This window comes from Ahaetulla prasina, chromosome 13 (genome assembly GCF_028640845.1).
Source record: "Ahaetulla prasina isolate Xishuangbanna chromosome 13, ASM2864084v1, whole genome shotgun sequence".
NCBI lineage: Eukaryota > Metazoa > Chordata > Lepidosauria > Squamata > Colubridae > Ahaetulla > Ahaetulla prasina.
In genome coordinates, this window is record NC_080551.1 from 19,601,391 (window position 1) to 19,662,338 (window position 60,948).

At 45.3% G+C, this 60,948-nt stretch overlaps 2 protein-coding genes across 2 annotated transcripts; both read right to left on the reverse strand.

Moving 5' to 3' along the window:
- Positions 1–15,572: 15,572 nt before the first annotated feature.
- Positions 15,573–28,217, reverse strand: BCL2L10 (BCL2 like 10). Its single transcript, XM_058156686.1, has 2 exons — positions 27,689–28,217; positions 15,573–16,821 (listed from the first exon to the last, which is right to left on the reverse strand). The coding sequence occupies exons 1-2, from the start codon at positions 28,097–28,099 to the stop codon at positions 16,690–16,692; spliced, it is 543 nt and encodes a 180-aa protein (XP_058012669.1). The 5' UTR covers positions 28,100–28,217; the 3' UTR covers positions 15,573–16,689.
- A 7,358-nt stretch (positions 28,218–35,575) lies between these two features.
- On the reverse strand, positions 35,576–60,674 carry GNB5 (G protein subunit beta 5). The gene is made up of 12 exons (XM_058156172.1): positions 60,537–60,674; positions 58,791–58,902; positions 54,460–54,596; positions 52,930–52,971; positions 52,115–52,191; positions 51,387–51,519; positions 46,700–46,843; positions 45,427–45,518; positions 44,425–44,473; positions 40,928–41,024; positions 39,546–39,712; positions 35,576–39,442 (listed from the first exon to the last, which is right to left on the reverse strand). Exons 1-12 carry the CDS (start codon positions 60,660–60,662, stop codon positions 39,431–39,433), a joined length of 1,188 nt encoding a protein of 395 aa, XP_058012155.1. The 5' UTR covers positions 60,663–60,674; the 3' UTR covers positions 35,576–39,430.
- Between the last annotated feature and the right edge of the window lie 274 nt (positions 60,675–60,948).

Below are 60,948 nucleotides of genomic sequence, written 5' to 3' on the forward strand. Positions count from 1 at the left end.
CCTCCCTGAAAGACAAACCTGTCTGAAGATAAATTTCACCCTTCATTGTCACGGGCTTGGCTTTTACCATTGTGTGTTTATTAAAGAGAAAGCTAAAGTAAGACCGAAGAGTCAGTTTTGCTATTTAGAGAAATTGGGTGGAGAGAAACTGTTTGTTGATCAAGCCAAACAGGTAAGGACATGTTCGAACGCATTCTTTCCCTTAACCTGCTCCCTCGCTACCTCCTTTATAAGCACCTGTTATTACTCACAGCCACTTTGAATTTTGGCCTGGGTCACCCGGTGTATTTCCAAGCAGCTATGGAATGTTAAGATTGTAGCCTAGCCTATTATTTCAGTTAAAAGGGGGGGAAATTTTTTTAAAGGCCTCTTGTATCCTGTATCATTGAGGTTTGCCTCTCATTTTCTCTCCTCGGTTACGACTTATGACCTTTCCTGAAGTCGCTCATTTTTCATGTCTTCGCTTTTTGTCTTCAGTTTCTGCTCTGCCAACCGAAACTTTATCCCTCTTGCTAAAAAATTCAAAATTTTTCCCTACTGGTTCTGTGTGGCGTGGCTTGGTGGGCGTGGTAGGGGAAGGATACTGCAGAATCCCCATTCCCTCCCCACTCCTGGGGGAAGGATATTGCAAAATCTCCATTCCTACCACACTCTGGGGCCAGACAGAGGTGGTATTTACCGGTTCTCCGAACTACTCAACATTTCTCCAGAACCTGTTAGAACCTGTTGAATTTCACCCCAGCTCTTGCTGTGAAACAAGGAAAAAGGATTGCCGGTGTCTACTTTAATCTTGTCTATGCGGTTGACAAAATTCAACCTATTTTAACTTTGGCTCCACCCTAGTCCTTATTGCAAATGTTAGGAATTAAACCTTAGACTGCCTAAGTGCATGCTTGGCCCTCACTTTTCATTCTGCTTCAGCAGTTTATTCTGTCCCAACTATAAGTTTCCTCTTTCACTCAGAAGCTTGTAACTTGGGTCCTTCTTTCATGATGTCTTGAATTACAGTAGCGTTAGTGCCAAAAATGGTCAAGAAGAAGGATTCTACTTATCTCACATTTATTAAAGAAGATGCATCTTCTAATATGTTGCTTCTAATATATGGTAGATGTGTGACCTGGGGAAAAAAAATCTTAGAAGCAACATACAAATTGTAACTAAATAAAACTTCAGGATTCACTCATATATTCGTTTATGCTAAGCTCTGGCTGATCCAAGAAACGGATGGAGCTATTTAAGTCACTGAATCCAACCTTCTGCTTAAGGCAGGAATCCAAATCAGAACTTATCAAATCTGAACTGCAGAAATTCAGAAGACCAGTAGATGGCAGCATACAAAAAGGCTAACTCTTTTTTGCACCCTAGTGGTCCTTCAAATTGTTGCAACCCAAATCTGGTATCTAAATTAAAGCATTCATTTAAGTGTCAGTTAAGACACTCTGAAGAAATGGGACTATCACTATCCAGTTGCTTCTGTTCTTTGTGATTGTGTTGACATGCAGACAGCAACACATATGTATACCTCCTCTTGTGCCCTTATCAGTATATATTTGAGGATGTCATGGCAGTGTGATGAAACATAATTTATGCTCCCAGTGTCTGGGCAACATCCGTTTAATTTCCACATATTTTAATCTTGGTGTTTATATTTTAAATTTTATGTCATATAGTACTCCTTATTTTAACTGTGATGCTTCTGACACAAATAAACAAGCAAACCAAAAGTGAGGGATTGGAGTAAATATTTTCAAAAAGGGGTAGAAAAACAAAAATAATTATCACAATCTGGACCCATAGCAAGGTTGCTCACAGTGAAATTGGAAGTCTGGAGCCATTAGCATTTTTTGGTATCTTGATGGGGGTTGGCATTTTGTTCCTAGCCACTTTCCTTTTTCCAAGTACTGATGGGCACGTCTTCTGAATTTTTTGAAGTACTCTTCATTCCTAACCTGTAATTACTCCATCAGTCATTTCCTCCTGGCTTTGTTAAGGGCACACTGTGCAAATCTAAAGAAAATTAATGAAAGACCCAGAATTTCCTTCGCGTACTTTGAAACATAGCGTTTTAATCGTTTAAGATGGTGCTAGTTTTCCTAAAATGTAAATAAGGTTAATGGGATACACGGGAGAATCTAGAAGAATGTAGAATTCCTTTTTTTTTCTTTTTCTTTTTGCGCATGTAAGAAAATCCCGTGGCTTTTCAGAAAATGCATTCCATTGCTAAACTGATTTCCAGCCTTGGTAAAGAGAAACAGACATCTAAAATTGGCACGCGTTTATATTTCATTTCTAAGATTTGAACCCAGTCTTTCCTTTATGGAGGCCTCTGTGGTCTTCCTTTCTTTCAAGCATCTAGATCCTCACAGACAATCTTACCTTGCCGACTAGGTTGAGAAACTGAGCTTTGTCCTTTGATGAATGAAGGCGAATGTACCGGGGTGGGTTCTACTAACCTTTACTACTGGTTCTGTTGTGTCTGCGCCCCCCGAGCTGGGCCTCCTGCCAGAAATTAACTTGGAAAGTGAGGGGGAAGGGCCATCAGGACTTACCTCGGAAGCACCGGCTTCCCTGGCTCAGCTCCAGGAGCCAGAGGCAGGCCAGGTGGAGGAGATAACGAGGCCTCCGTCCCCTGACTCTTCCCCCCCAGGCCACACCCCAGACCCAGCTGATGGCAATCAGGCCTGGATGGACCCTAGGTTTCATAGGCAGGAGAGGTGGGAACAACAGAAGCAGGGGTGGGGCAGGCCTAGGAAGTGCTGAGTCATGGAGCCACACCCCACAGGATATAAAGGCAGCAAGAGCTGCTGTGCCTCTTCGTAGCAGGCAAATCAACTGATAAATTAAGAGCTGAAGTACTGTTTGTTCCTGGGTGACTCATCGGCGTCGAGGGAGATAACAGAGACACTTGGCATACGCTCGCTAGTTTGCTGCCAGAGCTGATAGTGCCGGCTAATAAAGCCATCGCTCGGACGGAGGCGAGGGGGGATAGAACAGGTTCGCAACAGGGCCATGAGTGCAGAAGCTTCCTGATGATGTCAGGGTTGGTGGGCGGAGCCTCCCGCCAATTTTACTACCGGTTCTGAACCAGGAGCAACCCACCACTGGAACATATGTGTCCCAGGATAATGTTGCAGGATCCAATCTGGGTCAGTCACTGGGACCGAAAGAGGTTTTGTCTTCCAGGTTTTTGAACTCATGCTGGAGCCCATCCTCAGGGAACCTTCTCTCTAGCACAATGGCCCCTCAACGTTTTGGGTACCAGTGGCAGTTCCATGGAGAAAGAGTTTTCCATAGACAGGAGGGGGCGTGGTTTTGTGTGCTGCCTGCATCCTGTGGATGGGACTTTGCTTGTTTGCATGGCCCGGTTACTGGCATGTCGCGACCCACTGCTGGTTCATGGACTGGGAGGTTGGGGACCCCTGCTCTAGCCAAGTGTGTGACACACACCATGTGACACAGTCTGCGAGAGAGAAGGTCTTTGAAGATGGGCTCCAGCACATGTCCGAAAGCTTGGAAGACAAAACCTCTGGTCCCAGTTGCACCTTGGTTTTTATACGCCAACCTGACCTTGCTCAGATCTGGTCCATTTCTGTACAATTTTATTTATTTATTTTATTTTATTAGATTTTTATACCGCCCTTCTCCCGAAGGACTCAGGGCGGTGTACAGCCAATGACTGTGAATTGAATTTTAAGCATATATAGGTGGTCCTTGACTTACAAATGCACTTTGAACCAGAACTTCCGTTGCTAACAAAAGCAGTTAAGTGAGGTGCAGCCGATTTTAAGATCTTTTTTTTGGGTGGGGGGGGGCACAAATCATATTAACATGACTGTGGTTGTTAAGTGAATCACATGGATGCTGCTTTGTGGAAGTCGGCTGAGAAGGACCCAAATGTTCTCAGGAGGAGGAGGAGGAAATGACAGGGAAGAGGAGGAGGACAATGGCAAAGAGGAGCAGGAGCGGAAGGAGGAGCAGGAGAAAGAGAAAGAGAAAGAAAAAGAGAACAAGGAGAAGGAGAAGGGAGGGGAGGAGCAGGGGAGGAGCAGGGGAGGAGGAGAAGGACGATGACAGGGAGGGGAGGAGGAGGAGGGAGGAGGAGGACAATGGTGAGGAGGAGCAGGAGAGGAAGGAGGAGCAGGAGAAAAAAAGAGACCAAGGAAAAGGAGGAGGAGGAGAAGGGAGGAAGAGGAGGGAGGAGGAGCAGTAGGGGAAGGAGGACCAGGGGAGGAGAAGGACGATGATGACAGGGAGGGGAGGAAGAAAGGAGGAGAAGGAAGAGGAGGAGGACAGTGGTGAGGAGGAGCAGGAGGGGAAGGAGGAGAAGGAGAAAAAAAAGAACAAAGAGAACAAAGAGAAGGGGAGGAGGGGAAGGAGGAGGGGAGGAGAAGGAGAAGGAGAGAAGGAAGAGGACAATGGTGAGGAGGAGCAGGAGTGGGAGGAGGATAAGGAGGGGAAAAAAGAAAAAGAGGAGAAGGAGAAAGGGAGGAGGAGGAGGAAGAAGACACAACAAAGAACAAAGGGAATAACAAGAACTATGACAACCTCAGCCAGTACAGAAAAGACAGTAGGAGTCAAATCTGCTATACGCCACCTGTGAAGAAGTATATTTAAAAAAAAAAAACTTGTATTAACAGTTTAATAGCAAAAGACAAAATGTGACTTATTTTCTCCACTGTTATAATTTGCAAAGGATTTTGGTGTCCCTGGGAGGCAGTTGAAGGCATGCCAATGTATACACCTTTCTGATCAAGAAGAACTCACAGCATCTGTACAGGTGTGGGTCAGGTGCGAGAACAGAACAACTCCGAAGAAGCAGAGCAAGATCGGAAGATGTGGGGAGAGCTGGCCCACAGAACCGCCATGTGTCAGACACAAATGAATGGATCACACCAGGGGTCTGCAACCTTGGCAACTCTACGCTTTGCTGGCTGGGGAATTCTGGGAGTTGAAGTCCGCCAGGCTTAAAGTTGCCAAGGTTGGAGATCCCTGGATCACAACACCATCACCATGGATCAGGCAAGGGTTTTTCTATTATTCTAGATTTGGGGGACAAGGGGGATTATGTTGTTATGTCTCTTTAAGGGATTAGTGCTCTCATTCCTGGATGATTTCTTGTCTCCAGCCGGGAGGAAATCACTACCCATTTTGGCAATTGCGGTCGGAGGTGGAGGGAAATCTGGAGCCATTGCCTAAGTTAGCTTCAAGCCTCCCTTCCTGCTATTTTTTTTATTATTATTATTTCTCCAAGATGACTGATCGGACTTCAGCTTCTCCTCTGAGAAGGTCTTCCAAAGGCGGCCTCCAGGTTCATGAAATACAGGCCCTGCGATCGTCCGCCTTGTCTAAAAACCCTCAGGCTGGTAGCGAGCAATGTTTTGTCTGCGCACATTCCCCAAAGCGAGGGCACATTCCAGAGCAGATCTGAAATTCGGAGCTGGTGGTTGGAGAGACAACCGATGTGGAGAAGATAATTGAAGGCAGAAAGCAAATGTGGGTGAACCTCGTGGGTTATGGGGTGGGGTGGGGACAAAGAGAGAGAAGCGCATCTATTGGTGCTCCGGCAAAGAATTCACCGCTGGAATGTGCAGTATGTAGTGGGTTTTGATTAACTTCCATCCTGACCAGCAAAGAGCAAGCAGTGATTACGGTACTAGGAGGTGGGCGAACTTGCAGGCTGAATGGGATCAGCAAAAATCCTACCCTTTTTAGAGCTGCTATGAAACAATCAGTTTATAGAATAGAATAGAATAGAATAGAATAGAATAGAATAGAATAGAATAGAATAGAATAGAATAGAATAGAGGGAAGGGAAGGGAAGGGAAGGGAAGGGAAGGGAAGGGAAGGGGAATGGAATGGAATGGAATGGAATGGAATGGAATGGAATGGAACGGAGGGAAGGGAAAGGAAGGGAAGGAGAATAGAATAGAATAGAATAGAATAGAATAGAATAGAATAGAATAGAATAGAATAGAATAGAGGGAAGGGAAGGGAAGGGAAGGGAAGGGAAGGGAAGGGAAGGGGAATGGAATGGAATGGAATGGAATGGAATGGAGGGAAGGGAAGGGAAGGGAAGGAGAATAGAACAGAACAGAACAGAACAGAATAGAATAGAATAGAATAGAATAGAATAGAACAGAACAGAACAGAACAGAACAGAACAGAATAGAATAGAATAGAATAGAATGTTCTATTTATTTGTTCTGGTTTCTGGTCATAACAACTAAAACAGTGGTGGGATTCAGCCGGTTCTGTCCAGTTCACGCGAACCAGTTGCGGCGACTGTGAGAGGCTCCGCCCACCCACCCGGATGTAAGGCACAACTACTGCACATGTGCAGAAGGCCGTACGCATGCACAGACATGGCCCGTGCGAGCGAAACAAGTGCTTGCGTGCTCACAAGGGAAGGGAATCCCACCTCTGAACTAAAATCTACAATAAAATCCAGCCTGTCAGTTATACATAGTCTAACTCTGCTACGATTACAATCCGTAAACTGGGCGGCCCGTAGTAGGTTCAGCGCTAAAGGGGAAATGACTAAGCAGTGCCAAGCAGTTTGTCTTGCACATTTGCTATATAACCTAACTATGGTGGAGAAGACACGTGTTCGCGACGAATCCCCAGTGCTGCTGCGCAGAATCTGGCCACCTGCGCTGTGGTTACAGATTGTTCGTCCTTACGCAGCCACGGAAGAGAGGTAGTGTCGGAACAGAGAGGATGCCTAGCAATGCCATCCAGATTTGAAATTCTGGGTTTAGAAAATTTAGAACTACGCCGCCTTTGGCATGACCTGAGCATAACTCATACATTCATCTGCTATAATGTCCTTCCTGTCGAAGACTACTTCAGCTTCAACCACAACAATACACGAGCACACAATAGATGCAAATTTAAAGTGAACCGCTCCAATATTGATTGTAGAAAATATGACTTCAGTAAGAAGTCAGAACCTGCCCCCATGGCCATCTTGTATCCCAGAATCACCCAACAGATGCCTCTAGGAAGCTCTCAAGGTGGCGACCAAAGCAGGAGTTACTGCCCACCCTATGTCTCTTTCCATTAGGAAAGAGAGGGTGACCAATAGCAGCAAAAGTCCTCGGGCAGACTTAGATCTAACCTAGGCATTCTCTCAAATTTATGGCGGTTCATGGACAGTGTTAGATATGGCATTAACAAACTGAGTTTCTCATTTAACAGCATTTTATGTATGGTTAACCGTAGCATGCAACCTTCATTGGCCTTTGACCACAGTGGATAAACTCAACTCGGAGTTGGAAACACTTTCCTTGCCTGAATAATAAATAAAATATGTCTGTTGTATGGATGCTGTAGAAGGAACAGACGGCGAGAGGTACTGTTGCAGGCAGACCCAGCCCCCAGCCCTCAAGTGCCCAAAATATAATTAGGAACCCTCCTGAGTAAATATGGCTTGACCTCCAAATGAGCATTAAGCAACTGGGAACTTTCCATATGCAACGCGCCAGATGGTTCAAAGCAAGCTTTGCTAGTTGGACTACACCCCGGCTGTCAGAAAGTAGCTTGTGAGTGTTGGATTAAAGTTCCCAAGCGATGGGAACGATCACTATTTTATGACAGTCTGCTCTGAGGTAAGCCCTCCTGAATTCAATGGGTCTGTTTTTGATGTAGATGGGTTTGGAATGGCAACCTTGGGTGTTTGTGTAACTCAACATCCCCCCTACCTCCTCCCGACTTCTGTTGCTGGCAGAACCGAACCAAAAACCTTTGTGCATACTAGACCATTCCCCACCCATAAATGTTCCCCAATCCAAGAAAATATTCCTGAAATAGTAGAACAGAGAGAGAGGGCCTCTGGTGGCTCAGCAGACTAAGTCTGTCTGTTATTAACACAGCTGCTTGCAATTACTACAAGTTCAAGTCCCACCAGGCCCAAGGTTGACTCAGCCTTCCATCCTTTATAAGGCAGGTAAAATGAGGATCAAGATTGTTGGGGGCAATAAAAGTTGACTTTGTATATAATATACAAATGGATGAAGACTATTGCTTAACACACTGTGTAAGCCGCCCTGAGTCTTCGGAGAAGGGCAGGATATAAATTCAAATTAAAAAAAAAAAAAGAGGAAGGTAGCTAAACCTAGCTCTTTTCCAGCTACTACATGGAGTTTTCATCTTCCACAAGAAGGTGTTCAACCGTGAAGCCATTTCTTCAGGGCAGCCTGAGATATTAGTTTCCTGGTTTCACTTTAGGATTGATCAGGGGATTTTAGGATTGATCAGGGGTATCCAACTTTGGCAACTTTAAGATCTGTGGACTTCAACTCCCGGAATTCCTCAGCCAGCCAGCCAACTTTTTTTTTTTTTAATTGGCCAAGTGTGATTGGACACACAAGGAATTTGTCTTGGTACCTATGCTCTCAGTGTACATAAAAGAAAAGATACGTTCATCAAGAATCATAAGGTACAATACTTAATGATAATCATAGGGTGCAAATAAGCAATCAGGAAACAATCAATATCAATATAAATCGCAAGGATACAAGCAACAAAGTTACAGTCATACAGTCATAAGTGGGAGGAGCTGGGTGATGGGAATCATGAGAAGATTAATAGTAATGCAGATTTAGTAAATAGTTTGATAGTGTTGAGCAGTATTTGTTTAGCAGAGTGATGGCGTTTGGGAAAAAACTGTTCTTGTGTCTAGTTGTTCTGGTGTGCAATGCTCTATAGCGTCGTTTTGAGGGTAGGAGTTGAAACAGTTTATATCCATGATATGAGGGGTCTGTAGATATTTTCACAGCCCTCTTTTTGACTCCTGCAGTATACAGGTCCTCGATGGAAGGCAGGTTGGTAGCCATCGTTTTTTCTTGTGAGGGTAGCAGGCTAATTTAGAGGACTATGTTGAACACAGAGCTAACTTCCAATGGCTCTACTCTAGGACAACATGCCATGGCCAACTTGCCACTGCCAACTCACCGCGGACAACTCGCCACCACCGACTCGCTTCAGGACAACTCCCTGAAGGACAATTCAACACCGTATCATTTCCTTCAGTTTATTATTGGTGACCACCTTTTTGCTGAAATGATTGTAACTTTGGTATTTCTAGATGGATTTTATTTTGTTATTCTTGGCCACGGTTCCGCTGAGATTCATTTAATGTTTGCATTTGTTGACTTGTCCTACGGTGAATTGGCTGCGGCGCGTTGGCCCATTCTGCTTCCAACTAAGGAGAATGCTAGGCAAGGAGGGCAGAGTCATACAAAGCGATCGGGAAATTATTACTGCTTGCTGTCTTCCTAGCATCCATGGTCTGAAGCGGTGACCTACCCAGCAGTGCTGGTGGCCATGATGCTGTTGGGTACCACCTGTCTCTACTGGGAACTACCTTTCCACAGAGCAGGTTTCATCTTCAAAAGGTTCTCCTGGAAGGCTGACTTGAACCAGGATGTTTCTCCTTCCATTTTTCTCCCCATTCCTATTTTGTCTATTTTCCCAAAGCTGCTTATCCTCCCTTCCCACCTTCTTTGGATACTACATCATGCTAGGCCTTAATTCTGGCATTGGCTTAACATGTTGCATGAACTCAACCACCATGGTTTAGAAAGCCAAGGTTCACTGACTTAGCAGTCACACCAAGTTTGGAGTGTTTAAAAAAACAACCATCACCACCACTAATAAGTAGGAGCTAGGAGTCCATTTGTTGTGTTGAAGAGATGATGGTAGCAGGGATCCCTCTTCAATTAAGGAGATTTGAAGAGATCAATTGGAGCACCAAGATGAATCAAACCACCAAGCTCAGAGAACACCAAGGTCCCCTCCGTTCAAAGAGATCTCCTACAAACACAGAGGCTCCCCATATCAGATTAGATGCCTCCAGTGGACCCGGCTCAGCAGAATGAAGCCTTGTCCTAGACCAGGGGTCTCCAACCTTGATCCCTTTAAGACTTGTGGACTTCAACTCCCAGAGTCCCTCAGCCAGCAAAGCTCTGGGAGTTGAAGTCCACAAGTCTTAAAGGGACCAAGGTTGGAGACCCCTGTCCTAGACGCCAGCTGGAATCCTTCAGGACAGCCCTTGGGCAGCTGTTGTATTCATTAGAAAACTGAAATAACGATCAAGTCTCTACCTTTTTTCTGAAGCTCAGATGGATTTTTCAACCACGATTACATTTCACTAACTGACAGCTGAGAAACAGAAGGACGGAGAAAGAGACACCGTCTCAGCTGCTGCTAGCTTTGGGGGATGTTAAGAGCTCTTTTACTTTCCCAACATGAATGAAAACCTCGCAAGGCAATCCAGTGGCTGGGCGAGTTCAAAGGGTCTCAATGCACAAAGCAACAATAGGGGCACTGGTGATTATGGGATGCCACACGGGACAGGGCAGATCAAATGCTCAGCAGATGGTTGAGTGCTCCTGCTGAGTTTCTTGTTTCACGTTGTCTTTTGACCTACCCAAACCACACCGTTTAACCAATTCCTTCCACAAAAATGCACTGGCAAAACAAAGCGTTGTCCAGATGCTTCAGAAAGTGGATGGTTGAGAATGCAGCAGTGTGGAGTCCTGGAGAAGCAACGTTTTAAGTCTTCTCTTAATCATCTGGAACTCTCACACTGGACCTTGGCTGGCTCCATCTTAGCTAAGAAACTTATGGGAACACAAGACATTTGTTGTTGTTGGTTGCGAAGTCGTGTCCGACCCATCGCAATCCCATGGACAACGTTCCTCCAGGCCTTCCTGTCCTCTACCATCCTCTGGAGTCCATTGAAGCTCATGCCGTGAAGCTCATGCCGTCTGCTTCAGTGACTCCATCCACCCACCTCCTTCTCTGTCGTCCCCTTCTTCTTTGGCCCTCCATCGTTCCCAGCATTAGGCTCTTCTCCAGTAAGTCCTTCCTTCTTATTAGGTGGCCAAAGTATTTCAGTTTCATCTTCAGGATCTGGCCTTCTAAAGAGCAGTCAGGGTCGATCTCTAGGACTGACCGGTTGGATCGCCTTGCAGTGCAAGGGACTCGCAGGAGTCTTCTCCAGCACCAGAGTTCAAAGGCCTCCATTCTTTGGCACTCAGCCTTTCTTATGGTCCAACTTTCACAGCCATCCCATTGCAACTGGGAAAACCATCGCCTTGACTATACGCACCCTTGTTGGCAGGGTGATGTCTCTGCTTTTTAATATGCTCTCCTCCCCAGGAGCAAGCAAGCAAGAACATAGACATAGTGGTTTGTAAACCATGGTTTAGGGCTCAGTCAGGTGCACAACTCAGATTATCTATTCATTTGAGGGATAGGCCTGGACTCAGCTGTTGAAACACTATTAGATTTCTCAAGCCGTTGGTGAAAATAAGGAGCAGGAAGTTTTACAAGCAGGAAATGTTGCCCTTTTTAACTAATGAGGAAAGGGGAACATGGCAGAACAATAAGTGTTTACAAGCCCTGCATGAAAGCAAGACATTCCTCTAGTTGGAACTAGGAAAATTCATCAACTGTATTGACACAGCATCCTTTGTCATCCCTTGTTAGGCATAATTTATTGAAGTAACCCAAGTAAGTCAGATTCGTAGAACGTGTTAAGCCATAAACCATGATATGTAAATATATATATATAGCAGTTCTTTAAAGGCTGGGTTCAAATGACATGCTCAGCCCAGAACAAGCAACTTTGTCTTTTGGCTAAGCAAGATATAAGGAGGAAGCGATTATTTCTGACTTCAGTGGGTTTGGGAGGATAAAAAATTTGCCTAAAGCTCTTGGTGGAAGCTTGACAAAGCCAACAATGTTCTTGAGATTTAAAAAAAAAATGGAAAGAAAGTGACCTGTTGAATTATGCCTTCCACCCAGGGTGAAATGCTACATGTTCAGACAAACCAGTAGTGATAAAAACTACCAGTTCAGGTGAACCGGTAGTAAAAAAAATGCTTTAAAAAAGTAAAAATAAAGGTTCCGATGATCGCACGGCACAGCTGTGATCGTCGGAACCTTTTTTTTTTAACTACCTATTTGCCTGAACTAGTAGTAAAATAAATGCTTTAAAAAAGTAAAAAAAAAAAAGTTGGCCATGCCCACCCAGTCACATGACACCAAGCCACGTCCACAGAACCGGTAGCAACAAATTTTACATTTCACCATACTGCTCAAGTAGCGTCCACATGTTTCCTATTCTCGATTCCATGTAGAACTCATGCTCCAGTTGAAATCCAGGGGCTGATTTTTGATTATTAATCAAAGGACCATTTCAAGGACTGGCACGTTGATTGAATGAAGCCTCTATTGATGGTCGAAATATGTGGATGGGACTTTATCCATAATTCCCTAGGATGGTAAGAGGTGGGTATTCAATACAAAATGAATTAACTAGGGCTACTCACAAGGCAGCTCTTCCACCTCAATTGGGTAGATAGGCTTCCAACTTGAGCGTCTTCCACTTGTGACTTTCAATTGCTACTAACTTTTCAGCTGAAAACCTTTGAGGCAAAGGACAAAACTTTTCGTCTTGGGGGGAAAAAAGAATGAAAATTTTCAGCAGAAAGAACTCCAAATGTGTACATGGAACGCCACAGAAGGCATCTTTTCTTGGGTCTTCTCCTGGATAAAGACCAGGGTGATGAGAAATGGCTCCATTTCTTGAGCTCTAGATGCCCTTCAACTATTTGATCCTTGACACGACCCAAAGTTCAATTCCAGATTTCTTTTAAAGGATGTTTCTAACTAAAAAAAATCAATCCAATGAGAAACTGGGTTACTGCCAAGCAATGTGCTAACCTCCAGCCTGATCTTTTATTTCCAAGAAATGGTCTCAGGCTCCTCCTTGTACCCTTCAGGCCTTTTTAGGAAATAAAAAGAAAGAAAATATCCATAATTGAGGGCTCTATTTGAAAGGGGGCCCCCGCCTCTCAAGAAAACAAAATAATTTGGTATTTTCTTGGGAAACTCATAAAGATAGTAGAGAATTCAATGTCTATGGATTGTCTCATTGATCCAGGTCATGGTTGTCTCAAAGGTGTTTTTTCAAAAGGAAACCGGACTTTGCTTTTCCTTGAAGATGTTTCGCTTCTCATTCAAGAAGCTTCTTCAGTCCTTCAGTTCAGGATTCAATGTCCTACTTTGCTTTCTGCTACAAAACGCTTGCTCCTGGGGAGGAAAGCCATGGCAAATCTAGACAGCATACTAAAAAGCAGAGACATCACCCTGCCAACAAAAGTGTGTATAGTCAAGGCGATGGTTTTCCCAGTTGCAATGTATGGCTGTGAAAGTTGGACCATAAGAAAGGCTGAGCGCCAAAGAATTGAGGCCTTTGAACTATAGTGCTGGAGAAGACTCCTGCGAGTCCCATGGACTGCAAAGCGATCCAACCGGTCATTCACAGAGGAGATCAACCCTGATTGCTCTTTAGAAGGCCAGATCCTGAAGAGGAAACTCAAATCCTTTGGCCACCTAATGAGAAGGAAGGACTCCCTGGAGAAGAGCCTAACGCTGGGAAAGATTGAGGGCAAAAGAAGAAGGGGACGACAGAGAACGAGGTGACTGGATGGAGTCACTGAAGCAGTCTGCGTGAGCTTCAATGGACTCCAGAGGATGGTAGAGGGCAGGAAGGCCTGGAGCAACATTGTCCATGTGGTTGCGATGGCTTGGATATGACTTTGCAACTAACAACACGAAGCTGGACTGGCCAGGCCCACCATGAAAGCCACAATATGAAAGCCATATTGTGAGTGTGCCCACAACTGGCTTCCAACCCCCCCTCCCATTGGAGACCTCTACTACAAAACCAGCCTCGTCTGTCCTACTCTCGAATCTACTGCCCATCCCAACATGATACTATCGTTCTAACACAACAGAAGTTATGCTGGGAGGGAAGGGTGTGGAGTTCCTTATTCCTGTCCTATCTAGGTTTACAATGGGAGTTGGCTGTTCAGAAATAATCACAAGGTCATGCTAGATTAAACACAGGAACTCTCTGAAGTGGGTGTTGATACAGGCTACAATCCTGAAAGACGGGGCCCCAAAGCAGAAAACTTTCTTTGAATATGGGGTGGCTTCCACCTGTAAGAGAGGATCTTTCCTATCAGGTCTACACACAGTCAGTTCTAGATCTATCCTATCAAAACTGCTCTGCAAACTCCATTCATCTTAAGGGTTACATGTGTGCTTCGATAGATAGATAGATCTGTGAAGGGATGCAGAGGCTCAGTGGCTAAGACGCTGAGCTTGTCTATTGAAAGGTTGGCAGTTCAGCGGTTCGAATCCCTAGTGCCACCTAAACGGGGTGAGCTCCCATTCCTTGCCCCAGCTTCTGCCAACCTAGCAGTTCGAAAGCACGTAAAAAATGCAAGTAGAAAAATAGGGACCACCTTTGGTGGGAAGGGAACAGCGTTCTATGCGCCTTTCTCGTTGTGTCATGCCAGCCACATGACCACGGAGACATCTTCGGACAGCGCTGGCTCTTTGGCTTTGAGATGAGCACCGCCCCCTAGAGTTGGGAATGACTAGCACATACGTGCGAGGGGAACCTTTACCTTTATATAGATAGAGGTAGAGATAGAGATGGAGATATTCACCAATCGACTGCTTCAGGTTGCCAAATAACATTCAATTTGCATTTCTTTCACTATAAACAGAAAAAAACAAACACCCAACCCAACCTGGGACTTCACAGAGGGATAAAAATAGAAACCGAAAGTGCTCAAAGATTCTTGGCTCCTTTAATTGCTTCCTTATTCACTTTTGATTGTACCCTCTGTAGACAGTGAAAGTCAATACAAAATTAGATATACCTTGACTTTCGCATTGTGTGTATAACCTGTATAGCCAATGCAGACATACAACACCTGTCCTGCTGTTTTATGTTTTTGCTTTAAAGAGATGGTGTTCACCACATTCACCACTTCTCCCAAGCGAAGAGCTACACCAAAAGGAATCCGAATTGTCTATCTTTAATTCACTATCACTTCACTATTTATACGGCCCCTCGGTACGAATTATGCCCCATTGCCAAATCTGCACTTGATTCATTAAAATAGGCCGAACTTCTGTTTTCTCCATCTCGGGAAAATGTTTGGAAGGTTGTGTCCATCACAACGTACCCAGTAGTGGGATTCAAATCCCGGCACTACTGGTTCGCTATCGGTAGCGCACGGCACTTCTGTGCATACGCAGAGCGTTTTTGATGACATCTGGGCAGAGCCTCCCGCCGCAGCCACTACCGGTTCGCCCAAACTGGGTCGAACCGGGAGCAACTCACCACTGAACCTACCGCTACCACAGCCACACAGCTGTACGGCTTTCCTCGGAAGGAATGATTTCCAATCATTGTGAGAGAGAAAGTACATTGTGACATAAGCACGTGAAACGTTTGAAGGAAAATTTTCTTGCATTCGCAAAGATGGAATCCTGCCTTCTGCTTTGCTGGAACATGGAAGAGATAGCATTCATCACCCCTCGAGCAAAGAAAAAAAGCATTAAAAACAAACAAAAAAACCAAGAACAGCTTTTTCCTGAAGGCACGTTTGTGCTACTTGCGTGTTGGGCCTTTGAGGGAGAGAGAGAGAGAGAGAGAAGAGAGAGAGAGAGGGAGAAATTCCACATAAAGGCTGCTCACGAACTTGTTTAAAATAAAAATATTCAGTTGTTTATTCACATATTAAAACTGTACAAGCTAAAGGAAAGGACACCGAACACTTCTCGAGACTATTTTTGTACAATACACAGTATATCAATTACCAAAAACTAGAACTGTTAAACAAGTTATAAGACAGATACAGCGAAGAAAGCAACTGGAGAGCTTTTCTTTTAAAAAAATGGAATTTAACAAAAATAGATGTTAACCAGCTACCAGTATTATACAATGATAAATACTTCAAAAATATATTAAGTTATATGGAGTTTCTGGATTTGACAGGAAATCCACAGAAATCCCAGCCTTCAATGGACTTCCAAATATACCAATTTTAAAAAGGTTTTTCTTCTTCTTCTTCTTTTAATAGTTAAACAACTTCAGTTAAGAACTGGTTCTGCAGCTTCCGACTGTTTTGGTATCAACATTCTTGACATATACTTGTAGTGTAACTTAAGAGTTATGTCATTATAACAAAAACACGTAAGCTATAATGCTCTGTGCAACATGGAACTTGCAAGTTGTATGTTATTGAGTGGCCTTGGTATGGTTTGCATTGCAACCCCAAGAAGAACAAGCTCTTGATTCTTATTAATACTGGCTCACATTTCACAAGGCAACAACCCCCCCTGGCCCCTCCCCCTCCCCTCCCCACCGCACCATACACACGCACACAAAGAAGAAAGGCAAACACTTGGAAGAAACACTTCCACTTGGTTCCATCACAAACCCACCATGAACAAGTAGCAATAACACCCAGCACGCTTCACAGATTCCCCCCGGAACAACTGGTGACGAGGTGTCGGCAGCCCTAACGCCAAGATCCAGAAGATGCCCAGTTTTCAGGATGAACGCAAAGAGGCATTGGTCGTGCTGGGGGAGTGGGAGGTGGGAGGTGATGTGCTCAACTAATTTTTTTGCCCCAACTCTAGTTAAAAATATATATTTATATATATATATATATAGGCTTCTATCTTCGACCGTCATAGAAATATAGAATGGACGTTTCGCTGGGACGTTAGCAGTATTAAGAAAGGAGCATGCCCACCCATCCCATCTTCCTGCAGTCTAAGTCCGCGGATGTGTGTGTGTGTTTGTGTGTGTTCTTATCGCACCACCAAGAGAAAAGCCAATCCTGCTAGGCCGAATCCTGCCGCCGCCATAATTGCATTGCTGATGGTGCTGTTCTGGTCAGCTGCATCCGAGCCGTGCTTGTTGAAGAAGTGGTAGAAGCCATCCTGGAAGAGAAGAGACAGCAAACAACCTCGTGAGTCAGGTTCATCTGACGTTTGACCGCCGTCAGCTTCAAGAGCTTCTGGGCAAGCCAGATCATTTGCAGAGACCCACAATTTGCAACCCATCAAATGTTCTGGGCTTCAGTGCCCAGAATTCCACCTCCTCACGGTAGCTAAGTATGGCGAGAGTTGGTCCAGTGGACACGGACAACACCAGATGAGAAAAAGCAAGCTAAGCCTTCGTTATTTCCCAGTGGGAAAAGACATAACAACAATGAAATATGCCAGTGTTCAATTAGAAAGAAAAATTAAGAGGTCCCAAATCTGTAGATCTGGAACCAACACGGCTGATGGTATTCGACAGGGATGGGCTGCTGGGGGTTCGCAGGGGTTCGGGAGAACCTCTATGATTCTGTGCAGTTCGGAGAACCCTCAAATCCCACTCCTGCGGCCCAGCCCAGCCCACCCCGCCCATCCCAGGAGTCCCCAAGTGGCCCGTTTTGGATGCCTCAGGGAGGGTGAAAAACGGGTCTACCAGAAGTTCAGGAGGGGGCCTACTGGAAAACAGGCCCATTTCTAGCCTCCAGAGCCTGGGGAGGCTGTTTTCACCCTCCCAGAGGCTTGAAGAAAACCTCCGGAGCTCGGGGAGGGCAAAACCACACCCCCTATGATGCAGGAGTCCGAGTAGGCCATGCCCATCATGGCCACGTCCCCCCCAGCAATCGGGCAGAGAACCCCTTGCTAAAAATGTTTGAAGCCGACCCCTGGTATTAGAGATGCTTCCAACGTCAGCTCTTGGCTACCTTAAGACATTTCCGAAATAAGTACCAAAAAAAAAAAAAAAAAAAGAAATAAAGGAACACCCATTAAAGTAGCTGAATAGGAAGAAGCATTTTTTTAAAAAAAAAATCTTTGGCCAAGAAAACACGGGACAGACCTTCCCGACAAGGATGGATGGCTGTACCATCAGCTACAGGAAAATCACACACACAAACACACACGAGGACTGCGCTATTGTGCTCGCTTTAAGAACGCGGCTGCCCAAACCCCACTCAGGAAGACGACATCCCATTCACACAAAACGGAGCATCATTGTTGTGTGTGTGTGTGTGTGTGTGTGTGTGTGTGTGCTTGTGTCGTTCCTAGCCTGTTTGGGTGCCAGAAACGAACCAGCAGCTGCGGGGGCCGCCTCTTTATTCAGAATAATCAAGAATGACAAGGGATATGACTCCAGATGGCCATGTTTGAACTCCTATCTGACAGATGTCTATGCAAATTGGTCCTACCCTTAATTTCTTCGGAACTTTGTTCTCTACCACTTTTAATTTTGGGCAAACGGGGGGGAGGGGGGGGGAGAGAGAGAGAGAGAGAGAGAGAGAGACGGGAGGCTTGGATGTCAGCTGATGCATTTTGCCAGCAGCCGGGCCGTTCCCGGATCATTAGCATTCAGGTGGGCATCTTCCAGACGTTGCCAACTCGCCCTCTTTTGAGCCGGAGAACCAAAAAAAAATAAATAATAAAAAATAAAAAAAATGGCCAGAGTTGCCATTCAGAAACTACTGGGGCAAAGGTGCCGGAGGAATTCCGGAAGCAAAAAATAAATTAATAAATAAAAATTAAAAAAATAATAAAAAAATAGGCAATGCCCCAAATCAAGAAGGTGGAGAATGGAACGGGTATTCTTTCCCTCTTCCCTTAAAAATTTTTTAAAAAAGGGGTGTGTGTGTCCCAAAACCCCATCTTGCTATTACAGTTGCTGTCACTTGGGGTTTCTGCTAAGATGGAAGTGTTAATGGAAAGAGCAGTTAAAACAGGAGAGCAGGTTTACGGTGGAGAAGGGAAATGGAGGCCCTAAAAGAAATTAAGGGAGACAGAATGTCTATTTCCATCAGTTTCACTGAATGATCCGTCTTTGCAGGGATTCCTTAAGGCAGGGGTCTCTCTCCAACCTTGGTGGAGCTTTGCTGGCTGAGGGACTCTGGGAGTTGAAGTCCACAAGTCTTAAAGGGACCAAGGTTGGAGACCCCTGCTCTAGACCTCAGCTTTGCTGGCTGAGGGACTCTGGGAGTTGAAGTCCACAAGTCTTAAAGGGACCAAGGTTGGAGACCCCTGCTCTAGACCTCAGCTTTGCTGGCTGAGGGACTCTGGGAGTTGAAGTCCACAAGTCTTAAAGGGACCAAGGTTGGAGACCCCTGCTCTAGACCTCAGCTTTGCTGGCTGAGGGACTCTGGGAGTTGAAGTCCACAAGTCTTAAAGGGACCAAGGTTGGAGACCCCTGCTCTAGACCTCAGCTTTGCTGGCTGAGGGACTCTGGGAGTTGAAGTCCACAAGTCTTAAAGGGACCAAGGTTGGAGAGAGACCCCTGCCTTAAGGCCAAAAGGCTTGGAGAGTTTTGCCCCCAATATTTGGGATACAAGCTCTGGATGGAAGCAAAAAAAAAGCAAGCAGACACAAGACACACACTCTCACTTACGCATGTGTGTATATATACACGTAATTCTCAGTTTACGACAATTGAGCCCAACACTTCTGTTGCTAAGCGAGACGAGTGAGTTCTGCCCTATTTTAGGCCTTTCTTGCCACAGCTGTTGAGTGAGTCACCGCAGTTGTTAAAAGTTAAGGGAATCAAGAGGCAACCAGGCTCTCTGGTTTTTCTTTGAAGGCGTTTCACTTCTCATCCAAGAAGCTTCTTCAGTTGTGACTAAAATAAAACTCTCCAGAACCATTCAAATGTCAGAACCAAAGAAGCCTCTCGGATGAGAAGAGAAATGTCTTCAAAAGAAAAACCAGGAAAGTCCAGATGCCTCTTGGGGAAAAAAGCACTTTTGGGGCAACCGTGACCTGGATGACTTAAATAGACGTTTAAGTGGTGTCCCAATTGACTTTGCTTGTCAGAAGGTCTCAGAAGGCGAACTGCATGATCCTACGACTCTGCAACCGTCATAAAGCAACGGTCACTCAATGAACTGCTGTAAATTGAGGACTATCTGGAGTTGGACTTCTATCACCATCTATTCCTTCCAGACCCCAACACAAAGGAAACCACTTATTCGAGGAAACTTTTTCCAACCTGGCACTGTTCGAAGCACCAGAGGACTACAATTCCCAGAATTCCTAGTCACAGTATCTACACCTTCCGGCAGGCGTCTAAGATGGGGAAGGTGGATCTAAGACAAAGGTGTCCAAGCTGAAGCTCAGGGTTGCAAAGTGGCCTCCAGAGACCTGCCAAGCTTATCACCAAATAGTTCTTTTCCGTGTTGCAGGAGATGAAAAAGTTACATGCCTGGTAATCATATTCCATACAATGGTTGAGCATTTTATGTAATCCACAGCCCACACACTTCTTGGGAAGATTAGAACCTGACAAAGAGGAAGATTCTTGGAAAACATCTAACCCTAGTGCAAAAATCCACCATCGTAGCAATCTCAGGAGATAGCCATCCATCCTCTCTTCAACCTTCAGTAGCAAAGATTCACCATGTCTAAGATAGCCTGGCTCATTCGTAAACCTTTTCCCCTAGTACAATGTTCTCCTACATTCCATCAAAACTTCCTTGCCATTTAAATTCCTTCTTTTCCACCTGCCTTCTGGAATTGTCTGCCTCATCTTCTTGATCAGGGATGTCCAAAGCAGATTCAGCATCTCCAAGGTAAAGTCTTGGTCACCCATGAATCTATTGGGATGTTCTCCTTTGTCCAACCAAAACTTACTTTCTAGTCATTTCAACTCCCCTTTTTCCACCTGTCTTCTGGAATATCTGCCTCCTCTTCTAAATCGCGATGACCAATCTTGACAACTTTAAGACATGTGGACCAACTCCTAGAATTCCCCAGCCAGCATTGGGAGTTGAAGCCCACAAGTCTTACAGTTTCCAAGGTTGGTTACCCCTGATCTATCTACATGGTAATCCTTCTCATCTTTGAAACCAGCTCTTGTGTCTCCTGACAAGTTTTTCTTCACCAAGCTAAACATCTTCCACACCTTCCACACCTTCATTCCTTTCAAGTTGTTTCCTTCCAAGCTCCTGATCTCGTGCGTTACTCTCCTCTCTCAACCTGGATGAAGATGTCCACCTTCACGTAAGGCACAAAACAGGAAACACACACAATCTTCCCTAGAAACCAGTATCACAAATTGTTGTTTCGTCTCTCGCCAGTAAAATGTTCCCCTTTTTTGGAATGGAGACACCAGTGTTCTACAATAAAGGTAAAGGTTCCCCTCACACATATGTGCTAGTCGTTTCTGACAATTTAGGGAGTGGTGCTCATCTCTGTTTCAAAGCCTAAGAGCCAGCGCTGTCCGAAGACGTCTCCGTGGTCATGTGCCCAGCATGACTCAACGCCAAAGGAGCACGGAACGCTGTTCCCTTCCCACCAAAGTGATCCCTATTTTTCTACTTGCATTTTTGATATGCTTTCGAATAGGTTGGCAGAAGCTGGGACAAGTAAAGGGAGCTCACCCCGTTACGCGGCCCTAGGGATTTGAACCGCTGAACTGCGACCTTTCGATCGACAAGCTCAGCGTCTTAGCCACCACGTCCCTTCTATTCTACAATATTCTTTTCTATTCTACAATACAATATACAATATTCTATTCTACAGCAGAATCCCTATTATCAACTCCTGGGAAAAGCAGCCCTTTAAATGTGGCTGGCAGAATTCAAACACCCTGGAGGAGTTAAAACCTCTGAAAATAATTTATTACTGATTTCCTTGCAGTAAAACTCCAGCACATGCCCCATCCCGTGCAGAAGTCACACGAGGCAAATGTCCCAACCTTGAAAAGAATGCTGGGCTTTTCCAGACATCTGTAGCCAGGCATGTGATTCACACTCAAGTTCACACACATGTTCTCATGCTCAGATTATGTAGGTGGGAGAAAAAAAAATATCTTACGGCCAGCAACTTTATAGCTAGCCTTCACAAGACGATCTTTGGGCCTACCTGTGGAGCAAGCTTCCGATTTCCCCTTTCATGGGTTAGAAAAATGCACTTTTGTCCAGTTTAAACCTTTGATGCAGCCTGTGGGCACCAGTTAAATGCAGAACATGATCGCAAAGGTCTAGGGAAGGGGAGGGAGAAGAGAGAAACAACTGCCCACAGAAGAGGTGCCTTTGAATAGACTTACTTTCTCTCTCCTGCCCCCCCCCCCCCGCCCCGTTTGAAAACCGAGAACTGAATGAAGGTTTCTATGTATTCTTTCCCCGTAGTACTGTGTGAGAAATAGTTGCTTTGAAGTTGATTATTCACATTCCTGGCAAAGGTTTTACACCCGCACCCACTCAACAATAGTTGGGGTTGGATTTTGCAGAGCTACAAGAAATCCTACACTGGGGAGTAGCTGGGGAAGAGAACGAGCTGGTAATATACACAGAGGGAAGTTTCTATAACCTTCAGCTGGGCCAGATGCAAGGGGGGAAAAAAAGGAGTTATCTTTTTGTTGCGGCTGACCTAAAAGATTAGCCAAGGACAAGTTTCTTCTGCTATTAGCAATAACTTTCCTCATCTGAGTTGGCCTGCAGGTAGGTGTGTTCTACTACCAACTCTGCAACTTTCCTAGCCAGCCTGGCCAACAGGTTGGGATGGGCTGATCCACCCATTCAATTAAAAAATAAATAAATAATAAAATAAATGCAAGGGCTATTTTGCTGGCAGCTATCCAGCAACCGGGTTACTGAGTATCTCAAGGGGTTCCTAGCTACACTGCAACAATCTTCTTATCAAGAAAGGATATAGAAATGGGCTAGACTTCACAAGCTATCAGGCAAGGGCTGGACAAGTGCCAAGCACTTAAGAATGCAAAAATTTTTCCCTAGTTCTGATTATATCGGAGACAAAACAAAGGCTTTTGTTGGCAGTAGTCTATTTCAAGTAGGTGGATGGGAAAGTCCAATTAATTTGCAAGAACAACCAGGTTCCTGGAATTGCCCTTGAGTGTCTAAGAGGCTTTCTTGAATCAGCCACAGTCAGAATATCAGGAACTGGGTTCTAAGCCTGCCATTAAACCACAACCATCTTAAGGTTGGGTTGTGGACCGTGTGAATTGAGCCCCTCCGCTGGCCAGCGGGTTCTGTAGCTTTGTTCAGGCTGAATCGTGGCTTAGTCAATAAACCATGGCTTGGCGTGTGAAGCTAACCGATGGAAAGACATTATTAGGCTAGGGAAACTCATTGTTTAGAAGAGTTTCTGCACTCTAGTTCTTGGATCAGTTTTGATTGAGATATTTGGCAAGACAACTACCCAATCTTTGCCACCCATAAGATAGAAAGCCAAAATTTCACTGGGTAAGTCATGAAAACCTACCAGAATGACCTGCGATTCCCGTTTGCCTCAGTTTACTAAGAATAAATGTATTCTAAACCTTACAGATGACATAAAGACACCTCCTTGGTTGAACCTGACAGGCTCTGCAAGGTTCATGGGAAGTTCACGAGAACGTTTCTGACCAGCAGAAACTCAAATCAAACTCTACTGGATTGGATTGAAGGAACTGGCCTCCCATGTTGGCCAACCACGATCTTGAGGGAGCTCAGAAGCAGAACTGGTATGAACCTTCAGCCTCTTGTTCCTCATTAGCTGGGACTCGTATATTCTCTCCTCTGAGCCTGGACTTCACGTATAGTTGCAACTAGTAGCCAAAGACAGTCTTTTCCATGCCCTTGACCAACCTCTTTCCAAACATCTAAGTTCATGGCCACTGCCACCACAGTCCCATATCTGAAATGGAAAGCCCACTACTCTATAGAGGTTCATGGAATTCCACCACCTGAAAGCAGCAGCCAAGCAGACATTAGCTAATGGGAGGTGGAGCTCAATGACGCTAGATGTTGACTTGGAAGTACCCCACTTCTTCTTTCATCTCCAAGGCGTGCACTATCATCATCATGTGTTTATCTTGGAAACTTTGGGTCAGTCTCAATCAGCCTACTAGTCTATTTCAGAGAACTGTTTCATAACAAAACATCTCTTTATGTCTACCTCTTGGAGAAAAAGTAGACTATCTATTGGCTGTACACCGCCCTGAGTCCTTCGGGAGAAGGGCGGTATAAAAATCTAATAAATAAAAATAAAAATAAATAAAAATCTATAAGGGAGAATATTTGTAGGATTGAAACAATTGGAGTTGTGTTTCCAAAATAAACTACTTTCGGAGAGGTTCTTGGTGCTCTCTGAGCTTGGTGGTTTTCTTGCAGATGTTTCATGACCCAATTAGGTAACATCAGCAGGTTTTTTGTTTTTTTTTGCATTTATATCCCGCCCTTCTCCGAAGACTCAGGGCGGCTTACACTATGTTAGCAATAGTCTTCATCCTATTTGTATATTTATATACAAAGTCAACTTATTGCCCCCAACAATCTGGGTCCTCATTTTACCTACCTTATAAAGGATGGAAGGCTGAGTCAACCTTGGGCCTGGTGGGACTAGAACCTGCAGTAATTGCAGGCAGCTGTGTTAATAACAGACTGTCTTAGCAGTCTGAGCCACAGAGGCCCAGAGGAGCAGTGCTAGAAGGGTTAGCACAAACTAATCCACTCCCTTCTAGCACTGATGATGTTACCTAATTGGGTCATGAAACATCTGCAAGAAAACCACCAAGCTCAGAGAACACCAAGGACCCCTCAAAAAATAAGACTATATCGGAAACATAACTGCAATCCTAAGGCTTTGGAGATACCCCTGCTTTACACAAGAAGATAGATCCTAAGAGGATACAAATGCCACCATCCTTTTGATCCAGCCACGTTTTTCTAAGTAAGATCATCATTTCTACTACTCCCTTCTTGCTCTCCATTTTTACTGCATTTTACTGCATTTTCACAATCTCTGAAACTTGAACTGGTCCAGAAGATGGACCAGACCATCACGGAAGGCTGAAAGCAAAGACCTGTAACCATCGCTGAAGGTCCTCATGAACGTTTCCCTGTTCCCAAAATTTTGGCTGAGAAACCTCTGGAAATCTTAGGGGAACCCTTTCTTCTCCATAAACGCAAAAAGAACCACCGAGCTTTCATTCCTCCAACGTTCGGGGCAAAAACAACAGCAACAACAAAACCAACAACTATATTTCTGTCAGTACCATTAGAAAAAGAATCCACTTGCTAGAACTCGGGACTTCCAGATGCCATGTAGGTTAGGTTTAAAAAAAAAAAAGTCAATTCCAATGCAAAAACTAGGTAAAGGATCTAAGCTGCATTTTCGGTCTCCAGGTTCAAGGAGAATTCTTTCCACCGGTGTCGGTTATATATGAGCTTGTCTTTGAGCAAAGGAAACTGCTCTTTGGTTCAATGGTCAGGTCTAGGACAGCTACAATCATCTGATGCAGAAACGCACACACACCCACAGTTGCCATGGTACGTGCTACCAAACTCTGGGATTATACCCACCTTCCTTCTATTTTAACTATGCACTGCCTCCAATTCACGCATTGTGCTAAAGTCATAAAGTGCCTTGTGTAGTTTTGCAGTTTTGCCGTAATACATGTGCATATCCAGCCAGGGGTATGAGGCTTTTATCCCCCCCCCGCCTCTTATTTTTGCAAACCATGGTTCATCCCGACAGGCAGTCCTCAACTTACGACTGCAATTGAGCCCAAATTGTATGTTGTTCAGTGATAGCTTTTGCCCCCATTTTATGACTTTTCTTGCCACGTTTGTTAAGAGGATCGTGGCCGTCATTAAATCAGTCGCACCACTGTTAAGTGAATCCGGTCTCCCCATTGACTGTGCTTGTCAGAAGGTCTCAAAAGGGGATTCTGGGACGCTGCAGCTGTCATAAAAGTGAGACAGTTTTCAAGGCACCCGAATGTAAATGACACGGCCACGGGGAATCTTAACGAAGGCCATTAAGTGTGAAAAATGGCCGTCTTTTTTTTCCCCAGTGATGCTGTTAACTTTGAACGGTCACTAAACGAACTGTTGTTGAACCCAGGAGTACCTATACTTGGTTCATAAGATATAGGAGTCTAATCTCAAGGATCCCAGTGTGAAGGATACCATCTGTTTTTTTCCCCCCAGTCAGGGTGGACTAGCATAAAACTAAACAGATGTCTTATTACCTGGCTGTGAACTGAAATTCACAGGAAGCCTACCTATTCCTCCTGTTAAGTAAATATTTTGAAATGCTGGACAAAGTATGAGTCTGTTGGCAAGCAATCTAGACTTGGAAGAATCTATCCAGGTGTGGCCTCTACCTGGACAGACCCGAGACGCTTCCTGCCTTCATGCTAGTCCCGATTTCGGAGTTCGCCAGGCGAAAAAGCAACAAGAGGAGGCGAGGTTCACTTCATTTGCATTAAGCCAGGTTTCCTTTAACTCGGATCTAACCAGGTCTTTTGGCCGGCTGCTTCCCAGCAGCACATCAGACCAAGAGCGACCGTTAAGACCGTTAAGCTGGAATGCACCCGAAAGCCAGATGCAAACCAATCACATGACTTACACAATACGGGAGGGAAAGCCACACCAGAGAGTAGCGCAAAAATTGTGCAGGAAAGCTTAGGGTGTGCTTTGGGGGAGGGGGGTGTCCACGGGGTTTCCTGAAGATGAAGGAAACCCACCCCACCCCACCCCTCAAGAGAAAAAGAAACCTTAACCCAATGCCACATTCTTAGGTGCGCTTTTGAGGAATGATTTTAGAAATTGGTTCTAAAGGGTGTGTGTGTGTGTGTGTGCAACCTGAGCAATGGGGGGGGGGAGGGGGGGCAACTCTGCAGGCTTTTTCAGGGCCCCTTCCTTAGAAGCCCCTTCCCCCCTTATGCAGGTTTCCTTGGCACAGGCTGCTTCAAGGGCAGACGGGGGGGGGGTTGGATGGGTGGGTGGGGGGTGTCTCAAAGCTCCATCAGCTGCCAGCCTGCGGGGCACAGCTCGTCCCAGAAAGCAGCCCCCCCCTCCCCACAACCTCCCCCAGCCCAGCCTCCAACCTGAAGGCAAAGCTCACTTTTGCAGCGTTATGTGCACCGCATCAATAATGCGGCTCAAAGCGGCCGCCCGTAGCAAAAAAAAAATTGAAAAAAGCAAGCAGGGAAGGAGGAAAAAAAAGGGGGGGGGAGAGCGAGCTATCTTGGAGGGAAGGAAGGAGGGAAGGAAGGAAGGCGAGAGACGGAGGGAAGGAGGGAGGGAAGGGAGGGAGGGGAGGCCGATCCCAGATTCCAAGAAAAGCGCTTTCTAAGGCAACTTCTCACGGTTTGCCTGCCGTTGCTTCCCTTATATGGGAAGAAAAAAAAATTTTTTTTTTTCTCAGCCGGGGCCTCTGCGCTGCGCCCAGCCGTCAGTCAACCCTCCCCTCGCGCCCTCCCAGCTTTCTTCCCTCTGCAATTCTGGCCCCTTCGGGCTCCGCATCGGGGCTGTTTTGGGGGTGGGGGGAGAAAGGAGGGGGCGCCAGCTCAGCACAGAGTCCGTGGGGGGGGGGGAGGGAAGGGAGGAAGCCTCAGCGTCCGGCGCCCGCCCGAGCGCGCATCCTTAACCAGCCGGCGAAAAGCCTTCTTCTGCGCCAAGGTCAAGCCTGTAAGCGCCGCGGCGCTGCAGCCAGACTCGGGGAGGGGGCTGCAGGAGGAGGAGGAGGAGGAAGGGGCGGCAAAGGGGGGAGGGAAAAGGCACCGAGGGGGGAGGGGGTCCCCCCACCGCCTGCACACACATAAAAAAAAAGAAAGAAAGAAAGAAAGAAAAAGCCGGGAAACGGGGCTGCAGGCAGAGAAGCTGGCAAGAGGCGTCGGAGGTCGGCGCTGCTTTTGCGGCTCAAGGGGAGGGCTGCAGAAGTGAGGGATGGGGGGGGGTGGAGACCGCAGGAGCCGCAACCGGTGGGAGAGCTCCGGCCGGAGACGAGAGGCAGGCAGGCAGGCAGGCAAGGCTCGGCCGGGAGAAGGGCGCTTGCTTACCCAGCCGCCGTGCGCCTCCAGCCAGTCGCGCCGTTCCTCGGCCAGGTAGGCGGCCAGCGCCTCGACCAGGGCGCCGCTGTGATCCGGAGCCCCCCGTTCGGCCAGCGCCGCCGCCAGGTTGCCGGCGAACACGACCAGCGCCACCACCCGGCCCCAATTCAGGCCGCCTTCGGCTTCCATCTGCGTGGCTACCCGACCCAGCAAAGCCGCCGCCTCCTCGCTCGGTTCGGGCAAAGCGGCGGCGCTGCAAGCGTTGCGGAAGAAAAGGCGCTCGCGGCTCTCCAGCTCGTCGGCCACCCGCCGGAGCGTCTCGGCCGTGCGGCTCGGAGGAGGCAACGCCGCGGCCCCCAGCCGGTGCTGCAGGTAGTCGGCCAGCAGCTGCGCCGTCTCTTCCCGCAGCGGGCCCGGCATGGTCGCCTCGTCCTGCCCGGCTTTTTTTCGGGGCGGAGGGAGAGAGGCGGCGGCGGCAGCGGCGGCGACCAACAAGGCCCAGTACCGGCGCCTGCCGCTGCCTAAGAAGCCGCCTCCGCCCCCCGTTTGCCCACGTGTCGGCCGGCTTCGGCGGCTCCGCCTCCCCGGCTCGGAGCCGCAGTACCTCGCCGCCTCTCGCCGGAGGAGGGGGGAACTGCAGCGGGGCGGAGGGAGGGAGAGACGGGGAAATTGGGGAGGGGTGCCGGGGGCACGCGGCTGTTGGAAGGGCCGCCCCGGAAAGCTGGGATGTGGGGGTCGGGGAAAGGGGAGCAGCCCACGCGCTTGTCTGCGTTCTCACGCGCGTTCGCTCTGCAGCCGGGTTGCGCTGCGGGTTTTTTTTTTTGGCCAGCCAGATCGCTCTTTTTTTCTTTCTTCCTTTCTTTTTTGCAAGCTACGTCTCTTTCTTTCTTTTTTTGCAAGCCACATCTCTTTCTTTTTTTCCTCTCTCTCTTTTTTTTTTTTTTTGCAAGCCGGATTTCTTTACTTTCTTTCTTTCTTTCGTTTTTTGCAAGCCACATCTCTTTCTTTTTTTCTGCAAGCCAGATCTCTTTTTTTTCTTTTTGCAAGCCACATCTCTTTCCTTTTTCCTTTTTTTTTTGCAAGCCAGATCTTTTTCTTTTCTCTCTCTCTCTCTCTTTTTGCAAGCCAGATCTTTTCTTTTTTTCTTTTTTTGCAAGCCAGATCGCTTTCTTTTTTCTTTTTCCTGTCTGGATTTCTGGGGGGTGGGGGTGGGGGTTAAGTTTTAAAATGCCAAGTTTTTTTTTCTTTTTTAGACATCACCTGCATGATAGGGGTGTGCATTAAATGGGTATAGGGCGATTTGGTTTCAAACTGGAGGTAGGGTGGGTTTTGTTTGTACCCGGTGGGTTTTATTTTATTTTTTTTTTATTTTTTTGGGGGGTGGGGGGACTGGGTTTATTTGAGCAGGAAATCATGGGGTGGAGGGTGTTCTTTTTTCTTTTCTCTCCCACCCCCCCTTTGGAAACCCTGCTCTGCCTCAGTTGCGGCATTTGGGCTGGGTGGAGGGAGGGATTGCAGCCCGCGAAGGGTGGAGGGGGGGAAGCCTGGATTGGGAGTTGAAGGAAAACGTGAGCTGCAGTCCGCATTTGGGGGGGTGGGATCTTGGTGCAGTGAGAAGTCGGGGAATCGGGGAAACCCTGGTTGCGGTTAAAGCCGGATTCCTGAGCCATCCGGGACAGCCTTGCTAAATTTGCTTGGATAGACTGCGGAGGATAGGGTTGTTTTGTTTTTTGTTGTTTTGCATAAGGAGGATCCTGTGTAAGGGGTGAGTTTTATCACAAAAGCCCATTGGGGTTTCTTATGGGTCATTGAGTCCAACCTTCTGCTCAGAGATCCACCCAAGATAAGTTCATGTGGCAGGCTGTTCCACTGGCTGTTGGCTGGGATAATTAGAACTTTCTTCTTGAGGCCATACTAAACTGCATTGGTCAAGGGTCCATCTAAGTCTACTTCTTGGGCTTATCCATTGGTTCAACTGAGGAGGTCAACTTGTATGTGGCAACCTGTGATATCTGAAGGCTACCATGATAGCTCTCCTCGCTCTTTTCATTTTGCAGAATAAACACCCTGAGTAATTATTTTAGCCATTCCTCTTAAAAAAGTTTCGTTTCTAGATCCTTCAGATATTCCTTGATCTCCTGAAACTTGCTGGAATATCTGATCCATAAACTGTTTTAACTGTGATTTTGTGTGTGTGTGTAAGCCACTATTGATAGCATTCACACTTCACTAATGACTTGAATTCACACCACAGAATTGGCTCAAACCAAATAAGCTGTATCTCTGCAGGAGTTCAAGCCGGAGTTTTTCTGATCTTCTTGGAGATAAGTCCACATTTGAGGTCTTCCTTATTCAATTTAGGTTTTATTGGGTGTGTGTGTGTTTGTGTTATCTTTTTATTTTGCTATATTCGCATGGGGGGGCGGTGTTTTCCCAAATAAAGAGAAAAAAATCTGTTGATCAAAAGGTTATGAAAAACTAACCAATAAATCAATACAGGTAGTTTTACTTCTAGGGGAATTGCCAGCTAGAAGAAGGGGAAACTCCGTTGCTTTGTTGGTTGTTGCTAAAGCACACTGCTGTCAGTTCAATTGCCCCCCCCCCAGCTACAGGGGATGACAGAAAGACAGAAAATAAGAAATAGCAGCCTAGATATCCCATTACCATAAACCTTACCTGGAAAAACCCTAAAACTTTTTAGCTTTATAATTTTTGTACCACAGTCTGTCACCACCAATTGTTCTGCTTTCCTAAATATGGCCTAGGACTGCAGCGAAGTAAACTAAACCAAAGATAGCTGGTTTGTTACACACACCACACCAAAACAATCTTTAATTTGTCATCCATAGTTCAGTAAACCCAGTTACTTAGTAAGCCCAGACTTGTAACATACTACATTAGGTTAATTTTAACCTTAAAGGAGAATATTTGTAGCTCAGAGTCCTTGGTGCTCTCAGAGCTTGGTTTGTTTGTTTTTTTAATTTGAATTTATATCCCGCCCTTCTCCGAAGACTCAGGGCGGCTTACATTGTGTAAGGCAATAGTCTCATCCTATTTGTATATTTATATACAAAGTCAACTTATTGCCCCCCCAACAATCTGGGTCCTCACTTTACCTACCTTATAAAGGATGGAAGGCTGAGTCAACCTTGTTGCTTTCTTGGGAACGTTTCACTACCCAACTGGGGAATAACATCAATGCAGATGTTACCTAGTTTGAATAATTGAAACCTCTGCAAGAAAACAAACTCAGATCGGAGAGCACCACAGCTCCCTAGTTTTAATCTTGGTTGCGTAGCAAGCCACGATGATGTCAAAACGGCACGTGGTGCCGTGGCATGGCACAAACATTTGCATGCTGAGACACATAGTGACTTGTTCTCTTCCCCTGCACATCCCTTGCTTAACATACGTGCGCATGTCCATTTAGCGGCTTGGCATGTTGACAAGTTCTTGCTGCTCTTGATAAGGTAGGCCAATGCATTCTGGAAAACCGGAACATGGGTTAATATAGGAATCAAATGACATGGATTGCACAAACAAGACCATTTCCCCAGAGATGTGACAATTCTGCCATTATTTCAAGCCGTGCTAGGACTGTTTTGACATAATCTTTAGATGAACAGAGACCACAGTGGGCCCAACAGGTTGTGCAAACATTAACTTCAGTCCCTGAGGAGGTTAATGGAATCCCTACTTCTGCTAGCGTATAGCCGTAATATTTAATTGTTTGATTGAAAGCCTATTTAGCTACACAGATATTAATCCAGGGAGCTGAATTTATTTAATGTATGGCTAAGGAAGTTTGGGATTAGTCAGAGAGTGCCTCCAAAGTCAAGAGTTAACTACACCATTTTTTTAAACACACAAGCTTTGGCTTCCTTGGATTATTCAGGGTTTTTTTTTCAACTTTTCCAGTGTGTTTTAGGATTACAGCACTCAAATTCTCAATTGTTATGGCAGTTTATAAGGCTCCCCTACTGATATATCAGAAATATTAAACTACGGTTCAGTTCATAATAAATCCAGGACAGATAAATATACCGTGTTTTCCTGAAAATAAGCCCTTCCCAAAAAATACTTAACTGCATGCGCAGCTGGTTCCCGCCATTTCCTCTGGTTAGGGTTAGGGAGACAGCTGGAAATCAGGTAAGATGGCAAGAGGAGCCCCGTCTTGCTCCATGCGCCCCAAAATAATAAGATCTCCCCGAAAATAAGGCCAAGCACTTATATCAGGGTTCAAAAAATAAGACAGGGTCTTATTTTTGGGGACACACAGTAGACATAAAGCACTTAAATGTCTCTTGCACACACCATACTATCTACTTTTGAAGGTTTTCATGTGCTGGTTGTTTTGTCATTCAAACAACTGCATTGCTACTGAAACTATATGCATAATATTTCCAAGGTTTTTTTTTTCTTTTCTTTTATTTAGAAATCCTAATTTCATTGCACATCAAGCAATCTATTCGGAAAGAAAATATGGACTAGCCATTTGGTATGATCTTCCAGTTTATGATATTTGAACGGCTTTCTTTCTTTCTTTTTTTTTCATGCAACAATTTCATTTTCTGCTTTTTTTAAAAAATATATATATATTACCATATTTGTACAATGTTTTGGAAGGTTTTAGATTTCAGAGGTGGGTTTGGAAGCCTTTGAAAGAAATGAAAAGATTTGGAAAGCTAGCCGATTTTTTTTTTTTAATTTTTAACCCCCTTCCGGCATCTTTTTCCAAAGTCAGCGTTTTCAGGATGGCTACTGGGTTTTTTCCTTCTTTCTTCGATCGTAACTCTCCGTAGATGGATCCTCCTCCCCCCAAACCCCCCCACCATGCAAGTTTTCATCAGCGATGTCAACATCTTTAATAAAAGCCGAAGCTGTTCCTTGCATTGCAGTATTGAAATAAATTGCTGGGTTAGAAAAAAGGGACAGCAGAAGGGGGAGAGAATTGGAAAAGCTGGTTTCAAACACCCATTTATAATTTACAATAAATGATGATTTATAATAAAATGCCTTAACTTTCATCTCGCTTTGAAGGGCGCCAGATGCTGGGATGGAAAGATGTGAAAAATTGCGCAGTTTTTCCTCCTTTGTTTTTTCAGTTATTCATACCCTGGGGAAGGGTTTGGGGTTTATTTATTATTATTATTATTATTATTTTGTATCCAATCTTCTGTCCTGGGATTTGAGGCTGGAGTGATGAAATTGGGACTATAATCTGGCTGTGATTCATCCTTAAATTCACATTTCAGCTACGCAAGGAACAAGGTATCATCCAAGGCGTAAACGTGAAGCTATTGAAGAGATCTGTTTTGCACGGAAGCAGCCCCGGACTTCCAAAACCAAGTTTAAAAAAACAAAACCCTCCTGACATTTTCCACCTTCATCATCTAATGTTTATTCCAAATAGCCTTTGTCAAGCTTGCTGTGCCCTAGGAAGATACCCCATTGGGCGGAATGCATTTCCTCCTTACGCCCAGAGAAAATTTTCTGCTGAGAGACCATCTGGCCCTGTATTGATCCTCCAGTATTTCTTAGTCTGAAGGAAGGCCAGTTCTCTACGGGTGATTTATAGCACCTTCCTAACATCTCCCAGCCATTGCTGGAGTGATAAAACCTCTCCTCGTTACAGTTAAGCTGGCATAGCGATGCTTGGGTGAATCTCAAAGATGTTCTAAGTCACCCACAGGGGAATGAACTAAGAATCCTTTTTTTAAAAAAAAGAGAGAGAGGATCATCTATCTCCTTGACATCTTGCTTTCCTTCAAAAGGATCTCCATGTGGAGTTTACAGTAGTCTCCAAATGGTACAGTCAATAGTACAATCAGAATAGAGCTGGAAGGGACCTTGGAGGTCTTCTAGTCCAACCCCCTGCTCATGCAGAAGATCCTATACCAGTGATTGCTAACCTTTTTGCCATCAAGTGCCACAAGTGGGGAAAACTGCGGGGGTCACGCGTGCGTGTGCCCACACCCACAAATCTATGCGCTCCACAGCATGCGCAAGTGACCGCCCCCCATGCGACCTCCACTTTTGGCACATGATGGCATGGTGGGCCCGTTTTTCACCCTCTCCAGGCTCTAGAACCTTTCTAGGAGCCTGGGGAGGGCGAAAATGGCTTTCCCCATCCCCCAGGCCCATTCCGGAGGCTGGAAACAGCCTGTTTCCCTACTTCCAGTGGGCCCCGAAGCCCTGAAAATCAGCTGGCAGGCACACGCATGTATGCCAGAGCTTAGTTCACGTGCCCACCGATATGGCTCCGCATGCCATAGATTCGCCATCATGGCCCTATACCATTTCAGATAGGTGGCTGTCCATCCTTATCTTAAAAACCTCCAGTGATGAAGCGCCCACATCTTCTGGTGGCAAGCTGTTCCACTGGTTAATTGTCCTCACTGTTAATTCTCCTTAATCCAGGTTGCTTCTCTCCTTGATTAGTGTCCATCCATTGTTTATTGTCTTCTTGATCCCCTCTTCCTCGTGGCAGTCCCTCAAATATTGGAATACTGCTGTCATGTCACAGTCTTTCTTTTCTCTAGACTAGCCATACCTAAATATTGCAACCATTCTTCACGTGTTTTTGACCCCAGGCCATTAATCATCTTAGTTACCTTAATCGTCTTAAGGTAGACAATATCAAGATCCAACTTGCAGCCATCGTCTCCCAAGACACAGAACTGAGTCTTAGCTCCTCCAAGGGATTCACACAGCAACAAACAGTACATAGTCAAGGCAGATGGAAGCATCTTCACAACACAAAGCCCTCCCCTTTTGTTCGTGTACGGTGGTATCGTTCACATGTACGAAATGACAGCTAATTTGTTCCACGGCAAGATGCTTCGGTCTTAAGTCAAGGACTACCTGTGTAGGACATAGATTGGCCAACCTCTCCCAGAAGTGTTGCAAAGTTGATTTGTCCTGGATAGAGTATCAGAAACATCACCCTGCTGCACACTTAATTCCCAAATCACAGTCTTAAATCTACAGTATGCCTGTACTATTGTTGTTATTATTATTATTCTCATTTTCTCTACCACTTCTTAGTGGTTTCATTACACTGAGCAATGCACATTACACCTCGGAGCACTGAGGGAGCTCAACCAATCTCATTGTACATATGCTGTGCACTGACAATAAAGATTTGAATTGAATTATGATAATATTATTAGTCTGTTGCTTTGCATGTACACTAACAGCTTCTGCACTGGAGACAAATTCCTTGTGTGTCTAATCACACTTGGCCAAACAGAGCCTATTCTGTTTTGTTCTGCTGTAGTATATTTATTCTACTCTATTCTACTGTATTAATTCTACTCTATTGTATTAATTCTACTCTATTCTATTGTATTAATTCTACTCTATTGTATTAATTCTACTCTATTATACTGTATTAATTCTACTCTCTACTATATTAATTCTACTCTATTGTATTAATTCTACTCTATTATATTAATTCTACTCTACTCTATTTTATTAATTCTACTCTTATTCTACTGTATTAATTCTACTCTATTCTACTGTATTAATTCTACTCTATTCTACTGTATTAATTCTACTCTATTGTATTAATTCTACTCTACTCTATTACCATTCCCCATTCAATTCCATTCCATTCCATCTATTCCTACTCTACTCTATAAAACAAATATTTCAGATCTGTTAATCAACTCAATCAAGGGACGAAACACTGCATGGTATTTTAGTAAAAGAATCCCAGTTCACCGGAGATAGCATTTCCAAGGGTAGCTAGCCAGCTGGCCCTTATTTCCAAACAGACATATACCGGATCATCCTTCATAAGATCCAGAGCAGTCTTTAGGCTCGGTACATGTGACATAAGGAAGCAAACACATTTCTTGTTCAAAATCCAGAGACAATCCAGAGCCAACAATCCTCGGTATGTAAAATACAATTTATTATACTGCAGCCATTCATAAGTTAATCAACACCACGTATTCCATTCAAAACATCTCACCAATAAATACTGCATCAAAGTGTTTGGAGTGTCAGATCGTCATTGCTTCACAAGCTAACAGTGGTCATTTCTACAAGGCACCCCCATGGACAATGGGCAAAACTGGTTGCCCACGTCCTAAAAAAACAAAAGGACGCCAATCTGTTTTCCAAGTGGAAAGTGCAGGGCAGTGATTTGTCAAGCTGTTTCCAGGAATGGCAGAATGTCAATCACCTAGAAACATGGAATCACTTATAGAAATATTTACAGCTCTTCCTAGGCCTGTGTACATGGATTCAGAGAAGTCCCATGAGTTCACCTTCACAAATCCGTCTTTCTAAATAATAATCACAATAACTTCTATACGCTGCCTTCAAAAAGCTTTCTAATTTCAATTCACCACCCAGAGGTCACAAACTCTACTTTAAAAACAGCCCATTCAGTAAAAAAAATAATAATATATTTTCTTGGGAGGGAGGGAGAGAGAGAGAGAGAATCCTGCCTCCTAGCACTATGATTAAATTTGAACTAAAGAAAATATGCCAATGGCTTTGATCATCTACGTTGCGTTGCTTTTGGTCAAAAAATTAGGGGGAGGTTGCCTTTCTCCTGTATTTCAGTGGCATGAGTTCAGAAGGTCCATTTAAGACAGGAGTGTTCAACCTTGGCAACTAGGGCCACGGTGTGGCTCAGGCTGTAAGAAGCCTGTTATTAAAACACAGCTGCCTGCAATTACTGCAGGTTCTAGTCCCACCAGGTCCAAGGTTGACTCAGCCTTCCATCCTTTATAAGGTAGGTAAAATGAGGACCCAGATTGTTGGGGGGGCAATAAGTTGACTTTGTAAATATACAAATAGAATGAGACTATTGCCTTACACACTATAAGCCGCCCTGAGTCTTCGGAGAAGGGCGGAATATAAACGTAAATTTAAAAAAAAAACAACTTTAAGACTTGTGGACTTCCAACTCCCAGAATGACTGGTTGGGGAATTCTGGAAGTTGAAGTCCACAAGTCTTAAAAGTTGCTGGCTGGGGAATTCTGGGAGTTGAAGTCCACAGATCTTAAAATTACTGGGTTCAGGAATTCTGGGAATTGAAGTCCACGGTCTTAAAAAGTTGCCAAGATTGGACACCCCTGAGGTGGGAAAAACGGGATTTGGAGCAGAGTGGTTTGCCGACTGTTATTAGGGACTCTACTCTCCTGAAGAATGTTCCTCAAAGCATAAGCTGTTGATGGGTTGCTCTTTGTGTGAACAGAGGACTCTTCATTTTTCACTTCTTTTTTTTTTTTTTTTAGTCATATGATCATCATCCTTTCCTTCCCATCCAACAAGGGGGGAAAAAACGAGGTTTGTTGACCAACGCAACACTTTGAGCTGTCTTTGAAATTAGACCAACAACTAATTTTTGCATTTTATGCCATAAACTAATAAAAAATAGCATTTTCCCAAAATTAGGCCAATAACTGATCCCTGATAGTAATCCTGTCTTCCTAACAAGAAAGGTAGACCTCAAACGACAACCAGGTGGAAACCTTGCTCATGACAGTCATAAGCAGATCGTCAGATGACCTAGACCCGATTCTGCAACCTTAAAGTCATTAAGAGACCATCCGCCACCATTGTAAAGTAACTCTACAGCCATTAAGCGAATGCTGCGGTTTTTAAGTGGACCCATTTTTCGCTATGAGGCGTTTTTGTTGAAAAAGGGCCGTGGTAGCTCAGGCTGTTAGAAGCCTGTTATTAGAACACAGCAGCCTGCAATTACTGCAGGTTCAAGCCCGGCCCGAGGTTGACTCAGCCTTCCATCCTTTATAAGGTAGGTAAAATGAGGACCCAGATTGTTGACTTTGTAAATATACAAATAGAATGAGACTATTGCCTTATACACTGTAAGCCGCCCTTAGTCTTCGGAGAAGGGCGGGATATAAATGTAAATAAAATAAAATAAAAAAAAAACGGGACGTAAACATCCATTTTTAGCAAAGCGTTGTAAATTGGGTTAAAGCTGCAAACGGCCACAAATGTGAGCCGATTGCCAAGGGCCTGAAACGTGATTCCAAGGAGGGCGGCCATTGGAATTTCAGAAGCGGGTCGCAAGAATCTTCGATCATTTGAGTGACTTGGATGCCGTGGCTGGAAATACGTCAAAGTTAAGTTACAACCCGATGGTAACGGCAGCCCACGACTTACGACCACAGCTGAGCCCAGAATTGATGTTGCTAAGTGAGAAATTTGCTAAATGACTTGTGCCCCCATTTTACGACTTCTCTTGCCACAGTTGTTGAGTGAATCACGGCCGTTGTTAAGTTAGTAACAAGGTTGTCCAGTGAATCTGGCTCCCCCGTGGGTTTTGTTTGTCAGAAGGGCGCAAAGGGGGAATCACGCGACCCCAGGACACTGCGATTGTCGTAAATGTGAATCAGTTGTCAAGCATCCGGTAAGGTAAATCACCTGACCATGGGGATGCTTACGGCGGTCATAAGTGTGAAAAATGGCCATCAGTCACTTTTTCAGCGGCGTTGCAACTTTGGTCACTAAATGAGCTGCTGTAAGTCGAGGACTACCTGTATTTGGCACCCCTTGGATCCAGCTCACAGAAACAGCAAATACAAGCCAGCGATTTTAATTTGAATGATTTGTTTCTTTTCAATTAGGGTTCAGTTAGCGTTGGGAGAAAAAGGGTTTCCAATCAGGCTTGAGGCGTGCATTCCGTAAGTGCCAAAAGGAAAACGGAAATCTGGTTGATCCATCAGATTTTCCGCTCCCCACAATCTTTGAGATGGGGTCTCAGCTAACGGGGAGACGTCCTGTCACCAAACCAGATCCCACCCAAAGGGCTTTGCAGTCGTTCGTTTATTTTATACGGCCTCTGTTTCTATCCCGAATTTACTCCCAAGATGACCAAGGCAGTGTCATTCGTCTTCTGCACAACTTTGTGGGTTCCCCACCCCATGCACAACAATCTTATGAGGTAGGCTAGGCTGAGAGATAGTGACTGAGGCCACGGGCACCCGGTGTGCTTCACGGCTGAGTGGGGACTTCGAATACAAGCCTACCCGTTGCACAGCACTGTCTCTCTCTCTCTGCGTCCCCCGAGACCTTGAAGAGCAAGGAAAGAGAATCGCTTCCTCTTGTCCTGCTTCTATTATGGAATGTGCAAACAAACCCTCAGATACCCTGATTTTTTTAAAACAAACAAACAAACAAACAAATGGCAGCGTGGAAGCTTCTGGGCTCATAATCCAAAGCAAAAAAAAAACCCAAAAATGACCACCAACCCCTTACACTGGCTTCTATTTTAATGCCAAATCGACTTTAGAAAGGAACGTCATTTCATGCAAACACCACATGGACTGCGTGATTTAAAATGCTAAAAGTCCTCTTAACCAAGTTATGATTTTTCCCAAAAGTTTGGCTTTAGAATGATTATCCTCTCTATCTAAGGAAGAAAAAAAAGATACAGTAGTTTCAAAAAGAGAATTAAAAACATGTTCGGACTATATAGCAACACATAAACTCTCACGCCCAGCGCCCCCCACATATGATAAACGTATATATCTATATATCTATATCTCTATATATTGTCTATCTAGAAGTAGCTCTGAATTGGGCAGCTATGTGATAAATACTAAGACGGTGTCTCCTTCCATCTTTTCGCCATCCATTTAAGGTCGTGACAGAGTTCTTTGCAGCAGATTTCGTTTCCCCCCTACCCCATTAAACGGATGTTCCATGGGGTGCGCGATCCTATGGCTCCCTATGTGAATACATGTTGGGAAACGGCCCTGCTACTTAAGCCCAGATCTGTGGAGAAAAACATCAAACAATGATTAGCTTCGTTAGGGGGATTCTCCTTTGGATTTAAAGAAAACGAAAAGAAACGACTGAAGACAACATCTTTGCTTACCCTTAGAGTGTGATCCCACGATCCAGAACAAAAGGCAGTCCCGTCGGGCGAAACCCTCAAAGTGCTAACGCGGTTCTCGTGACCGAACAAAATGGCGACGCGAGAGCCTTTCAGAACATCCCAAACGTTTATGGTGTAGTCGTTGTAGCCCGCAAATAATAAACGTCCTGTGGACAAAAGGCTGGTCAGCTCAGGTTCCAATGTGCAATGTTCCAATATCTCAGGGGCTGCCCCAAAGAAGAGGGGGGTCAACCTATTCTCCAAAGCACCTGAGGGCAGGACAAGAAGCAACGAGTGGAAACTAATCAAGGAGAGAAGCAACTTAGAACTAAGGAGAAATTTCCTGCCAGTTACACGGAACAACTTGTCTGCAGAAGTTGTGGATGCTCCAACACTGGAGGTTTTTAAGAAGAGATTGGACAACTATTTGTCTGAAATGGTAGAGGGTTTCCTGCCTGAGCAGGGTATTGGACAAGAAGACCCCCACCCACTCTGTTAATGCATTATTCTGAATCACAGCGTTATGCTGGTGACACAATCGGTCAATCAATTATGCTGTTGACACAATCAATCAATCAGATTCGCAAGTAGAAGAAAACCACTTTCAATCCTAAAGGAAAAATTGATCTTCAGCCAGCAATCACGATGCACAAGCAAAGCTGTAAATTCTCAGCTCAACTTTCCCATCTTATGACTCTGTGATTTTACTTCAGTGTCATAAACCTCACCCCACTCACCTATCTGAGTGAGTTCACTGGGCTAAAGGAAAAATTGTGTGCAATCCACCTTGGGCAGTTCAATTCAAATCAAGACAATGCTACACCTTTCGCTAGTTAACTTCATATATATATATATATGTAGGTCTTTGGTTATTCGGGTTTTCTCCCGCGTAAAATTGGAAGTGTCTTGGCGACGTTTCGACAAAGTCTCATTTGTCATCTTCGGGCTTCAGCTTCGTGCTTCTGGGAGCAAGAAGCATGAAGCTGAAGCCTGAAGATGATGAATGAGACTTCAAACGCCGCCAAGACACTTCCAATTTTACGCGGGAGAAACCCAATAACCAAAGACCTATATACAAACACCATGAAACCTCAGAAAATATATATATATATATATATATATATATATATATATATATATATATATATATATATATATATATATATATATATATATATATTCTAAGCGAGAGAGCTGAAACACACCTAGAGTTGAAGGACCAACTCAGGAGAGACTGTTTTAAAAGTCTTCCAAAGTCTGGAAGATTTTAACTTCACTGATGCTGCTATCGCTAGCCAAGCTAAACTGGAAGGAGACCACGATTAATTCTCCTCCTTGTTAGTTCCATGAGAAAAGAAAATACACCAGGATTCACATCTCACCACTAAGAGAAAAATCCACGCTGGATGCTCCGAAGATGATGCTTTCTTTGGAATAAATGGCTACCTCTCTGTCTGCTCGGAGGTCATATAAGCGGCACTCAAGAAGAAGGGAAGAAGAAAAAAAAAAAAGAAAATTCATTATCTAGATCATTTTTACACGATATGATCATACGCAAGATTTTAGCCGTACTAGTAAAATTCCCTTACAACCCTGTAATCTCTTAATTAGGGGTAGAGTTGGGATGGAGCTGAGCATTTACTGGCTGACTGCCCTTCCTGACAGCACGTGGAGTGCACAGCAACAGATTTTTTTTTCTTTGCGAGAAATATCTGCCACTACCTGGGATTGAACTCTCAACCTTCCAAGTGTGAGGTAGTGTTTTCACCACGAGGCTACCACGCCGCTCATCGTAGCTATGCCAACAAAGCTACATCAATATGAATACGGTACCTTACACACTGATAAGTTATGTTAACATAACGCCCAGAAGTTTCAGGTTTCAACTCCCATGGATTCCATGGAGCTTCTTTGATCATTCTAGAGTCACCATCCCTAAGCTGCCTCTCTTTTAAGCCGTTTGGATCTCAATCTCCAGAATTCTCATGTATGGATTTTCCCGCCCAAGGAATTCTGGGAATGGAAAGCCATACATCTGGAAGTTGCCTAAGATAAACTGAAAAAGGCTGCCCTAAGAAACTGATGTTGGAAGCACATTCTTAGCTGGGAAAACTTAGCATTTGGTACCTCAGTTAATGGATTGCCTTATCAAAGAAGCCCACCTTGACCTTTTCAGTTGACCAGGTAAGTTATGAAGTGGCTTCCCAAGAAAATACAAGGATGCATCTATTTCAACCGTCCTTTTTCCCTATTTAACTCCCTCAGTCAGATTTCTATAGATTTCTTGGCTGCCTTGAAAGATTATTATTTTAGCTTGTTTTTGTTGCGAAAGCATTTTTTTACACCACCTTGGAATAATCTTTTGTCATGGAAAGATGGGGACAGGATGTCCAAATCAAACTAATAAATAACATTTAAAATTAGCTTCCAACAACATTCCATCCTTCTTCTACTTCATTTGCCGTTGTAGCTTTTTTTCCTCCCACATAAATTCCAAAGCTGTGGTTTGGCTCGTAGAGATTACATTCAACCCATTTGTTTAGGATATTTCCTTGGCTTATTGATTTGTCCCCCTTCCTCCAGGAGAGTCCAGGGCAAAATATCTGTGGATTATTCCATGTTAACTCTGCAAGAGCGGTGAGTTGATAAAAAGATCTGAGCTAAAAGCCCTGGACAAATTCCAAGGCTAAGAAGGTAATCTTAAATCTTAAAAGGAATATTGAATCCTGGTTCAAATTCAATAAGAACAGAGTCCCTCTAAGTAAGCTGGCCAAGAAAATAACCACATGCATATCTTGAAGTACATTCCCAGAAGTCTTAGCCAATATAAGTATAGGGGATGCTGGAAGTTGTAAGAGCAACATCTGGAAGTCAAAGACTGTCCATCCTAAGGCCTCGGCCTTATACATCCATGAGGTGGTAATTGGAAAATTTTAGAAGAACTGTCGTGTCCCACTCCTCCGCTGACGGCCGGGTCAGGGAAATCCGAATCAGGCTTGCCTCTGCAGCTCTGCCCAAAGTCCTAGCAAAGTCCTCAGAGCAGGCAGGAGACCAGAAAGTGACTTCAGCAAGATAAGTTCGACTTTGCCTGACTCAGAGACTGCCAGAAAGCAGATCCTTTATATAGGCCATGGGGTGTGGCTCCATGACTCAGCACTCATTAAAGCCTGCCCCTCCCTTCCTTCTGTTGCCTCCGCCTATCCAGTCTTCTGATGCGAGGGTCACTCCAATCAGCAGCTGTTGGAAATAAACCTTCCTCAGGCTCACATGCTGTGGAGGAGGGGGAGGGGTCTAGCTGCTCCGTTTGCCTGGGCATGGAGCCAGGGCTGGGGCCAGGGGGTGCTCCCTCCTCTGCAGCCTGCTTGGGCATGGAGCCAGGGCTGGGACCGGGAGGTGCCCCCTCCTCTTCAGCTTGTCTGGGCATGGAGCCAGGACTGGGAACGGGAGGCATACATTCCTCCGTGTTCGGGAGCAGATAAGAAGGCCCCGGCTGCTGTGAGAGCGGGCAAGACACAACAAGAACATTTGTTGACCTAAGAATTTGATGTCAGGCAGAGAGACATGAGATCTCAAGTCCTTCAAAGGATCTGGAATTTGCACTCTTATCATTCCCAACTACTGGCTCACTTGGTTGAGGCTGACAGGAACTGGGAGTCTAGCACTATCCCTAAGGTGCTTTTTAAAGAGGTAACTGGATTTTCTTCAAAGGCGTTTCACTTCACATCCAAGAAGCTTCTTCAGCTCTGACTGGATGGTGGGAAATGGAAGGATTAATATTCCTTGCCTAGAGCTGAAGTCAGAGCTGAAGATGCTTCTTGGATGAGAAGCAAAACGTCTTCAAAGAAAAACCAGAAAGTCCAGTTGCTTCTTGAGAAAGCACCATTGGGACAACCATGACCTGGATGACTGAGAATCTCCAGAGACATTGAGTCGAACACTATTTATAAGACTGACTATTGGTCCTTCTCTATTGGCAATGATGGACAATACCCAGCTAATGAGACTGTGTGGTTTGATAGCAACCCAACTCCTGACTTTTTAAACATAGAGATCTTTCATCAGGAATTCCAGTTGACAAACATTCCAGACAAGGTAAAGGTTCCCCTCACACATGTGTGCTAGTCATTCTCGACTCTAGGGGGCGGTGCTTATCTCTGTTTCAAAGCCGAAGAGCCAGCGCTGTCCGAAGATGTCTCCGTGGTCAAGTGGCCGGCATGACTCAATGCCAAAGGTGCACGGAATGCTGTTACCTTCCCATTAAAGGTGGTCCCTATTTTTCAACTTGCATTTTTGCTTTTAAACTGCTAGGTTGGCAGAAGCTGGGACAAGTAATGGGAACTCACTCCGTTATGCGGCACTAGGGATTCGAACCGCTGAATTGCCAATCTTTCGATCGACAAGCTCAGAGTCTTAGCCACTGAGCCATCACCTCCCTATATCTCAGACAAACAACCAGTTATTTCTCTGAACACCACCAAACCATCTCTGCTCATCATAAATTGAAGGGACAGCAAATGGTCTTACATATGATGGCTAAGCCACTTTAATCAGTCATTCACAAGCTGCATCCAACAAGCCACTGGGACTCTATTTAGGTCCAGCCCAGTGTGAAATCCAAATTTTTTTACTACCGGTTCTGCGGGTGTGGCTTGGTGGGCGTGGCTTGGTGGGCGTGGCAGGGGAAGGATACTGCAAAATCCCCATTCCCACCCCACTCTGGGGCCAGCCTGAGGTGGTATTTGCCAGTTCTCCAAACTACTCAAAATTTCCGCTACCGGTTCTCCCGAACCTGCCCGAACCTGCTGGATTTTACCCTTGGTCCAGCCTTCGTTTGTGGGAAAGGAATATCTCTCTCTCAAAATTAAATAATGCTACGTACTGTGGCATCATCCGAGCCAGAGGCAAAGGCATCTCCGCTTGGGTAGTACCTTCAAAAAGAGGAAGCAAAAGAAGTCAGCACACTTTTGAAGCAATCTTTGGCAATCCTTGCAAAACCCCGCTCAGCCCTTGGACTTTCCCTTGATCATGGCAAGATTTTACCAGGCCATAACCCTGACCGCATGGCACACGAGTAAGGGAGATTCTCGTATTGACTCACACCCAGATTTCCACTGAGACTGGACAAGCCAAGAGCATTTGGATCAGTCCTTATCAGGAGCTAGCAACCAGATTCCCGGGGGTGAAAGGTTCAAATTATCGTATTTTTCGGACTATAAAATGTACTCCCCCCCCTCCCAAAAAAGGTGGGTGGAAATGTCAGTGCGTCTTATAGACCGTATACGGCCCTGTTTTTGGCTACCCGAAACACCCCCTCCCCGCACCTCCCGTTTTCGCCAAAAATGGGCCTGGTTTTTTTGCAAAAACGGGATGTGCAGAGGGTTTGGGAGGCCTGCAGAGTGCTCCTGGGGGCTGGGGAGGGCAAAAACTGGATGCACAGAGGCCAAAAACTATTTTTTTTCTTGTTTTCCTCTTCGAAATCTAGGTGCGTCTTATATTCTGGTGCGTCTTATAGTCTGAAAAATATGGGTAACTATTTTATTGCGTTTTACCTATAGTAGAGGAATTTTTCCCCAGGCTGCTTGCCTTCTCTTGGGAACAAACAGTTATGGCCCCACAGAACTTAAAGGAAGTCAGCCCTACGTCTCTTGCAGCTGTGCAATGATTTGAGGCTACTTCCCTGCTTGACCCCTACACTTTGCCTGGCTGGGTGTTTCCCAATATTTCTTCAGTTTCGTGTTGGATCCAGAGGATGGCAGACTAGCTGTGAGATGGCACAAGTGGCCCATTTTATTGCTTTCCCCCTCTTCTGCGCCTTTGTGCGCCCACAAAGCTTTTTTTATCAACAGGCCCCAACGCACCATTTCAAAAGTAGGATTCTCACCTGACACCATTAATATCCGACTCATGGGTTTCAAAGGATTGAATGCATTGTCCGGTCCGCATGTCCCAGATCATTGCCTTTTTATCGCACCCCTAAACAAATGACAATAACAACATTTTTTTACTACCAGTTCTGTGGGTGTGGCTTGGTGGGCGTGACTTGGTGGGCATGGCAGGGGAACGATACTTCAAAATCTCCATTCCCTCCCCACCCCACTAACCTGCTCTGGGAAGGCATCAAATTCCCCCCTCTTCATTTCCCCAAATAAAATATTAGTCATAAGAAAAGGCTCCCAGAAAAGTAAGGAAAAATCAAGCTGCTAACAAAGGAACCTGCCTGAGGCTATTCCACATTCCTGCCAGCTGCATCAAGGAAACTTTGTAAGAAGAAAACAGCTACTGGTGCTTAGAGATAATAGCAAGTGGAAGCTGGAAGTTTACAAGCAGGCAGAAAACTCATTTGAGACAGGATATTTCACAATGGAAATCGCCCAAACCTTTTTAGAAACACAAAACCCATGTTGCACAAACCCCAAAACTTCAAAAACATAGAACCATATAAGAATCCCTCCTCTTATCCAGTTTGTTGTTCAGCTGACCCAGACTTGAACTGCTGAAATGTCACTTCACTTCTGCAAGTAAAAACCTCCTTCCAGCAGCTGCTTCTTGGCTTGTCAATTTAAAGTGACAGCGTCTTTTTTTTTTTTCTTTCTTTCTTCTTCTTCTTTGCCAAGCGATCTCCTGGCTGAAAAGCGAGCCCTGATTTCTTCCTTCTGGCCGATCAGTTGGGAGGCTTCTTGGCTTGTCAATTTAAAGCAATAGTATCTTATTTTATATATATATATATTATATATATATTTGGGTAGACCAGGTTGCTTCGATAGGAAAAAACCCCCACTTAATCTCTCTCCTGGTACAAAGCGAGGAGAACCTGTGGCTTAGAGGTTAATACATCTGCCTAATATGCAAGCAAGCCCAGGTTCGAATCCCAGAAGGGTATGGCTAGCTGATGAGAGCTAAATAGCTTGAACACCTCTAAGCTCCACCTCCAAGAGGGACACAATGAGCGCAAGAGATCATAAAATGGATGCTGTTTGTCTGAAATATCCTTGCACAGCATTAACATCTGCCTCCTGCTCTCTCCCCATCCACAAGCCTCAACAGCAGCAGTAAGGGGACTCCTCGTTTAACAACCGCAACTGGGACTGGGAACCTGGTCATTAAGCAAAGTGGTCATTGACAGCCCATCCTGCATAAAGATAAGCTCGATTTACCCCCGACACAAACGTGTTCCCAGTTTCTGAAGGAGCAAGATCCAGGCATAAGACATCTGCCCCGTGTCCATGGAAACTCTGTAGAAGCTGCCCGCTTTCGACATCCCAGAGGGCACAAGTACCATCACCGCTTGCAGTCAAGATCTATGGGGGGGGAGAAGAAGGAAAAAAAAACCAGACAAACCAAAGAGGCCATTCAAATGGGCCTCTGGTGGCTCAACAGGGTAATGCAGTCTGTTATTAACAGCAACTGCTTGCAATTACTGCAGGTTCAAGTCCCACCAGGCCCAAGGTTGACTCAGCCTTCCATCCTTTATAAGGTAGGTAAAATGAGGACCCAGATTGTTGGGGGCAATAAGTTGACTTTGTATATAATATACAAATGGATGAAGACTATTGCTTGACATAGTGTAAGCCGCCCTGAGTCTTCGGAGAAGGGCGGGATATAAATGCAAATAAAAAAACCAAAACATTTGCATCCAATCACGAATTCTCTTGGCTTCTTCCTTGATTCTCCAAACCCCCCATCACACAGTCCTTTGATTCTTATTAAAGGACCGTCTCTCTCTCTCTCTCTCCTGAATTAATTGGTTTACTAAAACTTTGGTCTTTGGTAGAAGAAGAAGGGGCAGAGGCTGGAGGGGAGGGGTTGGAATCAAGAGAGGAATCAGGTCTCCATGAATTCGGAGGGCAAAATGGACTTCGCCAACGGATTCCCAGTGCATCGGTATGCTCAGGAGGGGGCTGACTTTTCAAACCTGCCCTATACCTCCCGAGTCCCTCGGGAGATAGGGCGGTATATAAATATGATTAAATAAATAAATAAATAAATAAATACGTTTCCTGCAGCGGTGAAATCTGAACCGGTTTACTACCGGTTCGCTGGCTGTGCAGTACACACCACGCACCAAATGCGAGATGCGCGCGCATGCAGTACACGCCAAATGGAGGCATGGGGTAAGTAGAACAGCACGCAGGGGTGGTGGTAATCAGCCGTGGCACGCGATCTTTTTTTTTTTTTTTTACTTTTAAAAGCATTTTGTTTACAACCTCTTCAACCGAAGAGGTTGTAAAAAAAAAAATGCTTTTAAAAGTAAAAAAAAAAAGGCTCTGATGATCGCGCGGCTCAGCTGGGATCGTCAGAGCCTCTTTTTTTTACCTTTTAAAAGCATATTTTTAACAACCTCTTCGGCCGAATAGGTTGTAAAAAAATGCTTTTAAAAGTAAAAAAAAAAGGCTCTGACGATCACGTAGCTCAGTTGGGCGTGGGCGGGGGGGGGAAAGTATTTTTGCTACCATTTCTCCGAATCACCCACTGCCATTGCTACCGAATCACCCAATCTGGTCCGAACCGGGAGCATTTTACTCCTGGTTTCCTGGCAAAATACATGGGAAATCCCATTGGGGGGGGGGGCAAACCCACTTAGGGTTAGGGTTGGGTCTCCATGAATTCGGAGAGCAAAATGTATCGGGGTCTACCAAAAACAAGAGTGATTTGGTCTTTTGTTCCCCCCATCTGTGCAGTCAACACTGTGGTTAAATCAAACACGGATATGTAAGAGTGAGAACTTCATTTTCTTGGTTTCAGATGCCTTAATGGGGCAAAGGGGTTTATGCTGACCATCGATTAAGAAGCAATGGGAAAGAATTCCTGTTTGAAATGGGAGCAGCCAATCAGAGCAATTTCCACCCGTTCTATTGTAATTTGTCCCTGAATTTTTTTTAAAAAAAAGAAAAGCCACATTTTTGCTGGAAAGAACACCAACGTCTAGAAAAATGGAGGCCTAGAATTCACCCAGAATTGCCTTTTCAATGATTTCTCATCCCTTATAGGTCACCTTGGGCCTCTGGTGGCTCAACAGACTAATGCAGTCTGTTATTAACAGCAGCTGCTTGCAATTACTGCAGGTTCAAGTCCCACCAGGCCCAAGGTTGACTCAGCCTTCCATCCTTTATAAGGTAGGTAAAATGAGGACCCAGATTGTTGGGGGCAATAAGTTGACTTTGTATTTAATGTACAAATGGATGAAGACTATTGCTTGACATAGTGTAAGCCGCCCTGAGTCTTCGGAGAAGGGCAGGATATAAATGCAAATTAAAAAAAAAAAAACTTCCTGAAACATCTTCAGAAGAAAATTTGGGATTCAGAATGTTCACAGTCTCCTGATTCTGCCTCGCGTTGCCTTTAATTATTCCACCAGCCTCCTCTCTCTCTCTCAAGGCTACAGTTTCATATAGTCAGAGCCCACAGGTAGATGGGTGACACTGGTTTCCATAGCAATAGACTTGCACCGTCATTTTGGGCTTATTCCTGGAAACAGCCGAGTGGGAAACAGCAATTTCCTTTCACATCCCAGAATAGACTCCACTCGAGCTGATATTTCGCAAGCACACTCAAAGAGATCTAACGCCACGCTCAATTTTGCACCAAAAGCTCCTTGGGCATTTCTACTGGAGAGAAAAGAGAAATGTTAAGTGAACGTTCTCTTTAAGTGGAGCATCACTGAATTTAGCAAAGAGGTGGAGAAGGAGCTTTGTGTGAGCTTCTCCTGCAATCCTTTCTTCCTTGGTTTGTAGCCTCCCCAGTTTCATTCGCTTCCAAGAGAAGACAAAATATGAGAACCTTCTCACTGGAGTGTCCCAAAGGTGTTTTTTTTTTTTTCAAGAGGCAATTGGATGTTCTTTGTTTTTCCTTGAAGACGTTTCAGTTCAGAACTGAAGAAGCTTCTTGGATGAGAAGCGAAACATCTTCAAGGAAAAACAAAGGGAGTCCAGTTGCCCCTTGAAAAAAAAAACACATCTTTGGGACAATTGTTGTGGTCCGCCAGCAGCCTGCGGAGCTGGCAACGGAGTCAGACAGCGATGAGGCTGAGGAAGAGCGTGGGCCAGTCCTGGAGGCTGGGTGTCGTGTCCCACTCCTCCTCTGACGGCTGGGTCTGGGAAGTCTGTATTAAGCGTGGCCACGAAGCCTCTGCAGCTTTGCCAAATTCCTTCTCAGAGTTCTCAGGGCAGGCAGGAATCCAAGGTGTGACTTCAGCAACCAGATGAGACTTTGCCTGACTCAAGGAATGCCAGAAAGCAAATCCTTTATATAGGCCATGGAGTGTGGCTCCATGACTCAGCACTTATCCAGGCCTGCCCCTCCCTTCCTTTTGCTGACGTCACCTCTCCATTCTCCGGAAGCAGGGATCTGTCCACTGTGTCTTTTCGTTCTCCTGCTCAGCTACCGGCAATTCTAGCTTGTGGCTGGCTTCGTGCTCACACGCTGTAGGGAGGTTTGTTTGCTCAGTCTGTCCAGGCATGGTGCCAGGGCTGGGGGCTGGAGGCATGCCAGGCCATTCTTCTTCACTATCAGTCTCTGGCTCAGATAGCAGGAGATGGGAGGGGCCCGGCTGAGGAGAGGAGGGCGGGCGAGGCACAATACTGGGGAAGGCCTGGATGAGGGCTCTGTGTTGGAGGCTGAGGTGGGGCCAGGGCCATTGGGGAGTGATGTGCAGACTCCAGAGCCTCCAGAGACTGATAGTAGTGAGGCAGAGGAACAGGAGGAGCCTGTTCCTAATGCACGCATGAGAAGAGCTGCCAGAAGGCAAGAGCAGCTCAAGAAAAGAGGACGACTCAGGAGTAGGGCCAAGAGATGATTGGCCCCTCCCATAAGGCTTAAAAGACCAGCAACGGCATTTGGGCTCTTTGCCGGAAAACAACGTTGATAGCTTCGTCTTGTTGCATTTGTTTTGTATCGGTGTCTTCTGAACTTTTGCCAAGAAAGGCCTTTGACAATTTGCCTAATTGGACCAAGGTTGGTGATAGGAATGAGGAATTTGTTTTGGGAGGAATTTGCTTTAATTTAGTTGGACTACACTGAGAATGAAGTAATTCTCAGCCGTTCAAATAAAGTTTGTTTGTTTTTACACTGACTGAGTTTCCTACTACCTATTTGGGCCTGGGTCACAACAACAACCATGACCCTGGATGACTGAGAATTTCCATAGATATTTCTCACTGGGAGTCTCCAGCAGTAGACTGACCTCCATCCCAGAAGGAGAATTCTGCCTTCAGGCATTTTTGGAGAACATCTCCTCCTCCTGAAGAATTACGGAGAAACCATCAGCCAATTTTTCTATCCACAAATTGAGTGGAAGGTTTTCAAAGTTTGCAATTTTCTTTTCCATATTTTTTTTATTTATTATTTTTTTGGGGGGGGGGAGGATAGGAGCCCTTATTAGAAGTGCTGAGGTGGCCTAGAGGTGGAGCTCTCACCTCACAATCGGGAGGCTGTGAGTTCGATCCTAGATAGAGGCAGATATTTCTCTCTCTGGACACAATGAGAATATATCTGCTGAATATAACTCTGCACTGGCGACAGGAAGGGCATCCGGCCAGTAAACACTCAGCTCCATTCAGTTGCCCAGACTCTACCCCGCAAGGGACTACGGGGTTGTTAAAAGATGATGATGATGATGATGATGATGATAGGACCCCTAACTAGGTGGACTTCAGTTCTGTGAAACAAGAAATTTCCTCTTTGATTTTCCTCTATGAAACGTAAAGAATGTTTTAGCCATGCCTATCCCAAAAAAACCTCCAAATGAGTGTTTTTACAGGGATAGTGAAAACCATGATCCCTCTGAACTACACAACTTTTCCAATGCGAAGAGTTAACAACAAGATGCACGCTGGATGTACTCGCCTGCATATCAGAATTAGTGAAACTGCAAGCCGACAAGTAGTTAGTGTGCATCGCGACAGATTTCTTCTTAGCGGCCATGTTCTCGTTTTTTTCAAAGGTCAGAGGGTATACCGAGCATTTGTTATCCAGACCGCTAGATTAAAAACAAGTGAGAAAAGAAAGTGAAGGAAAGTCCTTTTTGAAAAAATATCACAGGAGCGTTCTACGCATGGTCTTTTTGAGAAAGTAGACCACGGTAGCAAGTGTCCTAATTCCTTCCCCACCCAATGCACACAAAGGGGTCTTTTCCAAAATATAGTTCAGTATTCAGAATAATCAGATGGATCAGCCATTTGCAGGTCAGGTAATATTAAATTTTTCCATTTGGGAACCCGTCTGTTTAAGAGAAAGCGTAGCAGATCGTTTGTCACAATCAGAACCCTGATTTTCAAACACCTTTCGTTAAAAGGCCTCTGGTGGCACAACAGGCTAATGCAGCCTATTATTAACAGCAACTGCTTGCAATATTGCAGGTTCAAGTCCCACCAGGCCCAAGGTTGACTCAGCCTTCCATCCTTTATAAGGTAGGTAAAATGAGGACCCAGATTGTTGGGGGGCAATAAGTTGACTTTGTATATAGTATACAAATGGATGAAGACTATTGCTTAACACAATGTAAGCCGCCCTGAGTCTTCGGAGAAGGGCGGGATATAAATGAAAAAAAAAAAAAAAAAGAGGCTTCTGCTTACCCACATGCAATGGCACATCCAGATGGAGCATAGGCACATGCCATCACCCATGTGCAGGGCATCGTCACCGCATGCTCCTGAAATACAAAGCATTCTTTGCAATTCTCAAGCCAACATTCAACCCAGCCTTGTCACCGGATAAGGTCTGGAAAGTTCATGAAGATGTTAGAGAAAAGACCCAAGGGAAAAACGTAGCCAATTCCCACAACACCAGCCACAAATTTGGTGTTGGATATCATCGAGGCCAAACAATTATATCAAAGAATTATATCATGAACGCCAAAGAATTGAGGCCTTTGAACTCTGCTGCTGGAGAAGACTCCTGCGAGTCCCTTGGACTTCAAGGCGATCAAACAGATCAGTCCTAGAGATCTACCCTGACTGCTCATTAGAACGCCAGATCCTGAAGAGGAAACTCAAATCCTTTGGCCACCTAATGAGAAGGAAGGACTCCCTGGAGAAGAGCCTAATGATGGGAATGATAGAGAGCTAAAGAAGAACGGGAGGACAGAAAATGAGGTGGCTGGATGGAGTCACTGAAGCAGACGGCATGAGCTTCAATGGACTCCAGAGGATGGTAGAGGACAGGAAGGCCTGGAGGAACGTTGTCCATGTGGTTGTGATGGGTCGGACACGACTTTGCAACTAACAACAACAAAAATCAAGGCCAACCAGAATTTGGGAGCTTCATCCTTACCCAGCAATTCAAATGAAAGACAAAATGGCATCCACTTTCTCTCCCTTCTCCCCCACCAAACAGATCCTTCAGACTGTGCACAATCTTGTGGGGAAAGATATTCTAAAAAGCAACTCACCTTATTGGTGGTGAAGGCATCCCAAACGATCACCTTCCCGTCCTAAAGAAGGAAGAATAAAAACACTCTGAAATGTGTGTGTTTTATTTTGAAGTAACACTGCAATTGAGTCCACACTGACTGAAGTCTGCTTGCTGCCTTCTGCCTATAATCACAGGAATTTATGAGGCAGGGGGGACCTGACTTAATTAAACCGATGGGGTGTCAACTTTCAAAAGACAACATCAACAAAAGTAAACCCTTTTGAGATATCACCATGAAGTCAGCCCAGATCTTCTGCCTTAATCAATCTGATCTTAGTGGCAGTCAAGGAAGCTGGCGTTGTTATCCCATGATGTCTCAATGACTCATGAGCGACCCCTGGTGTACATCAAGTGGGCTTTGGTGGGTCACCACCAATGGTTTTTCTCTGGAGCTTCCCATGGTGTTCTTAATCACCACAAACCTTTTTATTCCTACTCAGCTATGAGGTCAAAAACAGGATCCAGTTCCAGCCCAGAGCCAACGATGCTTATCTAGATGGACTTCTCAACTGACCAAGCATTTCTCCATCCCAAGGGGAGAACCTCAGGGACATTTTCACCTCCTTCATGATCAGGCTAATTTGACGTAACAATCCCTTGTTGAGCTGCTGGCCTTAGACAACGCTTGGATTCAAGACCTCCAGGTTCTGCTTTGTTTTGGCTTTTGCGCTTATGACGAGGGGTCTTTCTGTAACGTCAACCTTGGAGAGCATGGTTAAAGATATTCTATGTCTTGTCCTTCTTAGGGGGAAAAATGTGCGCTTGGTTTCCATTCTGGTGGAACCCCAATTCTTTGTCAGAGAAGATGGGTGGAGCAGAAGATACAATAGCTGAGAAACATTGGTCTACACCAGGAGTCAGCAACTTTAAACACTCAAAGAGCCACAAAGGTCCTAACTGGAAGGCCCCCGTTCAGTTCTGGAGTCCAGTTCCCCCACCATAGAGTCTCCTCCTAGCACAGCGTCCTTTTTCCTCTACCTGTCCTAAGAGAAAGCCCTATCAATTGTAGAGCCAATCGGCAACGAGGAGCTGCAGCAGGGGGATGAAAGAGCCACATGCAGCTCCAGAGCCACAGGTTACTGACCCCTGGTCTAGACTAGGTGTTTCTCAACCTTGAAAGTTCTGAGGATGGGTGGACTTCAACTCCCAGAATTCATTGCTGGCTGGGGAATTCACCAGGACCTCTGGTGGCGCAACAGGCTAATGCAGCCTATTATTAACATCAACTGCTTGCAATATTGCAGGTTCAAGTCCCACCAGGCCCAAGGTTGACTCAGCCTTCCATCCTTTATAAGGTAGGTAAAATGAGGACCCAGATTGTTGGGGGGCAATAAGTTGACTTTGTATATAGTATACAAATGGATGAAGACTATATAAATCCAAAAAAAATAAAAAAATTCTGGGGAATTCTGGGAGCTGAAGTCCACCCATCTTCAAGCTGCCAAAGTTGACAAACACCAGTCTAGAAAGAAGCTGAAAAAAAACCCCCAATATAAACTCCCGTTACCTGGGAAGAACTGACAACTCTTCTTTTGTCCTTGCACCAGTCCATACAGAGGACTTTATTACCGTGGCCTTTCAGGGTCCTCCGTGTCTTCATCACAAATTGTCCCAAAGCCTCCACACGCTCTGCCACCTGATGCACTAGGAGAAATTCACAAGGGGCATTGAGACCCAGGCCACCCGTGAAGCAGGCCCGGTCAGAACCCCATGCAAGATGCAAATCCCCTAAGAAGGGGATTAGCAGAAGACCCTGGAGAAGACGGGTCAACCCAGGGAAATGAAGTAGGCCTGTTTGTATCCCAGAGCAAGGACCCCAAAAGATGGACCACCTCACCTATTGAAAGACCTGGTCTTTGATTTCCACCGTTAGAACCTCGCTGTACTGAAAAGTAATTTGATCAAGGGAAAAACAATGTCCCCTCCCCCCCACCTGATATTCTCTAGATATGTTTGGATTTTAGGATTCTTAATCTCTGGCCAGAATGACCTTTGACTGGGAATGATGGAAATCTAACCAGGAATGAAGAATGAAGCTAGTCTACCGTTGATCATCAACTCAACATCTCTTGGCCTCAGAAGCAACAGAGAACAAGAACAAGCTTATTTCTAAGCAAAGGCGGAATTCCACAAGGGTTGTTTTCTCGCAATTTCCAACCTCCAGAAGTAGAAGCGCTATTCATTTTATTTATTCACACATTTATTCGCACATTCACCTAAAAGAGGCTCAGATTGACGGTTCTCTCACCTTTCCATTTTATAATATCTACAAACCTGTGAAATAGGGTGGACAGAGTAGTGACGGTGGTAGCTCCGAGTCACCCACTGAGTTGATAATGGAGTGGATATCTTTCCCCCCCCCTTTGTTCCTTCTTTCTCCTTTTTGTGTTAATTTAAAAAGTAAACTTTTGGGAGATGCTTAGAATTATCTGTGAGGTCCTCTGCGTATTTCTCACGTTGTACATGGACTTGCTATTTTATAAAAGCAGAAAACATGGTTCACCCGTCCCGCTGTGCAGAAGAATACTGCAAAATTGAAGGGAAAGGACTTGAGGGATTTCTAGGAACTTTTATGGCCATTGCATTTCAGAAAACAGATTTATATTTACTTTATTATAGATCTTTGGGCAATATTTTATTAGGTCCAATAAAATCCCACCATGTCCAATTTTTCAAATTCTACAGCTCTCTTTGGGCAATCAACCACGTTGGAATTCTGGATATGGCTGGTTCTTTTATGTTGCATCATTTATGCTCCTAAATCTGGAGTCTCCCAACTTGGCAATTTTAAGACTTGTGGACTTCAACTCCCAGAATTCCCCAGCCGGCCATGCCAGCTGGGGAATTCTGGGAGTTAAAAGTCCACAGGTCTGGTTTAAGAGAATAATTCTGGGAATTAAAAGTCCAAAGGTCTGATTTAAGAGAATAATTCAGGGAGTTAAAGGCCACAGGTCTTAAAAGTTGCCAAATGTGGAGACCCCTATCCTAAACCGATACAGCCATCTTTATTAATATTTCACTACTGGTAAAATGCTGTCTTTTAGGAGCAATCCTCTCTACTAGGAAGAGAATAAGCTTCCTTAAAAAGCATCAACTCTCGCCCTAAAAAAACCAAAGGGAGCCCCGTTAAAACCACGTCAAATCTTCTTAAAACTGCAGTTAAAGAAGCAACGGCCATCCACACAAACATTGACCATCAGTTTCAAAAGCCGATCGAAAAATTTCACTCTGCCTTCCAAAAACGCTTCCAAAGAGAAGGCCAGCAAAAAAAAAAAAAAAGCTGAATTTAGAAGTATTTTTTGTAAGCAGGCTTGTTTTGCTCCCAATGCATCTTTGACAAGTTCCAGGACAGATTCCTCTTTTGTACAAATGGAGCACTTACGGGCCAAACAGACTTTGAACTCCCACTACCGGTCTCTGTCTTTCCTGGCAGGGTTATTTTTTTGGCAGGACTCCTGAACCCAGTACTGACGAGCGGTGCCTTATGGCTTATTTGGCTACCATTCAAGCAATCCATTTCTGCCTCTTTAATCCTCACGGTGATGGATTGGCCGTTCAGAAAGCAACCGCTACCATCCCGAAGAAGCTTTCTCATTTATATTTTTGGGAATAAGAGAAATAGATCTTCTTGGAGGCAGGAAAAGCTAATTCTCATCGGCTGGAAGGCCAAAATATACTGGTGAACAAGTCAGGAATTTTTACAACATTCACTTTTTTCCCACAATTATTTCCTACTCTGGGAAACATGTTCACCAGGCCTTGCAGGACTCAGTGGGTTTTGTCTCAATTATTCAAGGCCAAAGACTTTTAAAAATTTCAGCGTCCCTTGGAAGATAAAAAAAATATCAGTGAAATGCATTTATTTCACTGGGAAAGAGAAATGAACGCAACAAAGGGGACAGGAATAAACTTTTCTCAAGCCTTTTTTTTTCTTTTGGCTGGAATGCCCTGAATGCAATACCAAGTCCTCATAGTGCTCCATGCATCCAAATTGTTTAACAGCCCAAGGATGTCAAGCGGTTAAAAGAGAAAAATAAAATTCATTGGCTAAGTAAAGCAAGTAATGTCGCTTTAGATTCAGACTCCCTGATAGCCGAAGAGTTTTTTTGTAAAAAAAAAATGTCTAACAATGCAATGGTATACATCAATGATGTTTTCAAACTTGGCAACTTTGAAAGACGTGGACTTCAACTCCCAGAATTCCCAGCGATGACTGGGGAACTCTAGGAATTGAAAGTCAAAATGCTAGCTGGGGAATTCTGGGATTTTTTAAAAGATTTTTTTTTTAAATCCTGCCTTTATTCTAAATAATTCAAGCTGATGGAGACCTATAATACTCCTTCTCCTCTTTTCTTCATCCCAACAAACCTGTGAGGTGAGTTGTCCACCTTTTGCAGGTCTGTGCCCTCCAGATATGTTGGTCAACTCTCAGCCACAGCTGGCTAAGGATTGGAGAGTTGGTGCTGGACACACCTGGAGGGGATGAGTCAAAGAAGATGGGTAGGGAAGTCCGCTCTGCTCATCCTAGCACCTCTAACTGGACTGCGGTCCAGTGCAATAAGATGAAATCCCATATAGTTCTTAGAGAAGGCAGTGAGACACAATTTAATCTATTTTTACCATCCATTTGTCCGAAATGATATCGGGCATTTGTGATTCTCAATCACAATCTTAAGTCTTGGTGATCTGTGGCCACAAAAGGTATTTAAAGGGGGTCCATGGTGAAGAAAAGGTTGAGAACTTGAGAACTGGCAGAGGGTTTCCTGCTTGAGCAGGGGGTTGGACTATAAGACCTCCAAGGTCCCTTCTAACTCCGATAGTTATTCTGTTGTCCAAAATCACTGTGGTTGGACAGCATATATATTTAATACATTACAATTCAAATAGGTTATGATTTCGTCCACCCACCCACCTTCAAATTATACAAGCATTTGAATGACAACTGTTAACGCCAGCCAAGTTCAGAGTGTTGTTTTTTTTTGGATCTGGGTACCAGCAGATCCAAGTGTCTTCAGAGCAGACAACCAACCAGACTCCAAACTCCCAAATCCAGGGGTGCCCAGAGGATTGATTCTAAGGCGACCTCCCCCCCACATCCCACAGCCCATGAAACAGCAGCTTGCAGCCCAGCTTCATCCAAACCTAGTTAGCTTCCCACCAACCATTTGTCTGAAGTGGTGTAGGGTCTCTGCCTGGGCAGGGGGTTGGACTAGAAGACCTCCAAGGCCCCTTCCAACTCTTGTTGTTGTTGTTGTTGTTGTTGTTGTTGTTATTAACCCTTACTTAGCTGCCGCCTCTAGATTGCCCGGGTTCCTGGCGGGTCGAGGGTCCAGTCCAGGCCCCTCTGGAGGGCGCCAGGTTGCAAATGAGGACAGCTTGAATGTTTCTAGGGCACCGGAGCCCATTTCGCTGGCCGGCAGGAAGAGAAGCGAAGGAGGCGGGGTGCAAAAAAGCCGGCAGGAGAAGAGGCGGGGGGGGGTCTCCATTGCCTCGCCCCCCCCCATGACCCAAGGGATACCCCCCACCCACCCAATGCCCCCTTGGCCCGCCGCTGCTTTGGGCTGGCCGGGCATCTCTCCGGCGTCTCCACCCAGCTGTGCCCGTTGTTTACGCCAGCCGGCTTGACAGCCGCCCGTGCAAAGGCTGGGTTGCATGCCCCGGGGCGGCGCCCCTTCCCCGCCCGGGGCTGCCACCGAGGGATCCCCCTTCCCCGCTGCTCTCCTCCCAGCCGGGGTTACAAGAGCCTGGCAGGAGCGGCGCCCGGCTGCCTCTTTCCCTCCCTCTGGCGATGCCCGGGGCTCAGCTCGCCCAGCCCAGCCCAGCCCGGCCCCGACTCACGCTCCACATCGTGCAGCTTGGCCCGCTCCTCTTCCAGCTTGCCCTTCAGGCTCTCCGCTTCGGTCTTCAGCACGGCCAGGCTCTCTTTCTCCTGCAGCCCCTCGGTTGCCATCTTGGCCAGAAAGGGGAAGAGGAGAGAGAAGAGCGCGCAAGTGAGCCAGGCAGCCAGGGATGGGGAGGGGAGGATGGAGAGGGGAAGGGAGGGGAGGGGAGGGAGGGGAAGAAGGAAGGAGGAGCCTCCGCCCCCGCCTCGCCGAGCCGGGGCAGCCCTCTCGGGAGCGCGCGAAGCTCGCGCGGGGCGCGGCGGCATCCACCGCTGGATGGAGGATGGGTGGAAGGAAGCCCCTGTTTGCAGCTAAACCAACAGCTGTTAAATAGAGTAAACAGAGTTGGAAGGGACCTTGGAGGTCTTCTAATCCAACCCCCTGCTAAGGCAGGAAGCCCTACACCACTTCAGACAAATGGTTATCCAATCTCTTCTTTAAAAACCTCCAGTGTTGGACCAGCCGCAACTTCTGGAGGCAAGTCGTTCCGTTGATTAATTTGTTCTAATGTTCAGGAAATGTCTCCTTAGTTCTAGGTTGCTTCTCTCCTTGCTTAGTGTGTTGTACATTTGTGTTGTAAATGTTGTACCTTGATGAACGTATCTTTTCTTTTATGTACACTGAGAGCATATGCACCAAGACAAATTCCTTGTGTGTCCAATCACACTTGGCCAATAAAAATTCTATTCTATTCTATTCTATTCTATTCTATTCTATTCTTAGTTTCCACCTGTTGCTTCTTGTCCTGCCCTCAGGTGCTTTGGAGAAAATAGCCTGACTCCCTCGTCTTTGTGGCAGCCCCTGAGATATCCGAACGCAGCTATCATGTCTATATATTGAAATTTTGGGCTTAGATAACGTAGAACTAGGCCTGCTTCGGTCTGACCTAAGCGTAGTACACAAAATTATCTGCTACAACGTCCTACCTGTCAATGACTACTTCAGCTTCAACCGCAATGATACACGAGCACACAACAGATACAAACTCAAGGTAAACCGCTCCAAACTCAGTTGCAGAAAATACAACTTCAGCAACAGAATTGTCAATGCCTGGAATGCACTACCTGACTCTGTGGTTTCTTCCCTGAACCCCCAAAACTTTAACCTAAGACTGTCTACTGTTGACCTCACCCCATTCCTAAGAGGTCTGTAAGGGGGCGTGCACAAGCGCACCAATACCTACCCTCTCTGTCCTTCTGTCCCCGTGTATTCGTATCCATTCCCTGTATTCATAATCATGTTTATACTTCTGTCTGTTATCTTATACATGTTTGATAAATAAACAAATAAGTGAACCCTTGGTTCACTCTGAGCCGCTTTGCCGAAAACTGGAAGTAAATACAAGCTGTCAAATTAGAAATCGCTCACCCCGGAGCGATTGGCATCTGGCAAGTGCTACCCGGAATTTAGAGAGCAAGTCTCCCTGGTTCTTAAAAAGGCAGGCCCTCCAGATGCACTCCAGGACTACAACTCCCTACACTCTGCACTGATGAGGTTACCTAGTTTGGGTCATGAAAGGTCTGCAAGAAAACAAGCCAACTCAGGGAGCACCAAGGAACCCCTCGTTTCAACCCACTCCGCTAGCAGGGTTATGGCAGGAGAGTGAAGATGGGGTGCCACCAGCTACAAGGGACACCACACTAGATCCAGGAGATTCACACACACACCCCGAAACAGCCTTCCAATCATTGCAGCCCCTTACCTGTTTCACACATAGCCCACAACAGCTGCGTTTCTCCGATTTGCAGTATATTTGTTGAAGAACTTTCTCTTTGGTACAAATGTCGCACGGCCCAAAAATACTGGCCGCAAAGGTTTGATCACACATCTTTGCAGGTGGCTGAAAGAGAGAAGAGCGGAAGTGACTGGAATGGCTTTTTGCCCGACTTAAAAATAATAATAAATAACAGATAAACGGGACGTTGGTTGATTGGATAATACGTTTATTAGTGATTGGAAATCCCTTATGGGCTTTTTGCTGAAAAAAGAAAAGAAAATGAATGTGATGGAGGGGTTTGATGACGAGAAAGGACAGACTATGGCAGGGGTCTCCAACCTTGGCAATTTTAAGACTTGTGGACTTCAACTCCCAGAGTTCCTCAGCCAGCAAAGCT

Excerpts from the sequence above, each read along its gene's own strand:
- BCL2L10 (XM_058156686.1), bottom strand. The coding sequence starts at position 28,099 with ATGCCGGGCCCGCTGCGGGAAGAGACGGCGCAGCTGCTGGCCGACTAC. Across the intron at positions 16,822-27,688 it reads TGGAGGCGCACGGCGGCTGG|GATGGCTTCTACCACTTCTT; the intron begins GTAAGCAAGCGC and ends CTTCTCTTCCAG.
- GNB5 (XM_058156172.1), bottom strand. The coding sequence starts at position 60,662 with ATGTGTGATCAAACCTTTGCGGCCAGTATTTTTGGGCCGTGCGACATT. Across the intron at positions 52,972-54,459 it reads GAGTTGTCAGTTCTTCCCAG|GACGGGAAGGTGATCGTTTG; the intron begins GTAACGGGAGTT and ends TTCCTTCTTTAG. Across the intron at positions 44,474-45,426 it reads TCGGATATTAATGGTGTCAG|GTACTACCCAAGCGGAGATG; the intron begins GTGAGAATCCTA and ends CTCTTTTTGAAG.